This window comes from Triticum aestivum, chromosome 4A (genome assembly GCF_018294505.1).
Source record: "Triticum aestivum cultivar Chinese Spring chromosome 4A, IWGSC CS RefSeq v2.1, whole genome shotgun sequence".
In the NCBI taxonomy this organism is placed as follows: domain Eukaryota; kingdom Viridiplantae; phylum Streptophyta; class Magnoliopsida; order Poales; family Poaceae; genus Triticum; species Triticum aestivum.
Window position 1 is genome coordinate 132675712 of NC_057803.1, and position 72089 is coordinate 132747800.

A 72089-nucleotide genomic window follows, 5' to 3' on the forward strand; every position below is an offset into this window, starting at 1 on the left:
ACGCTATAGGTGGAATAGAAGGTGGTTGTGGAGAAGACAGAAAGAAGGGGATAGTCTCACATCAACTAGGCGTATCAACGGGCTATGGAGATGCCCATCAATAGATATCAATGTGAGTGAGTAGGGATTGCCATGCAATAGATGCACTGGAGCTATAAGTTTATGAAAACTCAGAAAGAAACTAAGTGGGTGTGCATCCAACTCGCTTGCTCATGAAGACCTAGGGCAATTTGAGGAAGCCCATCATTGGAATATACAAGCCAAGTTCTATACCAAAAAATTCCCACTAGTATATGAAAGTGATAACATAGGAGACTATCTATTATGAAGATCATGGTGCTACTTTGAAGCACAAGTGTGGAAAAAGGATAGTAACATTGTCCCTTCTCTCTTTTCTCTCATTTTTTGGGCCTTCTCTCAATTTTTTGGCCTCTTTTTTTTGTCCGGAGTCTCATCCCGACCTGTGGGGGAATCATAGTATCCATCATCCTTTCCACACATGGGACAATGCTCTAACAATGAAGATCATCACACTTCTATTTACTTACAACTCAAGAATTACAACTCGATACTTAGAACAAAATATGACTCTATATGAATGTCTCCCGCGGTGTACCGGGATGAGCAATGAATCATGAGTGACATTTATGAAAGTATTATGAAAGGTGGCTTTGCCACAAATACGATGTCAACTACATGATCATGCAAAGCAATATGACAATGATGAAGCGTGTCATAATAAATGAAACGGTGGAAAGTTGCATGGTAATATATCTCGGAATTACTATGGAAATGCCATAATAGGTAGGTATGGTGGCTGTTTTGAGGAAGGTATATGGTGGGTTTATGGTACCAGCAAAAGTTGCACGGTACAAGAGAGGCTAGCAATGGTGGAAGGACGAGAGTGCGTATAATCCATGGACTCAACATTAGTCATAAAGAACTCACATACTTATTGCAAAAATCTATTAGTTATCGAAACAAAGTACTACGCGCATGCTCCTAGGGGTAGATTGGTAGGAAAAGACCATCGCTTGTCCCCGATCGCCACTCATAAGGAAGACAATCAATAAATAAATCATGCTCCGACTTCATCACATAATGGTTCACCATACGTGCATGCTACGGGACTCACAAACTTTAACACAAGTATTTCTCAAATTCACAATTACTCACTAGCATGACTATAAACTACCATAATTATTTCTCAAAGCAATCATAAGGAATCAAACTTCTCATAGCATTCAATGCACTTTATATGAAAGTTTTTATTATATCCCTCTTGGATGCCTATCATATTAGGACTAAATTTATAACCAAAGCAAATTACCATGCTGTTTTAAGGACTCTCAAAGTAATATAAGTGAAGCATGAGAGTTCAATAATTTCAATTAAATAAAGCCACCGCCGTGCTCTAAAAAGATATAAGTGAAGCACTAGAGCAATATTACCGAGCTCAAAAGATATAAATGAAGCACATAGAGTATTCTGATAAATCACGATTCATGTGTGTCTCTCTCAAAAGGTGTGTACATCAAGGATGATTGTGGCAAACTAAAAGGCAAAGACTCAAATCATACAAGACTCTCCAAGCAAAACACATATCATGTGGTGAATAAAAATATAGCCTCAAGTAAATTTACCGATAGACAAAGACGAAAGACATCCCCAAGCTTAGGCTCTTGCCACTCCTATTGGAAATATGCCCTAGAGGCAATAATAAAAGTGTTATTATTATATTTCCTTGTTCATGATAATTGTCTTTTATTCATGCTATAACTGTATTATCCAGAAATCGTAATACACGTGTGAATACATAGACCACAATATGTCCCTAGTGAGCCTCTAGTTGACTAGCTCGTTGTGATCAACAGATAGTCATGGTTTCCTGGCTATGGACATTGGATGTCGTTGATAACGGGATCACATCATTAGGAGAATGATGTGATGGACAAGACCCAATCCTAAGACTAGCACAAAAGATCGTGTAGTTCATTTGCTAGAGCTTTGCCAATGTCAAGTATCTCTTCCTTTGACCATGAGATCGTGTAACTCCTGGATACCGTAGGAGTGCTTTGGGTGTATCAAACATCACAACGTAACTGGGTGACTATAAAGGTGCACTACAGGTATCTCCGAAAGTATCTATTGTTTTATGCAGATCGAGACTGGGATTTGTCACGCCTGTAAACGGAGAGGTATCTCTGGGCCCACTCGGTAGGACATCATCATATGCGCAATGTGACCAAGGAGTTGATCACGGGATGATGTGTTACGGAACGAGTAAAGTGACTTGCCGGTAACGAGATTGAACAAGGTATCGGTATACCGACGATCGAATCTCGGGCAAGTAAAATACCGCTAGACAAAGGGAATTGTATACGGGATTGATTAAGTCCTTGACATCGTGGTTCATCCGATGAGATCATCGTGGAACATGTGGGAGCCAACATGGGTATCCAGATCCCGCTGTTGGTTATTGACCGGAGAATGTCTCGGTCATGTCTGCATGTCTCCCGAACCCGTAGGGTCTACACACTTAAGGTTCGATGACGCTAGGGTTATAAAGGAAGCTTGTATGTGGTTACCGAATGTTGTTCGAAGTCCCGGATGAGATCCCGGACGTCACGAGGAGTTCCGGAATGGTCCGGAGGTAAAGATTTATATATAGGAAGTCCTGTTTCGGCCATCGGGACAAGTTTCGGGGTCATCGGTATTGTACCGAGACCACCGGAAGGGTCCCGGGGGCCCACCGGGTGGGGCCACCTGCCCCGGGGGGCCACATGGGCTGTAGGGGGTGCGCCTTGGCCTACATGGGCCAAGGGCACCAGCCCCAAGAGGCCCATGCGCCTGGGGAAACCCTAAAGGGAGAGTCCCAGCAGGGGAAGGCACCTCCTAGGTGCCTTGGGGGGGCGGGGAGGACTCCTCCCCTGGCCGCCGCCCCCTTGGAGATTGGATCTCCTAGGGGCTGGCGCACCCCCCCCCTTGGGATCCCTATATATAGTGGGGTAGGAGGGCCTCCCAAACACACCTTATGCCTTTGGTGCAGCCCCTCCCTCTCTCCCAAGTTCTTCTCCTCTCCCGTAGGTGCTTGGCGAAGCCCTGCAGGATTGCCACGCTCCTCCACCTCCACCACGCCATTGTGCTGCTGTTGGATGGAGTCTTCCTCAACCTCTCCCTCTCTCCTTGCTGGATCAAGGCGTGGGAGACGTCACCGGGCTGTACGTGTGTTGAACGCGGAGGTGTCGTCCGTTCGGCACTTGATCATCGGTGATCTGAATCACGACGAGTACGACTCCATCAACCCCGTTCACTTGAACGCTTCTGCTTAGCGATCTACAAGGGTATGTAGATGCACACTCTCCTTCTACTCGTTGCTGGTCTCTCCATAGATAGATCTTGGTGATTCGTAGGAAAAAATTTTGAATTTCTGCTACGTTCCCCAACAGTGGCATCATGAGCTAGGTCTATTGCGTAGATTCTTTGCACGAGTAGAACACAAAGTAGTTGTGGGCGTTGATGTTGTTCAATATGCTTACCGTTACTAGTCCAATCTTGTTTCGACGGTATTGTGGGATGAAGCGGCCCGGACCGACCTTACACGTACTCTTACGTGAGACAGGTTCCACCGATTGACATGCACTTGGTGCATAAGGTGGCTAGCGGGTGCCAGTCTCTCCCACTTTAGTCGGAACGGATTCGATGAAAAGGGTCCTTATGAAGGGTAAATAGCAATTGGCATATCACGTTGTGGTGTTGCGTAGGTAAGAAACGTTCTTGCTAGAAACCCATAGCAGCCACGTAAAACATGCAACAACAATTAGAGGACGTCTAACTTGTTTTTGCAGGGTATGCTATGTGATGTGATATGGCCAAGAGGAATGTGATGAATGATATGTGATGTATGAGATTGATCATGTTCTTGTAATAGGATTCACGACTTGCATGTCGATGAGTATGACAACCGGCAGGAGCCATAGGAGTTGTCTTTATTTTTTGTATGACCTGCGTGTCATTGAAGAACGCCATGTAACTTACTTTACTTTATTTCTAAACGCGTTAGCCATAGAAGTAGAAGTAGTCGTTGGCGTGACAACTTCATGAAGACACGATGATGGAGATCATGATGATGGAGATCATGGTGTCATGCCGGTGACGATGATGATCATGGAGCCCCGAAGATGAAGATCAAAAGGAGCAAAATGATATTGGCCATATCATGTCACTATTTGATTGCATGTGATGTTTATCATGGTTATGCATCTTGTTTACTTAGGACGACGGTAGTAAATAAGATGATCCCTTACAACAATTTCAAGAAGTGTTCTCCCCTAACTGTGCACCGTTGCTACAGTTCGTCGCTTCTAAGCACCACGTGATGATCGGGTGTGATGGATTCTTACGTTCACATACAACGGGTGTAAGACAGTTTTACACAGCGAAAACACTTAGGGTTAACTTGACGAGCCTAGCATGTGCAGACATGGCCTCGGAACACGGAGACCGAAAGGTCGAGCATGAGTCGTATAGTAGATACGATCAACATGAAGATGTTCACCGACGTTAACTAGTCCATCTCACGTGATGATCGGACACGGGCTAGTTGACTCGGATCATGTAATCACTTAGATGACCAGAGGGATGTCTATCTAAGTGGGAGTTCATAAGATGAACTTAATTATCCTGAACATAGTCAAAAGGTATTTGCAAATTATGTCGTAGCTCGCGCTTTAGTTCTACTGTTTAGATATGTTCCTAGAGAAAATTTAGTTGAAAGTTGATAGTAGCAATTATGCGGACTAGGTCCGTAAACTGAGGATTGTCCTCATTGCTTCATAGAAGGCTTATGTCCTTAATGCACCGCTCGGTGTGCTGAACCTCGAACGTTGTTTGTGGATGTTGCGAACATCTGACATACACGTTTTGATAACTACGTGATAGTTCAGTTAAATGGTTTAAGTAGAGGCACCAAAGACGTTTTCGAAACGTCGCGGAACATATGAGATGTTTCGAGGGCTGAAATTGGGATTTCAGGCTCGTGCCCACGTCAGGAGGTATAAGACCTCCGACAATTTTCTTAGCCTACAAACTAAGGGAGAAAAGCTCAATCGTTGAGCTTGTGCTCAGATTGTCTGAGTGCAACAATCACTTGAATCGAGTGGGAGTTGATCTTCCAAATGAGATAGTGATGTTTCTCCAAAGTCATTGCCACCAAGCTGCTAGAGCTTCGTGATGAACTATAACATATCAGGGATAGATATGATGATCCTTGAGGTATTCGCGATGTTTGACACCGCGAAAGTAGAAATCAAGAAGGAGCATCAATTGTTGATGGTTGGTGAAACCACTAGTTTCAAGAAGGGCAAGGGAACAAAGGGATACTTCATGAAACGGCAATTCAGCTGTTGCTCTAGTGAAGAGACCCAAGGTTGAACCCAAACCCGAGACTAAGTGCTTCTGTAATAAGGGGAACAGCCACTGGAGCAGAATTACCCTAGGTACTTGGTAGATGAGAAGGCTGGCAAAGTCGATAGAAGTATATTGGATATACATTGTGTTGATGTGTACTTTACTAGTACTCCTAGTAGCACCAGGGTATAAGATACCGGTTCGGTTGCTAAGTGTTAGTAACTCGAAATAAAAGCTATGGAATAAATGGAGACTAGCTAAAAGTGAGCTGACGATAATGTGTTGGAAGTGTTTCCAAGTTTGATGTGATCAAACATCGCACGCTCCCTCTACCATCAAGATTAGTATTAAACCTGAATGGTTTATTGAATCTCGATCGTAGTGATACACATTTTCATGCCAAAAGATATAAGATAGTAATGATAGTACCACTTACTTGTGGCACTGCCATGTAAGTCATAATGGTATAAAACGCATGAAGAAGCTCCATGTTGATGGATCTTTGGACTCACTCGTTTTGAAAAGTTTGAGACATGCGAACCATGTCTATTGGTGTATATGCATGAAGAAACTCCATGCAAATGGATCGTTTGGACTCACTTGATTTTGAATCACTTGAGATATGCAAATCATACCACATGGGCAAGATGACTGAAAAGCCTCGTTTTCAGTAAGATGGAACAAGATAGCAACTTGTAGGAAGTAACACATTTTGATGTGTGCAGTCCAATGAGTGCTGAGGCATGCAGTGAATATCGTTATGTTCTTACTTCACAGATGATTCGAGTAGATGTTGAGAATATTTACTTGATGAAACACAAGTCTGAATTATTGAATGGTTCAAGTAATTTCAGAGTGAAGTAGAAGATCATTGTGACAAGAGGATAAAATGTCTATGATATGATCATAGAGATGATTATCTGAGTTACGAGTTTTGGCACACAATTAAGACATTGTGGAAATTGTTTCGCAATTAATACCGCCGGGAACACCATAGTGTGATGGTGTGTCCGAACATCATAGTTGCACCCTATTGGATATGGTGCGTACCATGATGTCTCTTATCGAATTACCACTATTGTTCATGGGTTAAGCATTAGAGACAACCACATTCACTTTAAATAGGGCACCACATAATTCCGATGAGATGACACCGTATGAATTATGGTTTAGAGAAACCTAAGTTGTCATTTCTTAAAGGTTTGGGGCTGCGACGCTTATATGAAAAAGTTTCAGGTTGATAAGCTCGAACCCAAAGCGGATAAAATGCATCTTCATAGGAAACCCAAAACAGTTGGGTATACCTCCTAATTCAGATCCGAAAGCAATATGGATTGTTTCTTGAATCGGGTCCTTTCTCGAGGAAAGGTTTCTCTCGAAAGAGTTGAGTGGGAGGATGGTGGAGACTTGATGAGGTTATTGAACCGTCTCTTCAACTAGTGTGTGGCAGGGCACAGGAAGTTGTTCCTGTGGCACCTACACCAATTGAAGTGGAAGCTTATGATATTGATCATGAAACTTCGGATCAAGTCACTACCAAACCTCGTGGGATGACAAGGATGCGTACTACTTCAGAGTGGTACGTAATCCTGTCTTGGAAGTCATGTTGCTGGACAACAATGAACCTACGAGCTATGGAGAAGCGATGGTGGGCCCGGATTCCGATAAATGGCTCGAGGCCATAAAATCCGAGAACGGATCCATGGACTTTGATGGACTTGCCCGATGATTGGCAATCCATTGAGATAAATGGATCCTTTAAGAAGAAGACGGACGTGGATGGTAATGCCACCGTCCATGAAGCTCGACTTGTGGCGAAAAGTTTTTCACAAGTTCAAGGAGTTGACTACGATGAGATTTTCTCATCCGTAGCGATGCTTAAAGTCCGTCGGAATCATGTTAGCATTAGCTGCATTTATGAAATCTGGCAGATGGATGTCAAGACAAGTTTCCTTACCAGTTTTCGTGAGGAAAGATTGTAGGTAATACAATCAGAAAGTATTTGTCGATCCTAAGGATGCTAAAAGGTATGCTAGCTCCAGCGATCCTTCTAAGGACTGGAGTGAGCATCTCGGAGTTGGAATGTATGCTTTGATGATGATCAAAGACTTTGGGTTTGTACAAAGTTTATGAGAAACTTGTATTTCCAAAGAAGTGAGTGGGAGCACTATAGAATTTCTGATGAGTATATGTTGATCAGAAATGATGTAGAATTTCTAGAAAGCATATAGGGTTATTTGAAAGGTGTTTTTCAATAGAAAACCTGGATTAAGCTACTTGAACATTGAGCATCGAGATCTATAAGGATAGATCAAAATGCTTAATAATACTTTCAAATGAGCACATACCTTGACATGATCTTGAAGGTGTTCAAGATGGACCAGTCAAAGAAGGAGTTCTTGCCTGAGAGAAAGGTACGAAGTTAAGACTTAAAGCTCGACCACGGCAGAATAGAGAGAAAGGACGAAGGTCGTCCCCTATGCTTAAGACGTAGGCTCTTTAGTATGCTATGCTGTGTACCGCACCTGAAGTGTGCCTTGCCATGAGTCAGTCAAGGGGTACAAGAGTGATCCATGAATGGATCACAGGACAGCGGTCAAAGTTATCCTTAGTAACTAGTGGACTAAGGAATTTTCTTGATTATGGAGGTGGTAAAAGAGTTCGTCGTAAAGGTTACGTCGATGCAAGCTTAACACCTATCCAGATAGCTCTGAGTAGAGATACCGGATACATATAATGGAGCAACAATTTAGAATAGCTCCACGTAGAACAGTTATTTGGATTAGCTCCAAATAGAGCGTGGTAGCTGCATCTAGGAGATGACATAGAGATTTGTAAAACACACACGGATCTGAAAGGCTCAGACCCGTTGACTAAAACATCTCTCACAAGCAACATGATCAAACATACAACTCATTGAGTGTTAATCACATAGTGATGTGAACTAGACTACTGACTCTAGTAAACTCTTGGGTATTAGTCACATGGCGATGTGACCTGTGAGTGTTAATCACATGGCGATGTGAACTAGATTATTGACTCTAGTGCAAGTGGGAGACTGTTGGAAATATGCCCTAGAGGCAATAATAAAAGTGTTATTATTATATTTCCTTGTTCATGATAATTGTCTTTTATTCATGCTATAACTGTATTATCCGGAAATCGTAATACACGTGTGAATACATAGACCACAATATGTCCCTAGTGAGCCTCTAGTTGACTAGCTCGTTGTGATCAACAGATAGTCATGGTTTCCTGGCTATGGACATTGGATGTCGTTGATAACGGGATCACATCATTAGGAGAATGATGTGATGGACAAGACCCAATCCTAAGACTAGCACAAAAGATCGTGTAGTTCATTTGCTAGAGCTTTGCCAATGTCAAGTATCTCTTCCTTTGACCATGAGATCGTGTAACTCCTGGATACCGTAGGAGTGCTTTGGGTGTATCAAACGTCACAACGTAACTGGGTGACTATAAAGGTGCACTACAGGTATCTCCAAAAGTATCTATTGTTTTATGCGGATCGAGACTGGGATTTGTCACTCCGTGTAAACGGAGAGGTATCTCTGGGCCCACTCGGTAGGACATCATCATATGCACAATGTGACCAAGGAGTTGATCACGGGATGATGTGTTACGGAACGAGTAAAGTGACTTGCCGGTAACGAGATTGAACAAGGTATCGGTATACCGACGATCGAATCTCGGGCAAGTAAAATACCGCTAGACAAAGCGAATTGTATACGGGATTGATTAAGTCCTTGACATCGTGGTTCATCCGATGAGATCATCGTGGAACATGTGGGAGCCAACATGGGTATCCAGATCCCGCTGTTGGTTATTGACCGGAGAACGTCTCGGTCATGTCTGCATGTCTCCCGAACCCGTAGTGTCTACACACTTAAGGTTTGATGACGCTAGGGTTATAAAGGAAGCTTGTATGTGGTTACCGAATGTTGTTCGAAGTCCCGGATGAGATCCTGGACGTCACGAGGAGTTTCGGAATGGTCCGGAGGTAAAGATTTATATATAGGAAGTCCTGTTTCGGCCATCGGGACAAGTTTCGGGGTCATCGGTATTGTACCGGGACCACTGGAAGGGTCCCGGGGGCCCACCGGGTGGGCCACCTGCCCCGGGGGGCCACATGGGCTGTAGGGGGTGCGCCTTGGCCTACATGGGCCAAGGGCACCAGCCCCAAGAGGCCCATGCGCCTGGGGAAACCCTAAAGGGAGAGTCCCAGCAGGGGAAGGCACCTCCTAGGTGCCTTGGGGGGGAGGACTCCTCCCCTGGCCGCCGCCCCCTTGGAGATTGGATCACCTAGGGGCTGGCGCACCCCCCCTTGGGATCCCTATATATAGTGGGGTAGGAGGGCCTCCCAAACACACCTTATGCCTTTGGTGCAGCCCCTCCCTCTCTCCCAAGTTCTTCTCCTCTCCCGTAGGTGCTTGGCGAAGCCCTGCAGGATTGCCACGCTCCTCCACCTCCACCACGCCGTTGTGCTGCTGTTGGATGGAGTCTTCCTCAACCTCTCCCTCTCTCCTTGCTGGATCAAGGCGTGGGAGACGTCACCGGGCTGTACGTGTGTTGAACGCGGAGGTGCCGTCCGTTCGGCACTTGATCATCGGTGATCTGAATCACGACGAGTACGACTCCATCAACCCCGTTCACTTGAACGCTTCCGCTTAGCGATCTACAAGGGTATGTAGATGCACACTCTCCTTCTACTCGTTGCTGGTCTCTCCATAGATAGATCTTGGTGATTCGTAGGAAAAAAATTTGAATTTCTGCTACGTTCCCCAACAACTCCTTGTTCCATAGTCCATCAAATCCTTACCCAAAACTTGAAAACTTCACAACACAAAACTCAACAGAAAATCTCATAAGCTCCGTTAGTATAAGAAAATAAATCACCACTTTTGGTTCTTTTGTGAACTCATTATTTATTTATATTGGTGTAGTATCTACTGTATTCCAACTTTTCCATGCTTCATACCCCACGATACTACCCATAGATTCATCAAAATAAGCAAACAACACATAGAAAACAAAATCTGTCAAAAACACAACAGTTTGTAGAAATATGTAACTCTCGAATACTTCTGTAAATCCAATTTTTTTAAAAAAATTAGGAAAACCTGAGGAACTTCTATATTAATTGTGTGTAAAAAATTCAAGAATTTATCGCGTTCCAGAAGCTCAGATCAATTCTGTCACTGGGCGCAAAAGTTTCTGTTTTTCAGCAAGATCAAATCAACTATCACTATAAGCTATCCCAAAGGTCTTACTTGGCACAAACACTAATTAAAACACAAAAAACACATATAACCAGAGGTTAGATAAATTATTTAGTGCAAAACAGGACCTAAAAAGCAAAAAAAAATGGGTTGCCTCCCAACAAGCGCTATTGTTTAACGCCCTTAGCTAGGCATAAAAACACGAATAGATCTAGGTATTGTCATCTTTGGTATGCAATCCATAAGTAGCTATCATAATAGATTCATATGGAAATTTAATTTTCTTTCCTGGATAGTGTTCCATGCCTTTCCTTAACGGAAATTGAAATCGAATGTTTCCTTCTTTCATATCAATAATTGCACAATCGTTCTAAGGAAAGGTCTACCAAGAATAATAGGACATGTAGGATTGGAATCTATATCAAGAACATTGAAATCTATGGGCACATAATTCCTATTTGCAACAATAAGAACATCATTAATCCTTCCCATAGGTTTCTTAATAGTGGAATCCGCAAGATGCAAATTTAAGGAACAACCAAGTTTTAACATGATCTCGAAGTGAGAACGGAAATAGCTTTAATTTAACAATATCATTATCCACATATTTTTTCTTTTGCGTATCATACAAATCAATGAAATTGTTTAGATGGGAAGCGACATCTTCACTAGGAAGGCTAGAAAATTGATCTTTCATAACAAGATTCAACAAAGCGGCATTAATTTCACAAAATTCCGCACTAGTAGCGGGAGCAATCGAGGTACCAATAAAATCATTATTATTGGTGTTGGAAAAGTCACACAATTTGGTATTCTCTTGAGCCATCGTGACAAAGCAAGAAATCCAACACACAAGCACACAAAAAGCAAACAAACAAGACGAATGGAAGAAAGGCGGAGAAAATGAAAATCTTTTCAAAAATCGTTTTAAAAGTCGGGGAGAGGAAAATGAGAGGCGAATGGTGAATAATGTAATGCAAGAGATGAAAGTTTATGATGGGTACTTGGTATGTCTTGACTTGGCATAGATCTCCCCGGCAACGGCACCAAAAATTGGCAAGTTGATGGGAGACGCGTCGTTATTTGTCGTAAATCTCCCCGGTAACGGCGCCAGAAATTCTTCCTGCTACTTCTTGAGCTTGCATTGGTTTTTCCCTTGAAGAGTAAAGGTTGATGCAGCAAAGTACAGATAAGTATTTCCCTCAGTTTGAGAACCAAGGTATCAATCCAGTAGGAGACAACACACAAGTCACCTAATACCTGCACAAACAAACAAACAACTTGCACCCAACGTGATAAACGGGTTGTCGACCCCTTCACGGTTAGTTGCAAAAGTGAGATCTGATAGAGATAGATAAACAGTAAAGTAAATATTTTTGGTATTTTTGGTTTATAGATCAGAAAGTAAAATATTGCAAAATAGTAAATTGGAAGCTAATATTGTAGATTAGAAACTTATATGATGGAAAATAGAACTTGTATGATGGAAAATAGAGACCCGGGAGCCATAGATTTCACTAGAGGCTTCTCTCAGGATAGGGAATAATACGGTGAGTGAACAAATTACTGCCGAACAATTGATAGAAAAGCACAAAGTTATGACGATATCTAAGGCAATGATCATAAATATAGGCATCATGTCTATGTCAAGTAGACCGAAACGATTCTCCATCTACTACTATTACTCCACACATCGACCGCTATCCAGCATGCATCTAGAGTATTAAGTTCAGAAAGAATGGAGTAATGCATTAAGTAAGATGACATGTTGTGGAGGAATTAACTCAAGCAATATGATGAAAATCCCATCTTTTTATCCTCGATGGCAACAATACAATGTGTGCCTTGCTGCCCCTACTGTCACTGGGAAAGGACACCGCAAGATTGAACCCAAAGCTAAGGACTTCTCCCATTGCAAGAAAAACCAATCTAGTTAGCCAAACCAAACTGATAATTCGAAGAGAATTACAAAGATATCAAATCATGCATAAAATAATTCAGAGAAGATTCAAATAATATTCATAGATAAGCTGATCATAAATCCATAATTCATCGGATCTCGACAAACACACCGCAAAAGAGTATTACATCGAATAGATCTCCTAGAACATCGAGGAGAACATGGTATTGAGAATCAAAGAGAGAGAGAAGAAGACATGTAGCTACTAGCTATGGACCCGTAAATCTGAGATAAACTACTCACGCTTCATCGGAAGGGCAATAGAGTTGATGTAGAAGCCCTCCATGATTGAATCCTCCTCCGACAGGACGCTGGAAAAGGCCCCTAGATGGGATCTCACAGGTATAGAAGGTCGCGACGGTGGAAAAGTGTTTTCGTGGATGCCATAGTTTGTTTGGGGATATATGCGTATATATAGGCGAAAGAATTAGGTTAGGAGGCGCACGAGGGGCCCACAAAGGTGGGGGCGCCCTACCCCCCTAGGCGTGCCCTCCTTCCTTGTGGCCGCCTTGTGGCTCCTCCGACTTCATCTCCAAGTCTCCTGGTTGTCTTTTGGTCCAAGAAAAATCATCGCGAAGGTTTTATTCTGTTTGGACTCCATTTGGTATTTCTTTTTTGTGAGACTCAAAAACAAGGAAAAACAGGAACTGGCACTGGGCTCTAGCTTAATAGGTTAGTCCCAAAATAATATAAAATAGCATACAAATGCACACAAAACATCCAAAACAGATAATATTTTTGGAATGTATAAAAATATACTGGTGAAATAATCTACGTCAAGGGCCCACACCCTGTCCATGAGGGTGGGGGATGCGCCCACCCCCTGGGGCGCCCCTGCCTCGTGGGCCCCCTGATGCTCCACCGACCTCAAATCCAACTCTATATATTCACGTTCGAGGAGATAAAAATCAGAGAGAAGGATTCATCGTGTTCTACGATACGGAGCCGCCGCCAAGCCCTAATCTCTCTCAGGAGGGCTGATCTGGAGTCCGTTCGGGGCTCCGGAGAGGGGAATATGTCACCAACGTCATCATCAACCTTCCTCCATCACCAATTTCATGATGCTCACTGCCATGCGTGAGTAATTCCATCGTAGGCTTGCTGGACGGTGATGGGTTTGATGAGATTTATCATGTAATTGAGTTAGTTTTGTTAGGGTTTGATCCCTAATATCCATTATGTTCTGAGATTGATGTTGCTATGACTTTGCTTTGCTTAATGCTTGTCACTAGGGCCTGAGTGCCACGATTTCAGATCTGAACCTATTATGTTTTCATGAATATATGTGAGTTCTTGATCCTATTCTGCAAGTCAATAGTCACCTACTATATGTTATGATCCGGTAACCCCGAAGTGACAATAATCAGGACCACTCCCGGTGATGACTATAGTTTGAGGAGTTCATGTATTCACTAAGTGTTAATGCTTTGTTCCGATACTCTATTAAAAGGAGGCCTTAATATCCCTTAGTTTCCAATAGGACCCCGCTGCCACAAAAGGGTAGGACAAAAGATGTCATGCAAGTTCTTTTCCATTAGCATGTATGACTATATCTGGAATACATGCCTCATTACATTGATGAACTGGAGCTAGTTCCATGTCACCCTATGTTATAACTGTTGCATGAGGAATCGCATCCGACATAATTATCCATCACTGATCCAATGCCTACGAGATTTGCACATATTGATCTTTGCTTAGTTACTTTTCCGTTGCCACTGTTACAATCACTACAAAACCAATACTATTACTTTTGCCACCGTTACCATTACGTCCATGTTACTTTGCTACTAAATACTTTGCTGCAAATATTAAGTCTTTCAGGTGCGGTTGAATTGAAAACTCAACTATTAATACTTGAGAATATTCTTTGGCTCCCCTTGTGTCGAATCAATAAATTTGGGTTGAATACTCTACCCTCGAAAACTGTTGCGATCCCCTATACTTGTGTGTTATCAAGACTATTTTCTAGCACCCTTGTCGGGGAGCATAGCTCTATTCTTTGAGTCACTTGGGATTTATATCTGTTGATCACTATGAGGAACTTGAAAGATGAAAGAACCAAGATTTTTCCCTCAACTACGAGGGGAGGTAAGGAACTGCCATCTAGCTCTGCACTTGATTCACCTTCTGTTTTGAGTAAACTTGCGACACCTACACCTGCTATTTATTCTGATATCTCGCATGTTATTGATGATGCCACTTCTGCTTTGCATGATGCTTAGGATGAAACTACTTCTATGCTTGATAATATTGTGCCACTAGGTGAATTTCTTGATGAACAACTTGCTAGGGTTAGAGAGAATGAAATTATTGAAACTGATAATATTGATGAAAGTGATGATGAAGATTCTCCCCCTAGATATGAATTGCATGTTGTGCCTGAGGGTTATGTTATGGATGACAAAACTGCTAGAGATTTTTTAGCTTGCAATATATGATATTAAGAAACTGTTAGCTAAGCTGAAGGAAAAATCCTTAAATGCTAGAATGAAATATGACCCTGCTTTTGCTACTTCACCTATCTATATTTCTGATAAGGATTATGATTTCTCTGTTGATCCTGAGTTAATCACTTTGGTTGAATCTGATCCTTTTCATGGCTATGAATCTGAAACTGTTGTGGCACATCTTACTAAATTAAATGATATAGCCACCCTGTTCACTAATGATGAGAAAACTCGATATTACTTTATCCTTAATTATTTCTATTCTCATTAAAGGGTGATGCTAAAACATGGTTTAATTCTCTTGATCCTGGTTGTGTGCGTAGTCCCCAGGATATGATTTATTACTTCTCTGCTAAATATTTCCCCGCTCATAAGAAACAAGTTGCCTTAAGGGAAATATATAATTTTGTGCAAATTGAAGAAGAGAGTCTCCCACAAGCTTGGGGGGGGGGGGGCTTCTCCGATTACTTAATGCTTTGCCTGATCATCCTCTCAAGAAAAATGAAATACTTGATATCTTTTATAATGGACTAACCTATGCTTCCAGAGACCACCTGGATAGTTGTAGTGGTTGTGTTTTCAGGGATAGAACTATTGATCAAGCTAAATTGCTATTGAATAATATGTTGAGTAATGAAAATGATTGGACACTTCTTGAACCAACTCCTAAGCCAACTACGAAGAAAAGGGGTATTCTATTTCTCAGTCTTGAAGATATGCAAGAGGCAAAGAAATCTATGAAAGAAAAAGGTATTAAAGCTAAATATGTTAAGAATTTAGAACCTATTGAAGAGATACATGGTTTTGATAACCCGACACAGGTAGTAAAGGTAAATTATCTCTATAGATTTGATGAAGGTGATATTCCTCGTTATAAGTTTGCTAGCCAATGCTTAGATGAGTTTGATAATTTTATGGTTAAACAAGAAGACTTCAATGCTTATGTTGGTAGACAATTGAAACGTAATGCATATATGATTGAACACTTGAGTGATTATATGTCTAGAGTTAAAGGTGAACTTAAACTTATTAGTAAACATGCTTCTATGTTTACCACTCAAGTAGAACAAGTGCTTAAAGCCCAGAATGATTTGCTCAATGAATTAAATAATAAGAAAAGTAATAATGTTGTTAGAGTTATGACTAGAGGGGGTAAAATGACTCAGGAACCTTTGTATCCTGAGGGCCGCCCTAAGAGAATTGAGCAAGATTCTCAGAGAACTAATGTTGATGCACCTAGTTCTTCTAAGAATAAGAGAAAAAAATAGGACTTTGCATGCTTCTAGTGAACCTGTTGTTGACACACCTGAGAATCCCAATGATATTTCTATTTCTGATGCTGAGACACAATCTGGAAATGAACATGAACCTAGTGATAATGTTAATGATGACGCTCAACCTAGCAATGACAATGATGTAGAGATTGAACCTGCTGTTGATCTTGATAACCCGCAATCAAAGAATCAATGTTATTGTAACATCCCAAATTTTCAATTTGGAATGTTATACATTCGATCATCTATGCATATCATATTTTAATTTTTTGAATTTTGGTAGATCCTAGAAATTCTACGCAACTCAAGGACCCACAGAGAGAGTTGGGGATTTCGTTATTTTCATATTTGAGTTTTCTCAAATTTTGAGAATAGGATCATTTGATTTTGTTATTTTATCGTCAATTATTTCTATTACAAAAATATGAGAGAGGGAATAAAATGACTTTCCCAAAATAAAGAAATATTGAGGATTTAATAATAAAATCAAATAAGATTTTATTTTGGAGTTTTTCATTATTTTATTTAAATTTAGGAAAAAATGTGCATTTTCCAAAATTGCATTTAGGCCCCAAATAAATGTTCACCTTGTGCGGCTTGATTTTAGAAGCCCGGGAAAATTTATTTCGGGATTTTTGGATTACGTTTAGTATTTATTTTTATTTTTCTTCTATGCGTAATTATTTAAAAAAAACGAACCGACCTAGGGGCCGTGTCCGACCAAGACTCCCGGCCCGCTAGGCTTTATAAGCCGGGGGGGAGCCCAGCCAGCCTCAGCCCACGCCCCCAGAACCCTAGCCAGCGCCGCCCCGCCGCCGCCAGCGCCGCGTCGCCGCCGCCGCACCGCCCGCCGCCGACGCCTCACACCGCCCGAGGTGCGCCTCGGTATCCGTGCCGGTTTATTTTTTTTCGAAAAACCATCCGGTTTTTCCATTGGTTTTTCCGTCGTTTTTTTTAGATTCGGTTTTTTTAATAGATCGGTTTTTCCGATTTATTTAATTAGCGAGCGTTCGTCCGTTCGTTCATTCTAGTGAACGTTCGTCGTTTTTCTTTTTCTCGGATTTAATCCGCGATTTTTCTGATCGCGATTCCTGATCCGATTTTCTTTTTAGTATAACTTTTCGCTCGTTTATCGGAATCAGGCGATTCAAGCGCCTGGAATTTCGTCTCGAAACCCTCTATCCGTTTAACCAACTTAAACAAGTTTTTGCTACTGTAAAATTTGCCTTAGATCCAGATTAGTAGAACGAAGTTGTTTTCTTTCGCCGTTTGACTTTCGTTGCTTCGTTCAATTTGATTCTTTTTGCAAACCGGAGTTCTTAAGTTGAACCTTCTGGTTAGATCTCTTATTTGACTTTTACATGTGCATTAGATGAGTGCTTATTGTATGCTTGTTTGTTTGTCTGCGATAGAATACCCCGAGTGCGCCGCATGTTACTTCAAATCGCTAGGTTTCCCGGATCATCAGCAAGGCAAGTAACACTTTGATCATACCTTTCCTACTACCCAGTTTTATTGCATTAGATCAATCCTCACACATTGCATGATTAGGATCTAATTAAATTGTGGGATGGGAAGTAGTTGAGGTAGTAACTATTACCTGTTTACTTACAAACCTTTGGGAGTTACTTCTACGTTTGCTTATTATGCCATGCTATGCTAGTAGACGTGGATTGGGTGAGTGATATCCATGACAGATGTGAGTTTGTTAATTAATGGTTTGTCTAAGGTGGCAACTTAAACACACATCTGGGTGGATTGAGGCACCTGGCTATTCCAGGACTTGCCTGTTTTCTTTTGGACCGCCACCCAGGCTCAAAGGGATCATGAGACTATTCATACTAGAAACTTCCATGTGCAGCCACAAGCTATTATGGGCTCTAGCATAGTTGATTAAGTCGTGCGAACTCTTACAGGGTAGACTAGCAGATGTAGGGGAAAGTAGGTGTAACGGTCTATCCATCGTAAGGTGCTAGCACTTCTGAAAGACTATGTCTCGGTCATCCGTCTTCTCAAACACCATGTAGTGCGAGAAACCAAACGGAGGCGATCGAGTCTTGTGGGGAAAAGTGCGCAAACCTCTACAGAGTGTAATAAACTAATCATGGTTAGCCGTGTCCCCGGTTATGGACAATCTTGAGTATCTAGTACTTGGATTATCATGTGAATCTCAACATGTTACCCTAAATTAATTTTGTTGGGTTTTGTTAATGATATTTTTAATTGGGATTGAGGATGCTGTCAACCATTCTCAATGTTTAACAACTACCATGATAGTTAAATAAATTTATTCCTTTGCAGTAGGGAAAAATTGGCTTTATGCAAAACTATAACCGTAGAGCTTTCCACCAGCCAAGTATGCATATAGTATAGTTGTTTCATTTCATTACTCTCTATGTGCTACCTTGCCAGCATATTCCATGTGCTGACCTGTTTCGCGCTGTAACGTTAATGTTGCAGACTTTTCAGACGATGATTAAGGAGTTTTTAGGTCGTGGTTCTATACTCAGTGATGCCGTTGGAGTTGATGGACTCACTTATCTTCCAAGCCTTCCGCTGTTATCGTTATTAGATGGCCTTAAGCCATATTTATTGTAATAAGTTCTCTCTTGAGACACTCGATGTAATAAGTGTGTGATTTCTACTCTGTTATAAATCCTCCGAGTACTGTGTGGTGTCAGCATTACTGATCCAGGGATGACACCGGAGCACAGAGATCAGACTGTTTGAGGTCTGGTCGCTACAGTTATGATAAGAGAGACTTTGTTGCTAGGAAGCATGGTAAAGAAAGAGAACCATGGGTTCAGAAACCCATGCCTTTTCCTCCTAAACCATCCAAGAAAAAGGATGATGAGGATTTTGAGTGCTTTGCTGAAATGATTAGACCTATCTTTTTGCGTATGCGTTTGATTGATATGCTTAAAATTAATCCTTATGCTAAGTACGTGAAAGATATTGTTGCAAATAAAAAGAATATACCGAAAGCTGAAATTTCCACCATGCTTGCTAATTATACTTTTAAGGGCGGAATACCTAAGAAACTAGGAGATCTAGGAGTACCAACTATACCATGCTCCATTAAAAGGAACTATGTTAAAATTGCTTTATGTGATCTTGGAGCCGGTGTTAGTGTTATGCCTCTCTCTTTATATCATAGACTTGATTTGAATAAGTTGACACCTACTGAAATATCTTTGCAAATGGCTGATAAATCAACTGCTATACTTGTCAGTATTTGTGAGGATGTGCCTGTTGTGGTTGCAAACATTACTATTTTAACGGACTTTGTTATTCTTGATATTCCCGAGGAGGATAGTATGTCTATTATTCTTGGTAGACCCTTTTTGAACACTGCAGGGGCTGTTATTGATTGCAACAAAGGCAATGTCACTTTTCATGTTAATGGTAATGAGCATACGATACACTTTCCGAGGAAACAACCTCAAGTCCGCAGTATTAATTCTATTGGAAAAACTGCAACGATTACTATTGGAGGTTTTGAATTTCCTCTTCCTACTGTCAAGAAGAAATATGATATTCTTATTGTTGGGGATGTGCATATCCCCGTTGAGGTAACCTAGTGTTATTCAAAAATTCTCTGGTTTCATGTTATTCGAAAAGAGTTTGTTAACAAGACTTGAACAACCTTGTTAGTGGATTCCTTTTGATGAGCATGAGATGGACGAAGTTAGAAAGCACAACTCTCTGTACCCCCTTTTTACTTTCTGATATTTAGATTAAATAAAGCAAAAATAGTATTTTCTGTCTGTTTTCTGAATTATCCTTGCAATAAAAAATACCCCAAAAATAAAAGTTCTCCAAATGTCCTGAAAATTTAATATGATTTTTCTAGAATATTTAAGAATTATTGACACTGAGAACACACCAGGGGGCCTCACCACCTGACCACGAGGGTCCATGGTGCGCCCACCCCCTAGGGCACGCCCCCTGCCTTGTGGACCCCACGTGGGCCCCCTCCACTTATTCTTGCACCCACACACTTCATCTTCCTCCAGGAAAAATCCACCACCAGCTCAAACCCGAGTTCTAGCTCATCTTGCTGCCATTTTCGATCTCCTTGCTCAAAGCTTCATTCACAACACTGCTTTGGGGGATTGTTCTTCGGTATGTGACTCCTCCAATGGTCCAGTTAGTTTTTGTTCTAGTGCTTTATTTATTACAAATTTTTGCTGCTTAGGTGACCCTGTTCTTGAGCTTGCATGTCAAATTTATGTGGTCAAAAGTAGTTTTAATGCATGATATGGCCTCTAGGCACTTGCGGGAGTAGTTGCTATCAATCTTGTTGAGTTTGGTTCACTTTTATTTTGAGTTACTAAAAATTCAGAAATTTTTCAGAGGAAATGATGAAGAGATTGTTGAGGGGCTCTTCGAGCCGAAGCTCGAAGGATAAGAAAAGTGAAGAGAATAAGAAGCCCAAATATAATCTCCCTCGCACTGCGGAGGTTCGGCCATGTGAATGGCCTTGTGATGAGTTCTTGAGAGCAGCCGCGATTTATGAAGACTTCTATTATTTGGCTGAGAATGTAGGCCTCACCGACTTCCTCCACGACCAGCTTGAACAGTATCTCCTACCCACTAGTATTTTTGTGCAAAATTTTCATTTCCATGCTAGGAGATCGCCACCTTCGGAGTATTTTTATTTATATGATGAGTTTAACGAGATGTCACTTTATGATTTTTGTGCGGTTTGCAAGTTGCCTTTTGAGGGCAGCGTCGAGGAACCACATCCTAGGGATGTGGCAGGATTTATTGATATGATTACTGTAGGGGAAACGAGAAAAGTGTTAGATGCAAGAACTACTAGCATACATTTTCCTGTTCTACGTTACTATGCAATATTTGCTAGTGGATGTTTAATTGGCCACGGGAACAGTGGGGGCCTCAGTGCTCCTGACCTCGCCATTTTGCGCCATGCTTTACTTCGTGATAGAACTTTCAATTTAGGTGCTATGGTTGCTAAACGGTTGAGTCTAAACCGTGCAAAGGGCCCCATTTTTCAAGGTATCTTTGCTTCGCGTCTTGCTAAATATTTTGAGATACCTATTAGACACTATGAGAAAGAAGAAAAGGTGTTGCCCCTATTTTCTTAGACTATAAAATTATGGAAGCACATGATTTCATTTGCGATGATAAGGAGAAGAGACTCATTTATAACCTGGTATTCAGTGAAAAGACTTGTCAAATTATTACCCTGCCTGCACCTTCTTTGTTTGACATTTATTCAGGCACATACATCATCCTGCCCGATGACATTTATGCATATTGGGAGCAAACACGATCCCCAGAGACTGAGCCAGAGTCATCTCCCGACCCTTATCGGCAGTCTGTTTATCAGTGGGATTTGGAGGAGATCGCCAACCAGTGGCACCCTGAGGACCCTCCTCAGTACACTAGATGGGACCACTTTGATCCATGGGCATAGACCAACTTAGGCCAAAAGCCTAATCTTGGGGGAGTACGTATTCCTCACCGACATTACATTCATGTTCACACACTCATTCTAGTTGTCGGTGCTCATACTTTTTCATTGTACTATCCATGCTAGTTTAATTTTTCTAAAGCTTTCTTCTTGCGTGTTTGAAAAACCTTAAGAAAAACCAAAAAAATTAGTTGTAGCTTTTAGCTAGTTTACTTTCCATGCCCGTAGTAGTAATAATTAAAAATAAAACCCAAAAAGATTCCTCCTTCTTCTTTTGCTTTATGGGAGCTTTCCCGTGTAAATAGTTTTGTTTCGTTTCTTTTCTTTGGAGGTCGAGAGGAGAAGACCATGATGAAAATGTTAAGTGGCTCTCATACACATTATTGTTGATCTAACCAAGAGCCCATATTACCTTTGTATTCTCCTATGTATTGAATGCTTGCAGATTCCAGCTTAGTCCAATGCACGTGCATATTATTATTATCCACATCGTTCGGTCATGCAAGTGAAAGGCAATAATGACGATATATGATGAACTGGTTGAGATGAGAAAAGTTGGTATGAACTTGACCTATCTTGTTTTTTGTAAATATGATTAGTTCATCATTCCTGATTCAGCCTATTATGAATGAAACATGTTTGAAATGACAATTAGAGATTATAGTTTCTCATGCCATGCTTAATCAGCTAGGAATTTATAATGGTTTACCTTGCGTGCCAACATGCTATTAAAATAGTTGGGATGTGGTATGATAGGGTGGTATCCTCCTTTGAACGGTTCGAGTGGCTTGACTTGGCACATGTTCACGCATGTAGTTGAAACAAAATCAACATAGCCTCCACGATATTTATGTTCATGGTGAATTATATCCTGCTCATGCTTGCACTCAGTGTTGATTAATTTTAATGCATGTTCATGAATGTTGTTGCTCTCTAGCTGGTCGTTTCCCAGTCTCTTTCTAGCCTTCACTTGTACTAAGCGGGAATACTGCTTGTGCATCCACTTCCATAAACCCCAAAAGTTATTCCATATGAGTCCACCATACCTTCCTATATGCGGTATCTATCTTCCGTTCCAAGTAAATTTGTATGTGCCAAACTCTAAACCTTCAAATGAAATTATGTTTTGTATGCTCGAATAGCTCATGTATCAACTAGGGATGTCTGTGTCTTCCATGCTAGGCGAGTTATTCTCAAGAGGAGTGGACTCCGCTCCTCACTCACGAGAAAATGGCTGGTAACCGGGATGCCCAGTCCCATGCTTAAATTAAAATAATTGCAAACAAAACTCCCCCAGGATTGTTGTTAGTTGGAGGCACCCGTTGTTTCGGACAAGCCATGGATTGATGTTTGTTGGTGGTAGGGGGAGTATAAACTTTACTATTCTGCTTGGGAACCGCCTATAATGTGTGTAGCATTGAAGATATTGAGATCTCTCGGTTGTTATGTTGACAATGAAAGTATACCACTCAAAATGTTATTTATCTCTATTTCAAAATTGAGCTCTGGCACCTCTACAAATCCCTTCTTCCTTCTACGAAGGGCCTATATATTTACTTTTATGTTGAGTCACCATCCTATTATTAAAAAGCACCAGTTGGAGAGCACCGCTGTCATTTGCATGCATTACTATTAGTTTACATTGAGTATGACTGGATCTCTTTTACCATGAATTACAATGTTTAGTCAGTCCTTGATCTTCAGAGGTGCTCTGCATTTATGTTTTGCGGTCTCAGAAAGGGCTAGCGAGATACCATCTTGTTATATCATATTATGATTGTTTTGAGAAAGTTTTGTCATCCGAGATTTATTATTATTGCTCGCTAGTTGATTATGCTATTGATATGAGTAAACATGAGACCTAGATGTTATTGTGAATATGGTTAGTTCATAATCTTTGCTGAAAACTTGAATGCTGGCTTTACATATTTACAACAACAAGATCAAACAGAGTTTGTAAAAGTTTTTCTTTATCACTTTCAGTTTGTCAACTGAATTGCTTGAGGACAAGCAAAGGTTTAAGCTTGGGGGAGTTGATACGTCTCCATCGTATCTACTTTTCCAAACACTTTTGACCTTGTTTTGGACTCTAACTTGCATGATTTGAATGGAACTAACCTGGACTGACGCAGTTTTCAGCAGAATTTCCATGGTGTTATTTTTGTGCAGAAATAAAAGTTCTCGGAATGACCTAAAACTTCACGGAGAATATTTTTGGAATATATAAAAAATACTGGCGAAAGAATCTACGTCAGGGGGCCCACACCCTATCCACGAGGGTGGGGGTGCACCCACCCCCCTAGGGCGCGCCCCCTGCCTCGTGGGCCCCCCTGATGCTCCACCGACCTCAACTCCAACTCTATATATTCACGTTCGGGGAGAGAAAAATCAGAGAGAAGGATTCATCGCATTTTATGATATGAAGCTGCCGCCAAGCCCTAATCTCTCTCGGGAGGGCCGATCTGGAGTCTGTTTGGGGCTCCAGAGAGGGGAATCAGTCACCATCGTCATCATCAACCTTCCCCCATCACCAATTTCATGATGCTCACCGTCGTGCGTGAGTAATTCCATCGTAGGCTTTTTGGACGGTGATGGGTTGGATGAGATTTATCATGTAATCGAGTTAGTTTTGGTAGGCGAGCCGAAAACAACTTCCAATGTAATTGAACCCGCGTAGTGAGCTTCTATGCCGGGAGCTGCTCCCTTGAAGGTAGTTGTGGTGGGCTTGATTCTTGAAGGATCAATGCCCATTTTGCGGACAATGTCTTGGTAGAGTAGATTAAGGCTACTGCCGCCATCCATAAGGACTTTCGTGAGATGGAACCCGTCGATAATTGGGTCGAGGACTAGAGCTGCCGAACCTTCGTGATGGATACTGGCTGGGTGGTCTTTGCGATCAAAAGTGATCGGGCAGGCCGCCCATTGGCTAAATTTTTGGGCGACCGGCTCTATGGTGTAGGCGTCCTGCAGTGCGTGTTTTTGCTTCCCTATAGGGATGTGCATCATGTATACCATGTTTACTACTTTTACTTCGGGGGGAAATTGCTTCTTACCCCTGGTGTTCGGTTGGCGTGTCTCTTCGTAGTCGCTGTCACTGGGCGGCCCCTTCCCCTTGTGTTCGGCATTAAGCTTGCCAGCTTGTTTGAAGACCCAACAACTTTTGTTGGTATGATTGGCTGGTTTATTGGGGGTGCCATGAATTTGGCAGGGCCGATCCAGTATCTTGTGTAAATTGGATGGTCCGTCTCTGATTGCCTTGAATGGCTTTTTCCGTTGACCGGGTTTGGAGCCGCTGAATCCGGCGTTGACCGCCCTGTCTTGTGTTCCTTCATTATTATTTTGATGCTTGTGTTTATTGCGTCGTGGCTTGCCATTGCCGTCTCGAACTTCGGAAGTGCCCGGATCACTTGTGCTGTTGCTTCTACGATTGAGCCAGTTGTCTTCTCCCGCGCAAAAGCGGGTCATCAGAGCGGTAAGGGCTGCCATGGATTTTTGTTTTTCTTGACCGAGGTGGGGGGCGAGCCACTCATCTCGGACACTATGTTCAAAGGACGCAAGGGCTTCGGCATCCAGACAACCGACAATTTGGTTCTTTTTAATTAAGAACCTAGTCCAGAGCTACCTGGCTGACTCCCGGGGCTGCTGGATAATGTGACTTAGGTCATCGGCATCTAGAGGCCAGACATATGTACCTTGGAAATTATCGCGGAAGGCATCTTCCAAGTCCTCCCAGCTGCCAATGGAATTTTCAGGCAGGCTGTTCAACCAGTGCCGAGAAGGCACCTTGAGTTTTAGTGGGAGGTATTTGATGGCATGAAAATCATCACCGCGGGCCATATGAATATGGTGAAGAAAAATCTCCGATCCATATCGCGGGGTCTATTGTCCCATCATATGATTCGATGTTCACGGGTTTAAACCCTTCTAGGAATTCGTGCTCCATTACTTCATCGGTGAAGCCAAGGGGGTGTGCGGCGCCTCTATATCGGGCTAGATCGCGACGTAGTTCGGATGGAGTCCGTGTGCGGTTTTTGGCCCGGACGTGATTGTGCTTGTCATGTTCGGCTTGATAGCCGTTGTCGCGCGTCGGGGCACGGCTCGCTGAGGGAGTCCTGGACTAAGGGGTCCTTGGGAGTCCGGCCTGTTGGACATGGGCCGGACTATTGGGCCATGAAGATACAAGACTAAAGATTCTCTCACCCATGTACCGATGGCACTCTCCTTGGCATGGATAGCAAGCTTGGCGTTGGGATATGAAGATTCCTTTCTCTATAACCGACTTTGTGTAACCCTAGGCACCACCGGTGTCTATATAAACCGGAGGGTTTAGTCCGTAGAGACAACCATAATCATATAGGCTAGACTTCTAGGGTTTTAGCCATTACAATCTCGTGGTAGATCAACTCTTGTAACCTATATACTCATCAATATCAATCAAGCAGGACGTAGGGTATTACCTCCATCAAGAGGGCCCGAACCTAGGTAAAATTTCGTGTCCCTTGTCTCCTGTTACCATCAACCTCAGACGCCCAGTTCGGGACCCCGTACCCGATATCCGCTGGTTTTGACACTGACACTCGTGATCCGTAGATCAATCTGGCCGGACCTGCTTTATTCTTCAGGTCCTGCCGTAGGTCATATGTGTATCCCTGAATGGCTGTGTCTCTACCTTTACGGCGAGATCGTATGTGCCGGTGTTCGGCTTGAGTTGCCACTTTATCCCGGCAATGTGGTGGCCGATCAGCCGCATTACTCGTTGATGGTACGGGCTCCCGCGCCTCATCATCGAATTGAGGTAGCAATTTGTGCTTCGGGTAACTTTTGGTTTGGCTCTCAAGGTCGTATTCCTCGGATGCCAGGACATCATTCCATCTGTCATTTAGCAGATCTTGATCAGCTTGAAGCTGCTGCTGCTTCTTTTTCAGGCCCCTTGTAGTGGCTATTAGCCGGCGCTTAAAGCGCTCTTGCTCGAGAGGTTCCTCAGGCACGATAAAATCCTCGTTGCCGAGGCTCACCTCATCCTCAGAGAGTGGAAAATAGTTATTGTCCTCTGAGTCTTCGTTTATGGCATGTTCATCAGGGCTAACTTGCCCATCCTCCCGATCGTCTTGTTCAGAGTTTTGCTCGACGGGGTTTTCTTAATCTTCGGCATTATCCGGAGTATTGTTGTCTCCCGTGCCGGTATTGCTATCTTTGTTGCGGTGTGATTTAGAGCGGCGCCGTCGGCGCTTTGGTTGTATCTCGGGAGGTTCATCCTCTACTGGATTTTTCTCATTATCACTGTCACCCTCCTTGGGTGTATCCACCATGTACACATCATATGAAGAGGTGGCCTTCCAGCGTCTGGTAAATGACGGGTTTTGGGCCTCCTCTTCTCCGGCATCGTCGTCCATACTATCGATGTTTTTGGAGTCATAATCGAGCATGTCTGTTAAGTCCTCGACAGTGGCTATAAAGTGGGTGGTGGGTGGGACATAAAATTCCCTGCTCTCAGCCCCTAGTCCGGGTTGGGCGTAGTTCAGACGTTGCTCCTCTATAATCACAAGGGACCGCATCAAGTCTAGAGCCTCGCTTAAAGGCGAGGTTTGTCGAGGGAGAAAAGAGTCCGTGGAGCATGGCGGGAGGGAATTCCTTGGCCGAGCTCACACGATGCTGACTCCAAGAGTTTGGAGCCAGTGCCCAGGGAAGAGTCCGGCTTTGTGATGGTTGTCGGTGACACTTCTTCCTCTGGTTCTCCAGTACTGGGCCTAGTGGCCACAGATAGTCCGACGGGTTTAGAAATCCGATCTTCGGATCTGGTGATACGCTCCGGATCTAAGGCCAGAGCAGAGATTGAGTGTGCGAATCCTTGGAAGATCAAGTCTCCTCGGATATCCGTGACATAATCCAAGTTTCCAAAACTAGTCTGGTGATCTAGAGCGTAGCTGTCGATCTGCTCTAGATGGCCAAGCGAGTTGGCCTGTAGTGCGAAGCCGCCGAATACGAAGATCTGGCCAGGGAGAAAACCTCCCTTAGGTCAGCATTGTTGTAGATGATCGATGGAGCCATCGAACCTTCTGGTGACGATACAATGGAACTCTTAATGAAAGCACCAATGTCGGTGTCAAAACCGGCGGATCACGGGTAGGGGGTCCCGAACTGTGCGTCTGAGGTCGAAGGTAACAGGAGACAGGGGACACGAAGTTTTACCCAGGTTCGAGCCCTCTTGATGGAAGTAATACCCTACATCCTACTTGATAGATATTGATGAGTATGGGGGTTACAAGAGTTGATCTACCACGAGATCGTAATGGCTAAAACCCTAGAAGTCTAGCATGTATGGTTATGATTGCCTCTATGGACTAAACCCTCCGGTTTATATAGACACCGGAGGGGGCTAGGGTTGTACAAAGTCGTTTACAGAGAAAGGAATCCTCATATCCGAACGCCAGGCTTGCCATCCATGCCAAGATGAGTCCCATCCGGATACGGGAGAGAGTCTTCTATTTTGTATCTTCACAGCCCATCAGTCCGGCCCATGTCCAATAGGTCAGACGCCCGAGGACCCCTTAATCTAGGACTCCCTCACGGTGGGTGGGTCATTCAGGACGGATTCAAAAGGATCTATACTTTGGACATGCTAAAAAAAGATCAGGATAGATTGGAACCTGACAGGACGATTCGGATCCGTAGTACACCTACCTTCTGATGACCTTAGGCAAGTGCTCAGTGGAGATACGAGCAGGAGCAGCCGTACCGAAACCATCAGCACCACTCGTCCGCATTCCCCCAATGTCAGCGCCACGCGAGGGAATTTGGAGGCTATGTAGGGATTTGGGGGAAATGGGGAAACTACTAATGGCACTATATATATGTTGCATACATCACATTGTTTGTACATGTCGTTTGTGTTGGGTATTACAACGTCACACATGATTTCCGCACCAAACCGTGTGAGAAGACAATGTAGGTTAGACACGGTTGTCATTACATAACCATATGTGATGTACTACCATGTCCATATAATTGACTTATGGTGAGATACCGTGTAAACATCCGCTCCGCCAATATCCGTAAAAAAATAGCTGCTCTGCATATAGATATTGCGGCGGCGGCCTAGGCAGCGGCTACCAGAGAAGAGGTCAATCCTTGGTTGGTGGGCGGTGGCGGTGTCATAGGAGGTCAATCCTCTGTCTGCGGCGGGAGATAGGAGGAGCTAAACCATCGAGGTCGGCGGCGGCGTGATTCGAGCACATCCATCGCGGTCGATGGCGAGATAGTGGAGGTCGAACTTCAGGCGGCAGCCGCACTAAGCTTTGCTCCTTGACCCTGCTGTCTCGGCGTGCCACCGCATCGCGCTGGTCTGTCTGCTGGGTGGAGGTCACCGCGCGGCTAATTAATTAAGGCATTCTTCTCGTGAGTGGCTTAATTAAGGTATTCAATTCCTAAGTGTAGTGGTGTATTAGTACTCTGCATGTAAATTGATTGGCCATTAATTTTTGTCATTGCACGTCTAGATAACAACATGGAGCACCCTCAGTAATTATTAAAATAAAACCTTGTGATTTATGAACGCATCTCTGGGCAGCAGTTAATCTGTGTATTAATGTTGTTGTTTTGTTTTTAATTACCATTTGTCTTCTGCAGATGGAACGATCTCGATGGATGAAGAATCGGAAAATCGCAGATTTTATCAGTGGCGTGACAGAGTTCATGAATTTGGCTTAAAGTACAAAGAGGAGAATTGGTGATGCGGATTACATCCCGTGTCCATGTACTGATTGTGCCAATACAGAGTCACATGAAGTTGCAGATGTCCAGATGCACTTAGTCTCTAGGGGATTCATGGATGGATATACACGTTGGACTAGAAACGATGAAGAAGAGGTCATGGACGAAGATACCCAGGGCAGCGAGATGCCAAACCCCAATCAGTGTCACATGGATGTTGAATCTAACATCGGGGCATAGGCGTCCAGCTACCAATGGAACACCGGAAAGTCGAAATGCCCACTGGAAAACCAAGACATCCACGCAGATGACGACAATCTTGATATGCCAGATTTTGCTGCTATGATTGCAGATTTCGAGGGCCCAGAAAAGGATATGATTGGGTACAAGGATCTGCGAACCATTGATGCGGACTCCAAGAAAGAATTGTATCCAGGTTGCAAAAAGAAATATTCCAGGTTGAGTGCCACCTTGGCGCTTCTCAGATTTAAAGCAGCAAACAGTCTATCAAACAAGGGCTTCATAGAGATCTTAGGTATTTTCAAAGATATTCTTCCAGAAGATAATGTGGTCCCCAGAAGCACGAATGAAGCGAAGAAAATTGTTTGCCCATTTGAACTTGAAGTACAGAAGATACACACTTTTTTGAATGATTGTATATTGTACCGTGGTGAGTACAAAGATTTTCATGCATGTCCCACATGCAAGCATGCACGATACAAGCGCATGAGAGCAAAGGACAAGTACAAATTGGACGACGAGATCAAGACAGGTATCTCGTTCAAGGTTGTTTGGTACTTGCCTTTAATTCCAAGGTTGAGGCATTTGTTTGCAAACCCTAGAGAGGCAAAGAGGTTGCGGTGGCATCATGATGAGCGAATTGTGGATACGTTTATGAGGCACCCGAAAGATGGGGCTCAGTGGGAATTAATCGACAACAAGTTTGAAAAATTTGCCAAGGATCCTAGAAGTATAAGGCTCGGGGAGTGTACTGACGGGATGAATACTTTTGGCGATATGAGCACCAATCATAGCACATGGCCGGTGCTTCTATGCATATATAACCTAGCTCCTTGGTTGTGTATGAAGAAAAAAATACATTATGATGCCAATGATTATCCAAGGCCCGAAGCAACCTGGAAATGACATCGACATTTACTTTCAGCTACTGGTAGAAGAACTACTGGCAGTGTGGATAGATGCGCCTGCTATAAAATGTTATGATGCTTATAGAAAGGAGATTTTTGATCTACATGCGATGCTGGTGCACACCATTCAACATATGCCGGCATTAGGCAACACATCGGGGCAGAAAACAAAGGGAGATGTAGGGTGTGTCACATGCATGGATGGGACAGCTAGCAGAAAACTTCCCAACTCGCACAAAATAGTGTATTTGCGTCATCATAGGTTCTTGCGGATGAATCACCCATACCGAAAGATGAAAGCTCAATTTGATGGTACCGCAGAGGCAGGTGTGGCCCCAAGACCCTATGACGGGGAGGTGGTCCACAACATGGCTAAAAAACTTAAAGTTGTGCTTGGCAAGAACCACCCTTTGACGGTGAAACTAACACCCAAGGATCAAGTTTTTAAGAAGAAATCGGTGTTCTGGAAATTACCTTACTAGGAGATTCTACGTGTACGTCACTGCATCGATGTCATGCATGTAGAGAAGAACGTATGTGAAAGCATCCTTGGTACTCTGCTCAAGATTAAAGGTAAAAGAAAGGATGGTGATGGTTCACGGCTCGATATGCTCACAATGCAAGAGTGAAGCAGAAGATGATGACAAATTCATCAAAGCTCGCCAAAGTTACAATTTCAGTACAAAAGAAGCAACACAGTTCCTCACCTATTTGTTGTAAGTTAAGACACCCTCTTCCTACTGCACAAACATCAGAAGTCTCGTGGATGTGAGCTCAGGTAAAATGAAGTTGGGACACATGAAGTCACATGATTGCCACATAATGTTGACACAAATCCTCCCGGTGGCCATCAGGAATCTGATGGACAAAGATATAAGAAACACACTCATTGACCTCTGTGATTTCTTCAACAAACTATGGTAGAAAGTTGTAGATCCTGAAGAGTTGGATAATATGCAAGATGATATTGCAAGAATATTGTCCAACCTAGAGATGTTTTTCCCACCGTCATTCTTTGATGTCATGGTCCATCTCACCATGCACCTTGTCGATGAGATAAAGTATTGTGGTCCAGTGTTTCTTCGCAACATGTATCCCTTTGAACGGTTCATGGGAATACTGAAGCACTTTTGTCGGAACCGAAACCATCCAGAGGCAAGCATCCTACAAGGTTATATATACCACAGAGGAGGTGGTTGAATTTTGCACCGAATACATGAAACAAAGACCTATAGGTTTGCCCCTCTCTCGCCACAAGGGAAGGCTGAAAGGTAAGCCGGTCCTTGCTGGCACGCAAATGGCTGCACCCGGAGAATTGGCAGAGAAAGCCCATTTGACGGTACTGCATAACAACCCAGTTCGCATCGCTTATGCCGAAGAACACTCGGCGGAGATACGCCAAAGCTTCTTACCAATGGTGCCTTCATCATAAGTGGAGATGAAGGAGCACACTAAGAAGTATGCCGAATGGCTGAAGAATCGTTTGGCACAAGGATCCATCTATGACATTGCTACGTGGTTGGCACAAAAGCCATCACCTACGATGACGTACAAAGCATATGACATAAATGGATACACGTTCTACATTGAGGAATGTGATAAGAAGACCTCGTATCAGAACAGCTCTGTTCGAATAGAATGCATGACTATAAATGAAGCTGATAAAAGGGTATACTAAGAACCATCAAAGAGATTTGGGAGCTTAACTATGTGAAAGTTAAGGTGACATTATTCAGGTGCGTATGGATCCCTCTTGGTCAGGTAAGGATTGATGAGTATAGGAAGACCTGTTTTAACAGGACAATGATGGCATATCATGCGGACCCATTCATTCTTGCCAGCGATGCTACCCAGATTTTCTTTGTGGAAGACCCCTTGCATAAGTACGGCCATTTAGCGACGGATGGGAAGAGAAGGGTACTGGGTGTCGACGATGTTGCCGATTAGGACGAGTACGATGAATTTGATGAGTTGCCAGCCAAGGGATCGTGCACCAGTGCAACAGAGAAGCGTAAAATCATTAAAAATCCCAAGTTCATTCGGGGTCAACTTAATGATCCCATTTCCCCCATGTACATGGGAATTAAGCCGTAAGACTAGTCTTTATGCCTACCCTGCAACTTAATTCGTTCAATTTAGAACTGTCGCGTGTACTGAATTTGTGAGTTATGCCTAGTTTTCTGTTGATGTAAGAACCGTTAATATGTTGACCTTGATATGCTGTCAGCTCAGGCAATGAATATGAACTGTTTTTTGTTGTTGTTGTTGTTGTTGTTGTTATCTTTATTATTATATCATAGAGGTAGCACACTCAATTGATCTTACTACAGTATGTGTGAACAAAAATATGCAATCTGGTTTACGAATAGCACACGGTTCGTTGATGAAAGCCATGTGCCGACCAAACCCCACCACCCTGCCCATGATCTGAGTCGTGCTTTTTGATTGGCCAGAACCCAAACCCCACGGATCGTACGTCTGCATCGTTGGATGCTCCCAGATCGAACAGCGATCCTCATCCCTTTCGACAGCACATTCAGTTTCGGTTGTACTTTTATTTTTATGCACAAAATGCACGTTAATCTCAAAAAATGTCTTAAATATAGCTAACGATACCTGAAATGCGCCAGAAAATCAAACCCGTGGTATAATGGTGATTGCGTACCGTGGAAATTTTTATGAGGCCAAACGATGAAGTCACCGACCATAGGAGTTTGAATTGACACGTCTCCTTTTGGAAAACCATGATCCTTCATGTGAGATGCTCCGGTTTGGAAGGAGCGGTCATCAAAAGTTGTGCCAAACTTTACCAATTTTTTTCCACGGGGTCATGAGAGCACGCCACAGGCACACATCAATTTTGATGATGTCCGAACTCCATCTGAATTTTCTGTAATTAAAATACCAAGTAGGCCTACGCTAGTGGCCGCACCTCGCGGTCGAAATGTTTGAAACTTCTCCTCGCTTCTCGAACAAACGGATGAAAACTCACAAAGCGACACACAAATGATCTGTACACCTTTGCTAGGCTGATAGTAAGTGGGTATCATAGCTAGTATAATGCATGCCAACTAGGCAATTTTGATGAGTTGTCATAGAATTAATTAAATGATGAAAGAGAGGGTTAAGTATCATATCTTGAAACCGTACCATAATAAATGTTATGGTACTATGTGTCATGCATGACAATATAAATAAAGTACTACATATGATATTAGCTACTCTATGATACTATGCATTAGAGCAAGTAAGTACACAATAGAGTGACATAAGACTAGCGACAATGGGTAGTAACATAGAATGTTACTAGTCTATGTTACTACCTCTATAGTGTGGAGTAACATATGTGTAGTAATATGCAACACTTCACTTATTAGGCTATAGACTCATCTTGCCTTGAGATGTGTGATGTTACTCAGACTACCCACAATGGGTAGTAACATAGGCTAGTAACATGCCCATGTGTTACCAATCTATTTACTACCTCTATAGTGGGGAGTAACATATATGTGTGGTAACATGCAACACTTTATTTAATAGGCTATAGACACATCTTGCCTTGATATGTACATGTGATGTTACTCATACTACTAGTAACTAGCTATGTTACTACTTTCCTCTCTTTCTTCATTTATTCCTTGCCACATCATCTACTTAATTTATCTAGATATGTGTGATGTTACTACCTATGTTACTCCCATTGTGGGTAGTCTCATACTATAGTAAGACTATACCCACAGTGGGAGTAACATAGGTAGTAACATCACACATATCCACTTTCCTCCATTTCTTCATTTATTGCTTGCCATATCATCTATTTTATCTAGATATGTGTGATGTTACTACCTATGTTACTCCCACTATGGGTAGTGTGGCTATAAGGAATAGAATAATATATATGTGCTTATTAGTTGGAGGAAAGAGAAGATAAGCGGGCTCTTGGTTAGTAGAGCCAGTTGCAACATGAGACCCAAGACACTTTGTGAGGATGTAAGGTGGGCCAAGTATTGATAAACTAGTGCGTATATAAAACTTATTTTTGTACATGCCCGCTAAGAGGTTGGCTGTATATGACATGGCAACTTCTTATAGCTGACCCTTGGCTGTATTATTAACCATGCATGCTCTTAGTGAGGTAGCTAGTATATCACAGACAACTAGCTAATATCAGACTAGCCACAATGGGAGTAACTTCAGTAGTAACACCGACTCCAACTCAGCAAACTTGCTTATGTGGCAATAAGTTAATGAGGAGAGAGATAATTTCAGTAATTTAGCTAGTTACTGTAGCATCACATGTCCTAGTGCAATATGAGTTTGTAACCTAAGAATGAAGCTTTGCATGACACTACACTTATGTTACTACCCACTATGAAGGTAGTAACATATATAGTCTAGGGATATGTGTATGTTACTAGTGTACTACTCTCCATTGTGGCTAGTCTCATACTCCCTCCTTTCCGGTTTAGGTTGGTTGTAATGGTATTATCATAAGCGGTATCATGCATGCCAACTAGACTTTCTGGATGATGTGGCGCACAAGAGAGGATGTGGTATCATATCATGATACCGTGTCATATTAAATGTTGTACTACTACTTTGTGTGATGCATGAAAATAAGTAAGGCAACCTAAGATGTTAACTTATGATACTATGCATTACGAAAGTAGTATCCTAGCTACACTATCATATATATGCATGCATGATACTACTAGTATATATATAATACTCCCCATTACAACCAACCTTATAGGGCTCAATTCATAAATACGGTCATCTATGATATATACTCCCCCCGTAAACTAATATAAGAGCGTTTAGGTCACTATTTAGTAATCTAAACGCTCTTATATTAGTTTCTAGAGGGAGCTAGTACTACTCTATGATACTATATATGCACTATGAAGGTACATACGTAGTATCATACACTAGTACGATATGCATGATACTATATATATAGTATATGATAATCCCCATTATATAAGGTTGGCCATAGTGGTCGACGATGTCATGCACTCGGAAATAGCAAGTATGCTGATGTGGCAAAGAATTAAATATATATAGAGAGGGTTAGAGTAACATATAGTAGGTAGATACCGTATCATGTTCAATGCGATGCTAATTTGTGTTGCGCATGGCAATAAATATGATCTATATATGATACTATACTCTATGTATTATACTATGCGCTATAATTAATTAAAGGTAGTATCATACACTAGCTTCATATGTACTGTATATTCATGATACTAGTATATGACACTCACCACTATACTCATGATTTCTTACCGTGGAAAAAAATTGGAGGCGAAACGATGAACTCATGCTTTCATTCGAACAAAAATATGATGTTAGGTAATGTAAATGTTTTCAAAGAGCACACGGTTCACTCACGAAAGCCGTGTGTCCACTAAACTGTGGCTGATGCACCCCTCACCCCTCTGCCACGCTCGCGATCTGAGTCGTGCGTTCTGATTGGCCAGAACCCAAACCCCACGGATCATACGTCTGCACTGTTGGATTCTCCTTGATCGAACGGAGATCCTCATCCCTTTCGATAACACATGTACATGTTTTCAAATAGCCTCTCCCAAAAAATGTTTTCAAATAGCACACGGTTCACACACGAAAGCCGTGTGCCTACCAAACCATGGCCGATGCCCCCCCTCGCTGCGCGCGCGATCTGAGTCATGCATTCTGATTGGCCAGAACCCAAACCCCACGGATCGTACGTCTGCACCGTTGGATGCCCCCAGATCGAATGACAATCCTCATCCCTTTCGACAGGAAATGCAGTCCGGCTAGGAATTGATTTATATGCCAACATGCATGGTAAATGCCAAAAAATGTCTTACATATAGCACATGAGACCTGAAATGCGCCAGCAAATCAAACCCATGGTAAAATTATGATTGGTTTACGTGCGAAAATTTTAGAGGCGAAACGATGAACTCACGCCTTCGTTTCAAAATTAGTACGTCTTCATTTCAAACGAATTTATTCTATTTGTGAACACGAGCGCTTAGAGGCAACCGTTTGCATAGGCCTTCCCGCGCGCACGGCCACCGGGGATATTTTTCATCCTTTTCACCTAGGCTGCCAACACACCCCACCGTCCGCCTGCGTTTCACTCAACTAGTCCATCCAATCTCCTTCGCCAGCTCCCCCCTCCCCAGATCCACAGCAGAACCCTCTCCGGCGCCGCCGTGCTCACCCCGACCGTGTGCCTGCTCTTCGGCGTAAAACCTACCTCCATTGCCGTTCCCAACACGCGGTGGCCCGCGCCTCGCCATCTTCGTTTGCTCGCCAGCCACCCTCGAGCATATCTATGTTGTAACCCTCGCCTCTCCTGTGGTCCGGCCGGGTTTGCATTAAGAAACCTGTTAGTTACTGCTCTCCATCACGGTGACGCATATTTCCTCGCAATCCCTCTTCCAATTTCGTTCTGTATGTTCCCAAATTGGCTATAAATAATGGAGAGCGTATATATGTTCATTATCTACCTTCCTTACTACATATAAGCTGTATTTGTTCCAATAAGTTACTGCCTATTTACAGATCGCGGGCGCCCGAGTCACACAAACTTAACAAATTAGCCGTACATTTTCTAAATTATTGCATGACATGTTTAGAAAGCTTGGTGCCAAGTTATTAGTTTTATGCTTATCCTCCTTTCCCGAGTTTCATATGTCTTCTCTGTAGATGCCGAGTAGCAGCGACAACACTCATTCAGGCCATGTATCTTCATCTGATTAGGACAACCCTAGGTCTTCAGCAGATTGTGAGGGATCAGGTAGTCTTGGACGGGATAGAGCTACAGTAATTACCCTTCTGGTCAGGACACGCAGGAACGCTCCAAGGAAGCCCACACACCAGCCTAAAGGTGTATACGAAGTAACCAAATTGATTTAAAGTCCTGGGCTCCAACTAAACCAGATAAAGCATGCATGAGGTTCATGAGTGTGTGTGGATTTGTTGGCAGAGCAAGCCTCAACATTAATCTGTCGGGGTTTCGGAAGGCTGACACAGAAACACGGTGAAGGATAGTCCGGGAGATCATGGATCACTTCAACATTCCAGAGCAATGGAGAATGCAGGTGGAACACGCTGCACTGAAGAAGGCTAGGGATGCTTGGAGAAACTGGAAGCACATGCTGTACAAGAAGTACTTGAGTGAAGGCAAGGACCCAATCCCCGCAACCCCCAACTTACAAAGGCAGACTGGGCAGAATTCAAAAGGGTCAGGGCAACTCCAGAGTTTGCTGCAAAGAGTTTCAAGCAATCGGAACTTTAGAAGAAGAACATACACCCCCACAACATGGGTGTGGCAGGATACTACGACATGAAACTGATATGGGATTAGGAGGACAAAGAAGCAGTAGCGGCAGGTGGGAATACGGCCTTTAGTGAAATCAAGGGCGAACGCATCAGAGACTACTTGTGGGCACGTGCAAAGAGAGGTGATGACAGAACTTATTACTTTGAAAACGCACGTGATGCCAAACTGTATGAAGTGATGGTAGAGGCTTCCAAGATCCCTGGAGGGTTCTACAGGAACTCAGGGACATGTGACATTCTGTCCATTGCTCTGGACATAAAAGAGCCCCCTGGTCATGCAAGGGGTATAGGTGTTAATGTCCCGCACAAGAGGGCTTTCACACTCAGCAAAGAAGAGAGGCTCAGCATGAAAAAAGCGAGGAGTGAAATGAAGCAGAATGCATTGTTTGAAAAGTTGAAGAAGGAGATTTATCTGGCTGTTCGAAAGGATGTTGAGGAGTCAATGATGATGTAGAAGACTCTAACACTGACAGATAGCCAGCAGATGGGAGGGGAGGCAGGCATGGATGGTGCTGCTTATTGCGCGACAACACTGCACAAGAGTAGTTGTGCATCAGCTGACCCCAGCGACACCAAGACTGCAGCTGCTCATGATGATGCTATATCTTATCTATATGGAATGAAAGACAGATTGAAGGGTGTGCTTACACATTATGAAGGCACATTAAAATGTGCAACAGCCTGGATTTGCCCACCCTTCTTGGAAGATGGCCTCTTCTTGGACAATGTGCCATTGAAGCCGGGCTGTGTGAAGTGCTACGTGACTGAAGTAAAGCCTGGATTCAATGAATTTGCCCTGAAGAATTTCCTAGGAGACTTCAATGAGCAAAGGACCTTGAGAGAAACACGGTTAGATCACATCCAGTGGCCATGAAAGGAAACAGAGTTCATTGATGAGATTCTTGAAGCCCCGCCAAGAGCAACCACTGTCGTCCCTCAACCGGTGAAGCTCTCCTTGCCACAGCAGCTCTCGCGGGCTGATGCACCTGTGATCAGCCGACCCAACTTTGTGGCGTACAGGCCATGTCATCCTTCGCCCCCAAAGCAACCAGTGGCAAGGCCTACAACTGCTGATGACGCACCACCGGTTCAGATGCCGGCCGCTGAAGCAGCGGGGGGAGAACCAGCTGCAGCACATGCTCAGCAGACCAGCCTGGTGGAATAGACTACTAAGCAGTCTGATGCTTCGGAACCACCTGCTAAGCAGTCTGTAGGTCCAGAACCAACTGCTCATCAGTTTGTCGGTCTGCAGGCGCGTGATCTGCATACCAATGTGTCAGCACTTCCTGCTAAGCAAACCAACACATTGGCACGGCCTCCTCAAAACACCGACAAGTTGGCACCACCTGCGCAGAAACCTGACATAGCTTCAACGCATGGTCAGCAGTCTAATGCATGTGCTCCTACAGCCCAGCAGTCCGTCATAGCAGCACCACCAGCTCAATGGTCTGGCATAGATAAACCGTCTGCTAAGAAGTTCGTCCAAGCTTCACCGTCTGCTCGGTAGTCTACCTTACAGGCAACCAAATGTTCTTCTAGAAATGCTTCAAGTACCAAGAAGGATGTGGCCAAAAAGGCTACAACCACGACCACGAGGAAGCGCAGCGGGAGAGTGAAGAGGAAAGAGAACGATTGCCTCTTACTTAAAGCACTCATCGCACAGAACCAAATTAACAGCAGCTTGTTTGAATCGGGGAGTAATTGTCGGTGGGAACGACACCTACGGGATCACAAGAATCCCTACTACGATAGCGGGGCGCGGGGACGTGAGAAGAGCGGATCAAACAGATAGCACACGGTTCGTTTATCCAGGTTCGGGCCGCGGGGGTGCGTAAAACCCTACTCCTGCTTTGGTGGATTGTATATCTGTGTTCTTGAGCTAGCTATGGGGCGTGAGGAGCTCCAAAAAGCCGAATCCCCCTCCTGGTCGCCTCGGGCCTCCTTTTATAGGAAAAGGGGTTGCCATAGTAGCACCAGGAGGTGGAAAGGTAACAGTGATGCGAGGTTATCCCTCGCATTACATGACAAGGCGCATTTAATGCGTCTTGCCCAGGTGTCCTTGCTTTATCGGGGACGGGGGAGAGCTTTATCTCATCCGTCGCCGCTCCCTCTCGCGTCGACACGCGCCCTGGCCAGCGGCACCCGCGGTGCCATGTAGGCAGGCAGGCAGTTGAGGTGGTGCAGTGGTGGGTCTACACGAAGATCTGCATGCCGCCACGCAGGTGCCTGCCCAGTTGGTTGGGTCGGCAGCTGCATGCGAACGGCGGTGGAGGTTTGACTGGCGTGGGCCTGATGGTGGCCCTACGGGTGTTCTTGGCAAGGGCCTTACCGGGGCCCCGGCAAGGGTCTTGTCATGGCGCCTGCTGTCATCCCCGGCAAGGCTGTTGCCAGGGGCCTTGTGGTCCTCCTTGGCTGGGATCCCGCCAAGGATCATCATCTTCTGAAGGGTGTATCTGATCTTGAATGTCTTCACAAAGATCTGCATGCCACCATGGGGATGTCTCCCGAATCCTTGCCCCATGGGGGCAGTGGACTCAAGGGTGACTCACTCCGTAGGTGTGGGGCGAGCTGCCACGACAAGGGTCTTGCCGGGTTTGTTAAAACCGCCTCCCGGCAAGGATCAAATGTCAGCAAGTTATCATGCTTTGCTAGTCCACTGCAATAGAGATCATTTCCGACATGATGCTGGTTCCATCAATGTGAGTTTCGAGGACTTACATCTCCTCTTCAACTTCAACTTGCTCGATGCCACTCATGTTAGATGTCTGATTTTGTAAGTACTTAACAAACTCTAATCAACTTCTCCATACAGTGTTGTAAATGATAAAGAGCTAACTGCATTTTATTCCTCTCGGGGGATTAAACGCACAGAGAAGAATAAGGGAGAGTGTGTATTTTATAGATCCTACATTAGCAAATGGCACAGCATTAGATGGTAAGGACCGACGGGACTGGGCCATTAACACGGTCCTCCGTATCTTCGAAAACACCTCCCATGCACAATCATTTCTCTGGCCATATCATGAACGGTAAGTCAAGTAAACAACCACGCATACACTGATTGTCTTTCAGATTTCGACATCATTCGTAAGTTCATGTCTTTCTTAATATGTAGCAATCACTGGATATTGGTATTCATTGTTCCAAACAAGAACACAGTTTACTACATCGATTCTCTCCGAGAGTCAACAAACGCTCAGGATCTGACGCATGTTCAGCAATTCTTGGATATGTATTAAATTCTATGATGTTGAGATTAATTTGCATTCATATCTAGTTCAATAATTGATGTTGTCAAAATTCATCATCATTTGTAGTGTGCTCACATTGTGGAAAACTAAACCAGGGAACCTGTTCAAGACGGAACAACCCGTGCAGCACGAGATCGCGTTTCTCCAGTAACACACCGAAATCCGTTATTTTTGGAAAATTTATCCAACAGTCTGCAAATACCTTTCCTTGCGCTAGTCAAATGTTCAAGCTTCTAAATAAACCTCTTTCTATTTTGTCCAAAGAAAAAATAATACATCTAACACGGGTTAGGTTGTTCCTAAGAGGACAAATACATGACTAATTTTGTACAAAAAATTTCAGTGTCCTCACCAAGAAGCAGGGACCAATCTTTGTGCATACTATGTTTGCAGACACATGATCTCCATCTGCAAATCTGCTGATAGTTGTGATGATCCTCGCGAATTAGTACCAGTAAGTCTATCTTAATTAATATCTTCTACTCCACTCATATGGCACATTCTGATCTTAAAAATACTGCAGCTAATCTTAAAACCGAGGACCCCTGAACCGCTCCCGGCTGGTGAATTGCTGATGGTTCGGAGATTTATCAGCGACTTCTTCCTGGATCACTACATCAATCCCACTGGTGATAATGAAGATTTCAGCATGCCTTCTCCTGAAACATTGAGTAAGAGTTAGCCGCTAAACATATAACACATAGATCCCTTGTTTTCCATATGATGAGGTCTTCATACTTCGTACACTATGATTAATAATGTAATGCATATATGGGTGGACAAATCATTGGAATTTAGCTACCATATGTTCAATTGCAACTATTGCAAAATCTGATGAATGTTCTTCCAGTGGACACTATTTGTTCAATTGAATATTGCGGCGAATTTGCTTTTTGTGTGTCGATTCAAAATGGGATATTTTTGTTTATTTGTTCAATTGAATATTCTGGCGAATTTGCTTTTTGCATGCCGATTCAAAATGGGATATTTTTGTTTTAACCTGGCAATTGCTCCGCACACGGTTCAACTAAATGAGTGTGTGTGAACTGCATTCGAAAGCATACATCAATCGTAGCGGAACCGTCGGTGATACACAGCAGATCGCAAACGATTTGCACCGCTACTATGTGTGCACGGGTTCTCTGGAACCGTTTGTGATATCCCGTTATCGCACACGAGAACTGGGAGTAAAGCGTGCCCAATGCAAAATACAATCCCAGTCATATTTTTTCAGGAAAGGTGTGGTATCCCAAACGAAAAGCACACGTCACTCTTGCGGCAACGGTCGGTGATACCTAACAAATCACAAACGGTCTGCAACACTTGTATGTGTGCGAAGGGGCTCCTGAACCATTTGTGATAGAACATTATCACAGACGGTAATTTTTGGAAAACGTGTGCGATGGAGTCTAGCATGGTAGACGGGTTACGCAGAAAACACGTGTGTGATAGGGCACAAATCGCACACAGTTCATATGTTGGTCTGTGTGCCTTACATACTATTTCCCAAACGGTTCGCTGTTACAGACCGTATGGTTTCACTGCATCATTAGAAACGCTTAATCACTGATACCACACGTGCAAAAGAATTTAGTGTGTGCTACATCACACATGATTACATTTTGGAAGGCCTCTGGATCACTATTCAATATCCCCGATGGCTTCTGGGTCATGTGGGAAGGACCCCCTATCGCACACACTCACTTGGCGATGGTTTCGAAGGTCGTCGCGGAAAGGGGTTAAAAACCGTTTGTTTAGGACCGACGCGCACAAGTGTCTGGTCGACCTACGAGGTTCAGTAGTGACTTGATCCGAAATTTCATGATCATTATCATAGGTTCTTCTCTAGTTGATGTAGGCATCATGGGAACGGTTTTCTCTGATGTGCTATTTTCCAATTCGAGAGTAGGTACAACTGCCTCATCAAGTTCTACTTTTCTCCCACTTACTTCTTTCAAGAGAAACTCCTTCTCTAGAAATGACCCATTCTTAGCAACAAGATCTTGCTTTTAGACCTGTGGTAGAAGGTATACCCAATAGTTTCTTTAGGTTATCCTATAAGGACGCACTTCTCCAATTTGGGTTCGAGCTTATCAGGCTGAAGCCCTTAGACATAAGTGTCGCATCCCCAAACTTTAAGAAACGACAGCTTAGGTTTCTTGCCAAACCACAATTCATACGATGTCGTCTCAACGGATTTAGATGGTGCCCTATTTAACCTGAATGTTGTTGTCTCTAATGCATAACCCCAAAATGATAAAGGCAAATCGGTAAGAGACATCATAGAATGCACCATATCTAATAAAATACGGTTACGATGTTCGGACACACCATTACACTGCGGTGTTCCAGGTGGCGTCAGTTGTGAAACAATTCCACATTGTCTTAAATGAAGGCTAAACTCGTAACTCAAATATTCGCCTTCGTGATCAGATCGTAGAAACTTTATTTTCTTGTTACGATGATTCTCCACTTCACTCTGAAATTCTTTAAACTTTTCAAATGTTTCAGATTTGTGTTTTGTTAAGTAGATATACCCATGCCTACTTAAATCATCTGTGAAGGTTAGAAAATAACGATACCCGCCGTGTGCTTCAACACTCATCGGACCACATACATCGATATGTAGTATTTCCAATAAGTCATTAGCTCGCTCCATTGTTCCGGAGAACGGAGTTTTAGTCATTTTGCCCACGAGGCATGGTTCACAAGTATCAAATGATTCATAATCAAGTGATTCCAAAAGTCCATCTGCATGGAGTTTCTGCATGCGTTTTACATCAATATGACCTAAACGGCAGTGCCACAAGTATGTTGCACTATCATTATCAAATTTGCATCTTTTGGCATCAATATTATGAATATGTGTATCACTATGATCGAGATTCAACAAGAATAGACCATTCATCAAAGGTGCATGACCATAAAAGATATTACTCATATAAATAGAACAACCATTATACTCTGACTTAAATGAATAACCATCTCGCAATAAACAAGATCCAGATATAATGTTCATGCTCAACGCTGGCACCAAATAACAATTATTGAGGTCTAAAACTAATCCCGAAGGTAGATGTAGAGGTAGCGTGCCTACGACGATCACTACAACCTTGGAACCATTCCCGACTTGCATCGTTACCTCGTCCTTAGCCAATCTTTGTTTATTCCGCAGCTCTTGTTTTGAGTTACAAATATGACCAACCGAACCAGTATCAAATACCCAGGCGCTACTATGAGCATTAGTATGGAACACATCAACAACATGTATATCAAATATACCTTTATTCATTTTGCCATCCTTCTTATCTGCCAAGTATTTGGGGCGGTTCCTCTTCCAGTGACCATTTCCCTTATAGTAGAAGCACTCAGTTTCAGGATTGGGTCCGGCTTTGGGCTTCTTCATGGGAGCGGCAACTTCCTGGCCATTCTTCTTGAAGTTCCCTTTCTTTCCCTTGCCCTTTTGCTTGAAACTAGTGGTCTTGTTAACCATCAACACTTGATTCCCCTTCTTGATTTTTCCCTCTGCCGACTTCAGCATCGCGAAGAGCTTGGGAATCGTTTTCATCATCCCTTGCATATTTATAGTTCATGACGAAGCCTTTGTAGCTTGGTGGCAATGACTGAAGAACTCTTCCAATAACACTTTCAACTGGAAGATCAATTTACAGCTGAGTCAAGTGGTTGTGATACTCAGACATCTTGAGTATGTGTTCACTAATAGAACTATTCTCCCCCATCTTACAGCTAAAGAACTTGTTGGAGACATCATATCTCTCAACCCGGGCATTTGCTTGAAATATTAACTTCAGCTCTTGGAACATCTCATATGCTCCGTGGCGTTCAAAATGCTTTTGAAGTCCCGGTTCTAAGCCGTAAAGCATGGCACACTAAACTATTGAGTAGTCATCAGATCGAGCTTGCCAAACATTCATAACATCTGCTTCAGCTCCTGCAGCAGGTCCGTCACCTAGCGGTGTGTTGACACCAGATTTTGGCACGGTCAAAAACTTATTTAACATGGCCTCAAATGGAGAAGTGATCTACATGAAAGAGTTCCGTATTATTGATATGAACATCTTTGAAGTTTGGGTCATCGTCGTCCGATTTCATCTCGAAGGCCGAAACTATGCTCAAAGTACTAAGATCTTATATTCAGAGTACAGTTTGGCCGATTAAGCCCCTAAGACTACCTCAAATGGAAAAATGACCTACATGAGTTGTCTTCGTCTCGTCGAAACGGTCGATTTTGATATAAAAATCGTCCAAATCCGAGTTCATATGCAAAAGTTAGAGCAATCGGAGTGCAGCACTGTCACGAGGCGAGATGTGGCGCGCCCCACCACACACATGTCTGATGGGTAGCGCGAGAGAATAGCCTGTTTTGCGAGACCGATTTGACCCTCAAAATGGCCTCTGATCAAAAACCTTTCGACATGAAAGTTGTTCGTCTCATTGAAACGGTTAAGATTTCTTTTGGACTCGTTTTCATCCGAGATCGTTTACCATCACAAAAATGACCCGCAAGGTGCAGCCAGTTTAAACCGAACAGTTTTGGAAAGTTCGGACAAAACCAATCCGAATTTTACTAGGGTTCTGGACGTGAATCCAAGCATTTTCCTTGCACGGGAAGTCCAGCCGCCTCTTATATATCTATAAGGGGTGATGGCCGATTGAACAACACACAATCGATCAATTCATCTACCATTTTTTATCTTTTATCTTTTCTCCTGAACCCTAGTTCTTCTTCTTCCTCGTTCTTCGTCTGTTCTTCTTCCTTGTAGGGCGCCGAACCTCGAGGCCCTAGGGGCGATCAGGCCGACCTAGGGCAGCCCATAGCCGCCGCGTGTCCAGATGGGGTCCCTCCCGGGTGTGCAGGGTTTCGGGTCTTCAAAAGCGCCTGCCGGATTGCATGCGTACCGCGCTTCCGGCCGGGTCTCCTTCGACGTGAGCTGCGGTGCATCACCCTCGGTGTCGAGGGTACACGGTGACGTGTTCGTGTGTGAACAATGGTGTAGAGAACAATGTGCGAAATCGAGAACGATTATACATTAGGAAGCTATGCAAAGAGTCACGAGCTGGAGCGGGTCCGCATGTGGGAGAGATAGAAAGAGGAGAGTTGTGCACAAGGAGACAAAGTGTGCTTGTTTGCAGTGGGGGTGGTGTGTGAGGTGAGTGCGCGAGAACCACATAACTAGGGAGATAGACGTTGGGGGCGACGTTTTGTGTGTATGGGAAATATACACTCTACATAGTGTGTGTGCTTGGGTAAGAGAGATAGTGGGAGACCTAGAGAGTGAGGGAAGAGATGTATGCATGCCTGAGAGACAAAGTGATAGAGACCTATGTTGGGGTCCGGACTTTACAAGAGAGAGGGGTGTTAATGTGCTTGTGTGTTGGTGTTTGGGGGAGAGAACGACTTCTCTATGTGTGTGTGTGTGTGTGGTGGGGGGTTGACTTTAGATAAAGAGTGAGGTGTCTATATTTGAGGGACTTTAGCGTAATTGAGATATTGTGCACTCATGGTTGATCAATTTGTTTCACAGTTTATACTATGAGATAACGATACTTTTGAACATGCGTGATATACCTTGATGTACCAGAATTACAAACCTAAGATTGGAATTTTGGAATTCGACTCCATCATTAGCTTTTGTAATTCATTTAAACGGAGGTACATTTTTTAAGCCGGGATTTCGTGATTTCAAATTCATATATCAAACCTAGAGATATACACATACGGGCATATTCAAACTTTATAATCATCCACTTTATTCATACACATACATTTTTGTTTTTGTCATCATATTTAGAATAAACACATTTGGAATTTCATTTGAATTGGACCGTATGTTGGTATTTGCTGGTAGTAGCTCAATGATCCATATTTGAATTGAATGGACAATCTAAGTTTCGAGTTGGAGACATTGATTTTCAAAACTTGCACATTTTTTGCGTGCAAAACAAACAAATTGTCGGCTATGATATCATAGTCGGCCGTACGAGAGCAGAATACTTATAATTTTAGGCGCCAAAAGCTTTCAAACTTCCCGCTCACATCGAAATATCACGCGCCTGAAAGTTTAGCCCTGCGATATTCCTGTTTACCCCTGCCACATGAACGGAAAAGGGTTGCTTTGGTAACTCCATTGTTTTCCCCTCTTTGCCCCCAACATTCTTCCCCAGAGCCCCTCCCCTTCCCCTCCCCGACCCCCCCAACCATGGCCAGCCGCCGAATCTAGTCCTTCGCCGCAGCGGTGGACCTCACACCCCGCCGGATCTACATTCCGCACCTTGGAACCCCCAACTGCCAACTCACCACTTCACCGGAGCTGCTTCAGCGACTGGCTTGTCCACCGCTCCAGATCTCCTTGACCGCCATCATGGTCCACCGCACCGGATCTGCTTAACTGGCGCCCTCGTCCACCACAGCGTAGGCCCTTCACTAACTCCCTCATCTGCCCCTTCGCTGGCCCTTCATACAAGCCCTCGTCCGCCGCAACAGATCCGCCTCACCGAAAGCATTGTACAATGCGCCCGCCGAAGCCTTCATCCACTGCACCGAACCCGCTCCACGGACGCCATATTCAACTCCACCGGCCCTGCTTTACCGATGCCGCAGCCTCATTAGGTTATTTTGATTTGTACTCCTTTGGTTTTTCTCTTTATTGTGCAACTGTTCACTTACCACAGATGAGCTTTCTTGTATGTCGACAGGCACCGCAACCGTAGCACCGGAGCCGCTTCAGTGGCGGCGACAGCTGGCCCAAACTCAACCGCAACACGAGCACCATCGACGATCCTTAGCTATCAAGTATGACCACAATACCCATACGCCACGGAGAATCAGGTACTATTATCCAACGGCCGGCGCCTGCGCTCACTTTCCTAGCATAAGCACCGCACCTTTGAATTTCTTCACGGCATCATTCAGTTTTTCATGAGACGCGTTATTCTGCTTGCACCTGTAGGGCCATACTTCTGGCAGTGAACATGTTACATGTGCTAAATTACATACCAGTGCACATATAGTTAATATGCTTTAGTTTTGTTCTGATGCCACCTGTTGGTTCCATCAGACTGCTTAATGTTCTCTATGCTTAATTACACATCAGCAAACTAGCATGTGGTCCCGCTGCTTTTTGTTCATTTTTCCCTACATTTTCTGATTCTAGCTATTACATCACTGCTCCGAGCCTCTGTTCATTACTTGTTTGTGTGTTCTTTATCTTCCCAAGTTGCATGACTAATTTGATGCTTCTATTAATTACGGAGCTGCCAACCCAATCAAGCAAAATATTTGTTCTTTTGGGGCTGGCACCTCGAACAAGCATAAAAATAGAAGGAAGCAGATATATTGTCGTGTATGCACACACCCTTCTTTCATTAGTTTAGATGAACCATTGATGATCAATTTGGACCAGTGCATGCGATTAAAATTAATTTTACCTAAATAGATGGTGCAGGATAAACTACAACAACTAGATTTGCAACCACGGGATGCTGACGATATCTTCAAAGAACATTGCAACAGCAGCTAGGCTTCACAGCAACATATGGTAAGCCAGTGTGTTTTAGTACATGTGAAATGTAATGCGAGTGGGATGCTTTCTTGGCTTGTGCCTTCAACGTGTAATCCTACCGAATTACAAATAGTTCAGTTGTCTGCTTTGTTGTATTGATTGATTCGAATGCTTATTTGTTGTTACGCTATACCTGAGTTGGCCAATATGTCAGCAGTGCCTGCTATACTATCATAAAGAAATGCATGCCTATTTCATTTGAGTCCTTAACTTTTCCTCTCAACTTCATCACAAGACCGTCTTCGTAGTTTATATGAGGCCACACTGTTAGGTGCTTTCTCAGATTATTTCAACTGCCTAGATGCCTTGGCAACTTAAATATAGCGGTTGTACACTCCCTTTCAACTAGGGATGTCAACTGGGTCCCGTTTAATCCCGATTAAAGTCCACTAGTGGTATGATAGTTCAAAAGAGTTTTTGTTTTTTGAGGAAAATGAACTAGGGAGGTAGCAAAAACTAACTAGATGGGACTGGCGGATGTCGTTTATTTGCCACTTACATCCCTAGTTTCATCTTACCATTTTAATTTATTTTCGGCTGATGCTGCTTCGAACCATTTAAATATAGTTTGCCATGCTCGGCAATAATTCGTTCGTCGTTTACCATGTAAGCTTACTTCCTGGATCATACGATAACTATCTCTTACTGATGTCCAGCGGAAACCTTTCAGGATGTCGTTCACACTAGGACACAATGTACAACCCCATAATCTATCTGTGGAAACAGTGCACCATCCATGTTACCAGATGGTAGCAGTTCAAAGGCAACACCGCCGGAGAGCAGTCTGAGCACAGATATTATAGTGCTTGAGGCTCTACTAGAGGCAAAAAGAGATGGTGTGGCTGCAATGAATGAGGTAATCTTTATCTTGAGGCTGGAAATTACGGAATTAGCGGCATGCACTATGCAAGCAACCCAAGAATTGGAGGAAGTAAGAATGTTGCATTTGAAGACGGAGGAGGTCCTGCTGTTTCTGCTATCTGAAGCCCAAGGTAATCCCGGTTCTTTTTTAGATACCGGTTGAAATTGTCATTAGATTATTGTACTTGCATGTTGTGTCATGTCTCTGAATGGATTATGTTGCAAGACCCCCTATGTTGTCCATGTGTTGTAATGATCCGAATTTTTTAGGCGAGGTAATCCTCAGTACTTGTATGATTGACATAAGGTGAACTATTTTTCGTGTGAGCATATTGTATTGGATGAAATAACTGTTTGACTCAGAGTGTATCCAACCTAATGAATTCAAAGATCACGGCAATTCTAAATCATAATCATATATAAAGGTGGAATAAATCTTTGTTGTGGTTTTGAAGAAATAAATAACAAAACGTATAATTATCTGTGGATATTCGTAATTGAATACAAATTGGATTTGAATTTAGTTTGCCAGGTCCCAGGGCAAACGTGAATGCTAATTCTCCCAAATTTTGAACGAAGCGGCTAAACACCCACTATAATTTGTGGGCTGCCTGAAGCAAGTGTTTGCGAGATGGAAATTAATGTCTACCCCTGACACTTGACATCCTTATCGACCGGGTTTACACTGCTGTCGATAGGGGTAGACTAGTAACTTCAATCAGACATGACACAACGGCCTCTGAGCCCATTCAGACACGGTGGGTGCCAAACGTGGGCAGCAAAACACATTTGATTCAAGCTCGTCCGAAAGACATGTGTCTCTTCCTCCATTTCCCATTCATACACGGTGGGCGGCAAAACAAACTCTCCTCATCCGAAATCGATGTAGGCTAATATTTTAAATAGGGGCAGATGTGTAACTTCCATCAGAAGTGACACAACCGCCCTACCTGTCAGCCCCGTTCATACACTGTGGACGCCAACCGTGGGCGGCAAAACACCCTCTCCTCACCCGAAATAGTTACCGGTAAATATTTGGGAGATGCGAGATTACCGTCCTATCCCCAACCGACGCGATGTCCGAAATTTTAAACAGGGAATAAGTTCGTAACTTTCCCCCATTTCAGATAAGCGCGTCCCAAAGTTTGAGATCCCCCCTCCCCTCCATTTCCCCATTCATACACCGTCGGCGGCACGACAACCTCCGCACTGCGGCCAGCCTAATTCGTCCGCCACCCCATCCTCCACCTTGTCGGAGCCGCTACCCCTACCCCGTCGTCCACTTCAAGAGATGGACGTCTCTCATCCACTACGCTGGACCAGGATCCTTTCATCGCCTCCTCTCGCTTCATCAGCACCGTCGTCCACCTTGTCGTTGCCGCTCCTACGACCGCCTCGTCCATGGCAACAGGATATATCCCCCGACCCGGCCGTCTAAAGTCTTCTTCCACGCCGCCGACAGCCATCGCACCCGCAGCACCCTCAACGTATCAGCATAGGCGTACACGGCGTCACAAGAGAGGTGGTACTCTTCCATATGTGATTAAGTTATTGATCTCACCCGGAAAATAGATCGTAATTTGTTTACTGTACTTTTCTTGTCTGTACCAAACCATAGTGGCTAGTTGAAAGCAAACATTGGTTGTGAAGTAGCTTTGTCCGGTTTGCACCTTCAGATCCACCATGGCACGGGCACTATACTCGTAAAGCTTATGGTTTCCCCCCTTTATATTCACTACCATCATCGTAGGTGCTTCGTGTCGTGCTAGCATTGCTCCTCAAGACCTCAACCCAAAGCTTACGTGTTGAAATATGAATCTGATATGATGCTCATATCACTAAAGCAAAGAACGTTTAATTGGTCACCTAATGTTCCTATATTCATTTGGAAAAGCATGTGCACCACCCACTGGTCCAACTAGTTCCACTTTCCTGATTTTTCTCTTGATGCTTAGGGTTTTCCCCTTTTATCTACTCTACTATGATCTGTGTAGGTGCTTTTTGTCATACTAGTATTACTCCACCCTTTAAGCTAAACAACACAACACTCAGAATTCGAAAGCTTAGTTGTTCAATATGATTGTGATATGATACTGATATTAGTTAACCGACACATTTAATTGGTTAGCTAAAGGTCCCACTTGAGTTTCCAAATGCATGTCGCGACATATAGAGAGACGGCATAATTGCATTTCTTTGTCACTTGTTGACCATACTTTCTTGTCCATACCAAACCTTAGTTGTTATTTCAAAGCAAACATCGGTTGATAACTACCCTTTGCGCAGTTTGCAGCTTCAGATCTGCCATCCCACTGCCACGGTCAACACTGTACTCATCATGCTTATGTTTTCCCCATTTTATGATGACCACAATCAGCCTACATGGTTCGTGTCATAATAGCACTACTCCACCCTGTCAGGACCCCGACTCAATGCCACATCGATCTAGCATGTAACACCTCGTATCACTTTGCGGCCTCACGCACGGTATTCCACGGGTGTCGCCTTACCTTTGCCCGGGACCGTTTGCGCCTTTTGGCACACGTATATGACAGTGTCGCTAGCATCCATATGATAAGGAGCCCGGGCTGACATGGCTAGCCGTAAACCCAAAGTGGCACAGACTTACAGGGACAGGCATCCATGACCCAGCATCGAACATGTCGGTCATCAGCGAGTGAATCCAGGCTGTAGCACTGGGCTAGCAGGACTCCGGTGAACCGGGCTGTAGCGGGCTAACAGGACTCCGGTATTCATCGCGTGACATTTCCCCGAAGGGACAGACACAGGAACGAAGAAGGACACATGCCGGCCAGCCTAAGTGTTCCGGAGCAGTAGCAAGCTACCATGGCTCGGTGGAAACACTAGGAGACATTTCCCAGTAAGAGAGGCTACTAAGGATAAACAACTAGATAGTCAGATCCCACACATACCAAGCATTTCAATAACATACACACAATATGCTCGATATGTGCAAACACAACATGGCATCACAACATGACTCTACGACTCAAGTATTTATTCAATAGGCTCCGAGGAGCGAGATATTACAAACAGGGGTCTCATGACCCAACATTCAGAGCATACAAATCAAAGCACAAGCGGAAGCTATCATGTCTGGGTACAGACATCTATAACTGAAAAAGGCTGAGAAGCCTGACTATCTACCAGATCCTGCCGGGGCACAAGATCGTAGCTGAGGTAACAAGCTAAACGTCGAAGTCCACGCGAAACTACTAGTGAGACCGAAGTCTCTCTGCAAAAACATAAAATAGGCAAACGTGAGTACAAATGTACCCAGCAAGACTTACATCAGAACTAACTACATATGCATCATTATCAACAAAGGGGATGGTGGGGTTTAACTGCAGCAAGCCAGCTTTGACTCGGTGGCTATCCTGAACTACGACTGCAATGTAACTCTTTTGAGGTGGCGCACACGAGTCCACATATTCCCCATATCAATACACCACTATGGATCCGCTCCCGTCTCCCTACGAGAGCGCCATCCATAGCACTCACGCTTATCTTGCGTATTTTAGAGTATCCACTTTCACTTGTCTATGAACTGATATAAGCAATCCAGAAGTCCTTTTCTGCGGACACGGCTATTCGAATAGATGATGTTAACCCTGCAGGGGTGTACTTCTTCACACACGCTCTCACCACTTACCGCCGTTTACACGACATGTACTCGGCAACCTTCAAGCGGAAGCCCAACGTGGGTGTCGGCCACGGCCTGTCTAAACACTCGAGTCTCTAGTCCAGGTTTATCGCCTATTCGGGTTCCATCCATGAGGAGATCCGGCCGGAGTTTCGCTCACAGCCCCAAACAATGTGAACAGGGTTCCGTGACACCAAATGGGCGCCCGGTATACCCGGCCACGTGCCTACCGCATCACAGCCCACCCCTCCGGTCAGCGCTGCCCACGGCCTCCGGCATACTACAAACACCAGAAACTACTTGCAACTCCTGGACAGAGGACAAGGGTGATCAAGAAGCCGAGAGGGTCCATTGGTTTCGGGCCCAATGCGTGGTAGTAGCTGAATCATGGATCACAAACACAGAACTCAGTTCCTGAGGACGGCTGCAATGAGACAACCCACCATGTACTCCTACATGGCCTGTCACCGCTACCTTTACCAAAACGTGTTCACACACTTAGCTCACACACAGTAGGACATGTTCACATGCCTCTGATTCATCCCCGATGAATCAGACCTGACTCAACTCTAAGCAGTAGCAGGCATGACAAACAAGCAAGAATGAGTAGGCATAACAAGGCTCAAACAACTCCTACCCATGCTAGTGGGTTTCATCTATTTACTGTGGAATGACAGGTCATGCAAAGGATAAAGGGGTTCAGCTACCGCAGCAAGTAACAGATGAATTGTTGTTGTCCTAATGCAGTAAAAGAGAGCAGGAGCGAGAGAGTGGGATTGTATCAGAATGAACAAGGGGGTTTTGCTTGACTGGCACTTCTGAAGATAACATTGAGTCTTCATCAGTGTCAACGATCACAACGTCGGAACATCGTCTACCGGGAGGGAACAGATACCGCCAACAAAGAAGAACACAATCAATGCAATGCACAAAATGATGCATGCTATGACATGGCAATATGAATGTGTTTTGAGCTAATGCAACTAGCAACAGATTAAATGAAGTTGGTTTGAATACAAGATTCAAATTCAAACTCCATATGTGATTATTCAAATGCCATTAATTAATTTGTGCTAAACAGCAGTTATAAGTTGTTCTAACATGCATGAAAATGGTACAGATGGATTCCTTGAATTTTTCTGATAATTTTTCATATATAAATTATTTAATTTGGAGTTACGGTTGAATTTCTATGATTTATTGAAGTTTAGGGCATATTCTGAAAATAAATAAATCATTTCTGACTTATTTAAAATCCCAGAAGCATATACTGCATCAGCATGACGCTAGGGTGACGTCAGCAGGTCAAAGGCGTCGACCAGGTCAAACCTCACCAGTGGGACCCACTGGTCAGTGACCCAGTCAACTAACCAAGTTAGTTAGCCCTAACTAACTGGATTGGGCCCACTGGTCAGTGACTAACCTAAATATGATTAGCCCTAACTAACTTAGTTAGCCGGGCGGGGCCCGCATGTCAGTGGCTCACCTAATTAACTAAGTTAATTAACACTAACTAACCTAACACTAATTAAGCAGGCGCCTGGGCCCACACGTCAGGGGGGGTCAACCCCTGGGCCGATCAGGTCAAACCTGCCGGCGACATGTCGCCGGCGACGACAGTAGCGGCGGGGCGGCTCGGAATTGCGATACAGGGAGCCATTTGAGGCGCCGCTGGGCTCTACGGGAAGCTGGCGATCCCGCGCATCCAACAGTGCAACCGGGGCGAGCTGGGGTGGCCGTAATCCTCGCCGGCGTCGAGCTCAGCGGCTGCCGGACCTCGGGCGTTGGCGGAAACGGTGCTACGGTGCACAACAGGGAGAACCCGTGGGTGCTGCAGGTTCACAGGAGCGCGGCGAGCACGCTGGTGATGCTCGGGCGAGCGGACGAGCTCAGGAGCATGGAGCTCGTCGGCCGTGGTGGTGGCAAGCTTCGGCGGAGGTGGGGAACGGGGCTAGAGCAAGAACGCGAGCAGGAGTGGAGGGGGAATCGGTCCATGAGCTCACTGTGGTTGCAGAGCGCGTCTCAGTGGGCTCGGGGGCGACCTGGAGACGGAGAATCGGGCCGGCGATCTTCGATGCCCGTCGGTGAAGATGGCGGCGATGGCGTCACTGCAGGGCTCCTGGTGTTGCTTGGAGTGGTGGGGAGGATGAGTAGGTCGAGGCAGAGCTTCCTGGGGCGTCGGTGAGGCGTGGGGTGGCCGGTGGCCACGGTGGTTCTCGTTGGTGGCGGCGGCTCCGTTCGGGTGAGGAGGACAGAGGAGGGGGAGAGGATGAGGGCGAGGGAGAGCGAGAGGGGCACGGGGAGAGTAGGAAAGGGTCGAGGGGAGTGCGTGGCACCCTCAGGTGCCTCCAGCGGCGAGCAGGTAAGCAGGAGGTGGCCGGGGCTCTCGGTTGCGCGCGCCACGCCTCGGTCCTTCTGGCGAGGAGGAAGACGACAGGGGGGGGAGTGGAGATGGGCTGGGCCGCACAGGAGCTGGGCCGGCTGGCTACCGGGTGAGCGCCAAATAAGTCCTTCTCTCTCTCTCTTTTATTTCTATTTAGTTATGTTCTCTATTTTCTGTAGTTTGTTTTGATTTAGTTTTAGACACTAAACCATTTTATAAAATCCTGGAAATAGTTATGTGGCTAGGACTAAAATATACCAAACCACATAAAATGTTCCAGTATTATTGGAAATATATTATTTATATATCAAATATATATCCAATGCAAATAGCTATTTATTTAATTCAAAGGCCCAAAATAATTAACTCTGAGATACCAAAAATATTTTTTTGAGTTTTACCTCTTTGCAATATTTTCAGAGACTAAGAGGAACATTTTCTTGGGCTTCTTTGAGAAGATTTTAATGTTGATCATTTTTAGAAGGTTTCTGAGGCTTTGAAAATCCCTCAATTCAAATTTCATTTGAATTAAAACATGATGCTCACATGAGGTCTAGCCTAGTGCATAACAGGACCAGGGATGTGACAACTCACCCCCACTAAACAAAAATCTCGTCCCGAGATTCAAGCGTAGGGTAAGGTGAAGGGGAAACGCAACTAGTATAATCTTCACGATCCAGGGTGCACTTCATAAGAGCGTTGATTCGATCACCATCATTGTCTCGAAGTCTTTCTCTGAGAACTCCAACTAACATGACAAGAAGAGGGAAGGAAAACTCTAGAAGAATTAATCTTCTCAAAGAACGAACAACTCAGGATTAACTCACGGAATGGGACATAGCAACATCTCTCAAGCTGAGAGACGAAGCACACCTCTAGAGGAATGGAGTGGAACAGATGACGAAGGTTCACTAGGTAGACAACGATTCCACACCTAAGAAGGTGGTGAACGGTTGTCAACGTAGCGAGGAGTTGAGTTGCCATGATACCTCAACGAGACATCTTGGAGGGGGGGTGATTCGTAGATATATCCCCTTAAGTGGCAAAAGAATTACCTTTGATTCAGAGATCATTGAAACTCTTTAAACCAGCCTAGGACAATTCTCGAGCGATCGTTTGGAGGGGGTCGGTAGAATGGCATACTCGGACTTGGATGATGTGGATTACCTTGTTGAAGACAACGTAATGGATGAATTTGCTTATCACCGGAAATGGAAGAGACCCATGGTAGAATGGCACATTGGCAGTGCAAGCTGGGAACAAAATGCAAATGCTGGGAATGATTCTGGTAACTGGGGAAGAACCCAACAATAGAGAGTGAATTCACTGTTTGAGAAGGTCATAGCATTGCCGAGGGAACTGAGAGCATCCCAATTAGAGCCGATGATAACATGTAGCGCTTGTGCGTGCTCTCAAGAACTTGAGCATTTCCACAATCATCAAGGTTTTATCAACAACCGCGTCAAGGGTGCTGACAACACAACATACTACCATGATGAATAGCGATGGACGATGCAGATGCGAAGGAGGATAACACTTTCTCAGATTTCACCTTAGCGAGGCCAAGCAAATAAAATCTGGATGATCGACCGAGAGACATTTAGCACTCCGCTTCTAATGTTCTCCTTGATGTGCTAGCGTAATCCACCCATAGATATGGTTTGATATCTAGAACATCAAGTAAAAAGGTCGGACTTCGGAACACAGAAATCCATAGGGGCAACTAGGGAGTAATCCTACGAAATCCCTATGGGGAGGTGGCCAACTTCCTCAAACAAGATACTATAATAATAGGTCTACCGGATGGGTGTGTTGGCCACGACATCCACCTTGTCGGTTATTGACAGACCAATATTATAATTCTTGGGAAATGTTCCAACCATCACATCTGCCTGAGATTCAGATCTGGTTGGTGTCAGGATATCCCAGACTCATCAAGTCTAGAAAGAAAAATGAAAGTTTGCAACACAAATCGACGAGATAATGTTGCGGGATTCTCGGGGAGTGAGCTACGATAGTAAGCTCCAAAACATGAGTTGGTTCTGCTACAAACATGCGAACACGTTGTCCCGGACAAGCATGGCCACGTAGCAGTCTTATAATTAAACACTACCGAGTTCAGGTGGAGAACCATCATCGAGGATATCGAAGTCTTTACGCAAGTCCATGGATTAGATCCCAAGCATAGACTTCTTTTCCTTGAACAAGTCAATCAGTGGCTTAGTGTGCTAGGGACACATATAGAATGAAGGTTGCAAGTCTCCAGACTACAGAATACTTCGCACGTGTGCATGACTGATTTGGGATGATTCCAAAGGAAACAAAACAATCTTTCTCAAATTCACGGCGGCAACTTTCACCAAATGCACGTGTATAAGAGGAAGTCACTCCTTTCATCAAACAAATACTTCATGAGCTAGCATGAAGAAAATGCTTTCAAAAGTTTCCAACACTAGCTTAATGTTCAACAACATCATGGAGGAGATAAGGATGTTGCCAATGGGCTCAACAACAATTCATCTAGGTTTCCTTTTAAAAGGAATTCCATAGTTAAGTGAACACGGTGATAGCATTGGTCAGACCAAAGATGTAATGGTGTATGCTCGAGGGATCAACCACGAATAAGACAACATTACGAGCATCGTTGGTACTGATTTGATTTGACGATAGCCCACACTCAAATCAAAAGATTGATAAGACAATAGGTCCAGCAACTGATCACAAGGACCAATCGATGAAGATATCATCTTTCTTCAGCACCCTACACAAGAATATCCCTTTGGAACGAACTAAGTCAGGCAAGCTTTTATCTTCCAACTCTCCAAGTTGTTGTCTAGCTTAACCAACTAGCTCAGGGATATCTAACACTGATTTTTGGAGAGAAGGTGGTTCACAAGAACCCAACTTGATCACGAGATCAACATAGCGGTCAGGCGACAACCTGGTGATACTTCCGAGAAGAAATTTGGAATATCATGAACCACCGGTATGTTACTAAGCTCGAGAACAATCTTACTTTTCAGGGCAAGACGATATGATCAAATAAGCAAGGATTGGCACTATCCTAACTCACTGATCGGAGAGTGCACCAGAAATAAGGACTAGGTAGCACAATCAACCTTAGGGTGACGATTCAATAATCAACACGCTAAGAATGAGGTTATCGTCCATTTAACTACCAAGCAATGGAGTTGCTAGCTGTATTGATTTCACACGCCATGATTCATTTGTCGGCATTCCGGTTACAATAACACAGAAACCGAGAAATTATCAATGATGATTAGAAGTATTACTGCGTCAAGAATTCATAAGATGGTGTGCAATTCCCATGATATTCCTGATATAAAGATGGTAATACTTCAAGGTAGAAAAGACCAGAAGCTGGATTGGCATTTTGATCTGCGGAATACAATTGCTTTGACCCATCCTAGATATGGATGAGATTCTGGAGTTTGTTTCTCCTATTCATTCTGAAATAGAATGGCTTGGCAGACCACAAGGGTAATAGGCATCGACGAACGAATGCACGCATACTCTTGACTATCAATTGATAGGCGAGGGTCGGAAACAACTAAGATGGGACAACTCAAAAGAACATATGATTTTCTGAGTTGTGGATGCATGGATTAGCATGTCGAACGAAGTTCAACATATTTCTTCCGGATAACCCATGCAGAAAGGTAGAACTGGCAGAGCCACAATATATAATGGAGAACTCATCAAGAATAATCCTGTTGTGATATTTCAATTCAACGAGAAACTTCTGCCATAAGTAGTTTATGGTATTTGGAAGAAGAAGATACCACGGACTTCAAGGACTATCGCAAAGGTTACTAATATCCTAAAGGCACTAGCAATTACTATCAACATGAAGTAGGTAGAGTGAATCTCGGGTTCAAGAACCCAGGAACAGAATACCTATTACTAAGTAGCATCACGGGATGCTTTCGAGAATGATGGCCAGAATCATCACACTGGGAACACAAATCATGGCTAAATTACTAGATGATCCCCTAAGACACCTAGGGTCATAATAATATCTCCAACATATATGTCAAGGTAACGGAGTACCTCAACTCACTGATTAGTGTGGTTAATCTGGCCCATGGGAACATTGAAACGGGAAGAAAGGATTTGCAATTGCATCAGACTACTTAGAAACCTGGGATGACTCGGACAGCATAACGGCTGTAAATGCTCAGAAAAGATTTGAGACATTCACAAAAATGGTGGCATAACCACTCAGAAGCACAATATCAAGGTTTCGAGATCAACAATTAACATACGGAAGTAGTAGGAACTGAACTGAGACTTAAATCCAACAATCTTATAAGTCCACTGATTAGTAACACATGATCCTAATAGAAAGAAGAGATAGCCTAGTTCTTAATCCCCGTAGAAGAGAAGATGATGACTCAGATCAGAAGGCCATGAGGTATAAGGAGTAAAAAGAGCCTTACGTTCCATCCCACAATCAATTCCCCTACATATAACTAAAGAATTTCTAGACTCAACATCGACCAGTTTGGCTTGGTAATCCTACAGGCAGTCAAGCTCTGATACCAACGCTGTCAGGACCCCGACTCAATGCCACATCGATCTAGCATGTAACACCTCGTATCACTTTGCGGCCTCACACACGGTATTCCACGGGTGTCGCCTTACCTTTGCCCGGGACCGTTTGCGCCTTTTGGCACACGTATATGACAGTGTCGCTAGCATCCATATGATAAGGAGCCCGGGCTGACATGGCTAGTCGTAAACCCAAAGTGGCACAGACTTACAGGGACAGGCATCCATGACCCAGCATCGAACATGTCGGTCATCAGCGAGTGAATCCAGGCTGTAGCACTGGGCTAGCAGGACTCCGGTGAACCGGGCTGTAGCGGGCTAACAGGACTCCGGTATTCATCGCGTGACATTTCCCCGAAGGGACAGACACAGGAACGAAGAAGGACACATGCCGGCCAGCCTAAGTGTTCCGGAGCAGTAGCAAGCTACCATGGCTCGGTGGAAACACTAGGAGACATTTCCCGGTAAGAGAGGCTACTAAGGATAAACAACTAGATAGTAAGATCCCACACATACCAAGCATTTCAATAACATACACACAATATGCTCGATATGTGCAAACACAACATGGCATCACAACATGACTCTACGACTCAAGTATTTATTCAATAGGCTCCGAGGAGCGAGATATTACAAACAGGGGTCTCATGACCCAACATTCAGAGCATACAAATCAAAGCACAAGCGGAAGCTATCATGTCTGGGTACAGACATCTATAACTGAAAAAGGCTGAGAAGCCTGACTATCTACCAGATCCTGCCGGGGCACAAGATCGTAGCTGAGGTAACAAGCTAAACGTCGAAGTCCACGCGAAACTACTAGTGAGACCGAAGTCTCTCTGCAAAAACATAAAATAGGCAAACGTGAGTACAAATGTACCCAGCAAGACTTACATCAGAACTAACTACATATGCATCATTATCAACAAAGGGGATGGTGGGGTTTAACTGCAGCAAGCCAGCTTTGACTCGGTGGCTATCCTGAACTACGACTGCAATGTAACTCTTTTGAGGTGGCGCACACGAGTCCACATATTCCCCATATCAATACACCACTATGGATCCGCTCCCGTCTCCCTACGAGAGCGCCATCCATAGCACTCACGCTTATCTTGCGTATTTTAGAGTATCCACTTTCACTTGTCCATGAACTGATATAAGCAATCCAGAAGTCCTTTTTCACGGACACGGCTATTCGAATAGATGATGTTTACCCTGCAGGGGTGTACTTCTTCACACACGCTCTCACCACTTACCGCCATTTACACGACATGTACTCGGCAACCTTCAAGCGGAAGCCCAACGTGGGTGTCGGCCACGGCCTGCCTAAACACTCGAGTCTCTAGTCCAGGTTTATCGCCTATTCGGGTTCCATCCATGAGGAGATCCGGCCGGAGTTTCGCTCACAGCCCCAAACAATGTGAACAGGGTTCCGTGACACCAAACGGGCGCCCGGTATACCCGGCCACGTGCCTACCGCATCACAGCCCACCCCTCCGGTCAGTGCTGCCCACGGCCTCCGGCATACTACAAACACCAGAAACTACTTGCAACTCCTGGACAGAGGACAAGGGTGATCAAGAAGCCGAGAGGGTCCATTGGTTTCGGGCCCAATGCGTGGTAGTAGCTGAATCATGGATCACAAACACAGAACTCAGTTCCTGAGGACAGCTGCAATGAGACAACCCACCATGTACTCCTACATGGCCTCTCACCGCTACCTTTACCAAAACGTGTTCACACACTTAGCTCACACACAGTAGGACATGTTCACACGCCTCTGATTCATCCCCGATGAATCAGACCTGACTCAACTCTAAGCAGTAGCAGGCATGACAAACAAGCAAGAATGAGTAGGCACAACAGGGCTCAAACAACTCCTACCCATGCTAGTGGGTTTCATCTATTTACTGTGGAATGACAGGTCATGCAAAGGATAAAGGGGTTCAGCTACCGCAGCAAGTAACAGATGAATCGTTGTTGTCCTAATGCAGTAAAAGAGAGCAGGAGCGAGAGAGTGGGATTGTATCGGAATGAACAAGGGGGTTTTGCTTGCCTGGCACTTCTAAAGATAACATTGAGTCTTCATCAGTGTCAACGATCACAACGTCGGAACATCGTCTACCGGGAGGGAACAGATACCGGCAACAAAGAAGAACACAATCAATGCAATGCACAAAATGATGCATGCTATGACATGGCAATATGAATGTGTTTTGAGCTAATGCAACTAGCAACAGATTAAATGAAGTTGGTTTGAATACAAGATTCAAATTCAAACTCCATATGTGATTATTCAAATGCCATTAATTAATTTGTGCTAAACAGCAGTTATAAGTTGTTCTAACATGCATGAAAATGGTACAGATGGATTCCTTGAATTTTTCTGATAATTTTTCATATATAAATTATTTAATTTGGAGTTACGGTTGAATTTCTATGATTTATTGAAGTTTAGGGCATATTCTGAAAATAAATAAATCATTTCTGATTTATTTAAAATCCCAGAAGCATATACTGCGTCAGCATGACGCTAGGGTGACGTCAGCAGGTCAAAGGCGTCGACCAGGTCAAACCTAACCAGTGGGACCCACTGGTCAGTGACCCAGTCAACTAACCAAGTTAGTTAGCCCTAACTAACTGGATTGGGCCCACTGGTCAGTGACTAACCTAAATATGATTAGCCCTAACTAACTTAGTTAGCCGGGCGGGGCCCGCATGTCAGTGGCTCACCTAATTAACTAAGTTAATTAACACTAACTAACCTAACACTAATTAAGCAGGCGCCTGGGCCCACACGTCAGGGGGGGTCAACCCCTGGGCCGATCAGGTCAAACCTGCCGGCGACATGTCGCCGGCGACGACAGTAGCGGCGGGGCGGCTCGGAATTGCGATACAGGGAGCCATTCGAGGCGCCGCTGGGCTCTACGGGAAGCTGGCGATCCCGCGCATCCAATAGTGCAACCGGGGCGAGCTGGGGTGGCCGTAATCCTCGCCGGCGTCGAGCTCAGCGGCTGCCGGACCTCGGGCGTTGGCGGAAACGGTGCTACGGTGCACAACAGGGAGAACCCGTGGGTGCTGCAGGTTCACAAGAGCGCGGCGAGCACGCTGGTGATGCTCGGGCGAGCGGACGAGCTCAGGAGCATGGAGCTCGTCGGCCGTGGCGGCGGCAAGCTTCGGCAGAGGTGGGGAACGGGGCTAGAGCAAGAACGCGAGCAGGAGAGGAGGGGGAATCGGTCCATGAGCTCACTGTGGTTGCAGAGCGCGTCTCAGTGGGCTCGGGGGCGACCTGGAGACGGAGAATCGGGCCGGCGATCTTCGATGCCCGTCGGTGAAGATGGCGGCGATGGCGTCACTGCAGGGCTCCTGGTGTTGCTTGGAGTGGTGGGGAGGATGAGTAGGTCGAGGCAGAGCTTCCTGGGGCGTCGGTGAGGCGTGGGGTGGCCGATGGCCATGGTGGTTCTCGTTGGTGGCGGCGGCTCCGTTCGGGTGAGGAGGACAGAGGAGGGGGAGAGGATGAGGGCGAGGGAGAGCGAGAGGGGCACCGGGAGAGTAGGAGAGGGTCGAGGGGAGTGCGTGGCACCCTCAGGTGCCTCCAGCGGCGAGCAGGTAAGCAGGAGGTGGCCGGGGCTCTCGGGCGCGCGCGCCACGCCTCGGTCCTTCTGGCGAGGAGGAAGACGACAGGGGGGGGGAAGTGGAGATGGGCTGGGCCGCACAGGAGCTGGGCCGGCTGGCTACCGGGTGAGCGCCAGATAAGTCCTTCTCTCTCTCTCTTTTATTTCTATTTAATTCTGTTTTCTATTTTCTGTAGTTTGTTTTGATTTAGTTTTAGACACTAAACCATTTTATAAAATCCTGGAAATAGTTATGTGGCTAGGACTAAAATATACCAAACCACATAAAATGTTCCAGTATTATTGGACATATATTATTTATATATCAAATATATATCCAATGCAAATAGCTATTTATTTAATTCAAAGGCCCAAAATAATTAACTCTGAGATACCAAAAATATTGTTTTGAGTTTTACCTCTTTGCAATATTTTCAGAGACTAAGAGGAACATTTTCTTGGGCTTCTTTGAGAAGATTTTAATGTTGATCATTTTTAGAAGGTTTCTGAGGCTTTGAAAATCCCTCAATTCAAATTTCATTTGAATTAAAACATGATGCTCACATGAGGTCTAGCCTAGTGCATAACAGGACCAGGGATGTGACACACCCATCGAGCTAAACAAGCTTAGTTGTACAAATTCATATCTGATATTATTGCTGATATTAGTAAAACTGAGAGATGTTTAATTGGTTAGCTAAATGTTCCTACTTTAGTTTCGAAATGCATGTCAGCCACATATGGAGAGACCGGAAAGAATAGTATTTCTCTGTGTGCTCTGGTTCATCATGGGTGGCCAACCGACATTGTATTGAAAGACTTGTAATATCTTCAATCTGCTTGCTCTTCTGCTCTTCTTTAAGATGATACTCTTCTCTTGCGGTCGACTAGTCAGGTCGAGTTGTTCTCCCTTAGTATATTTTGAATATGACAGGTCAGGTCAGGTCGACTTGTTCTTCTTTACTATATGTTGAAGCTATCATATGCGAAGTGTCATCACTTCTGGGGCTCTCATATTTTGAGTAGTAGGCCACATTATATTAATGCACACAACAAATTACAGCATGCGTGGCATCTTTTAAAAGAATTGCAGAGATAGCACAAAGGGATTTATAGGGAGGCAGTATTGGATTAGAATCACTTCTGCATTACAAATAAAATCTCACTTGTTTTTATGTTTCCTTGCATGTCATATATTGAACATTATCAAAATGAATATGAGAATGGGCGCATGAGAGGAATATTGCGGAACGATCCACTGGCTAACAAACTTGGCATGGTGGAGGATGGCCTATCTTATTCACCCATCAAGGTGCTTGCTCTAACTTTGCAAAGTTGTATTGGTCGCACATATTTTGCATCTAACCTCTTGCATTACTTCCACTTTGTTACACCATCTGCTTAGTTTAAGCATCATATATGAGTATATGACATACCTATCCATTTCCTGTACCTATTCCATGTGTCGTCACACTATGTTTTTCCAGTCAAATGTTGTTCTTTCGTAATAGATGTCCAAAAGGAAGAGGGTGAGTGTAGATCCTCAAGGAGTACAAACTAGGTATTTGGAAAAGGTAGTGATATCTGTTAAATTAGATAGATCAGCAGCCACAGAAAACACATGCCCAACTGTACCACACTTTACCCCTACTCCAGTGGCCAAACCCCTATTAGAATTGCTGGGAGCCCAGTGTCAGGTACTGTCTATGATATCAATTCAAAATTTGAAATCCTAAATTTCTGCTTGTACCTTACCTTCTATCTTGTATGAAAACTAATTTCAGATGAATCTCCTTGCTCAAAGGATCATACGATCTCAAAACAATAATGGGCTCTGCATTGCTCTTGTCAGTACCTCTCTCCCTTTTGCCTTGTAACGCTATACTTAATTAATTGCTATTTGATTATGTATCATCAATCTGCACCTGAGTTTCATTATCCTCTGTTTCTTCCAATATTATTTGATCTATATTTACTCTTTGCAAAATGTAGAATAATGGCAACGCTTATAAAGAATTTTCTTTGGGGAATTTATTGAATTATCCTTCCATCAACATGGAGAAGGGCTTTGTCTAGCCCGTGTTAACATGTAATGTAAGTTCAACCTTCTCAAGCCTTCAAACTTTGTTCTAGTATAGATTTGGATAGGCATCATTTCCTCCACTGTTGTTTGCTTTTTTGTTTACATCTGATTGGATGTTTGCAACAACTACCAGTTTCAAATTGTAGTTGTAAAAACATGTTCCTTATGCAGAACAGATCCATTTATTTGCTTATATAATTGTGAAACTTGTTATGTGCCTCCTTGTTTCTCTTTCAGACTCGTATCTCTTACGTCAGGCAGAACTTTAGGGAAGATAGTGAGCCAAACCATCTTGAGGACAGCAAGATGACCCCAAGGTCCTGTCTTGATGAAGACAGTGAGTTGAAGCTACTCACCAGTAGGTGTCAGACAACCTCTATGTAGTCGCTGCCTTAATCAGTTCGACTTCTTCAGTCTCAACTTAAAGCGGAAAGGCTTGCTTCAGCTCAACTCCGACTTGAAGTCAAAGATGCAATGAAGATGTGAGAGGACTGTCGTGCGCACCATCATGCCTTAAATCTAGTGTTGATGCATCTATTGTTGACACAGCTAAGGTCTACTCAGCTTCTTCAGCTGTTTGGGGGGCCCGACCTGGCCAGGCCTAGTGCCTTCTGAAGTGCTCTCAGTTTTGTATATTCTTTTGTCGGCGCATTTATTTGCACTGGTGGCGAACTTTGATGCCGAGTGGATATAATATGTGCGATAGCCGTGATAGCCTAGCGTAAGTTGCTTGCTTATTTATTTCCTTGTTGTCTTGTTTATTTGTTTGCTTGTAGTCATTGCAGTTCTTTTTCTGAGGTTTGCTAGTGGTGCAATAACCTATTTTTTAAAACTAGGCCACAATAACCATGGGCTAATATTTACTGTAGTGACACTGGGCCTCCTAGGGGTCGTAGAAATAGTGGGCCTTCTACGGGCCGTAGAAACAGTGGGACTTCTACGGGCCGTAGAAATAATGGGCCTTCTACGGGCCGTATCATCAATGGGCCTTATACGGGCAGTATGATCAATTGGCCAAACATGGGCCAATAACAGGCCACATTATGGCCGTAAACTGGCTAGAGTTGGAATCGTCCGTTCATGGGCTGACCATAATGGGCCATCGTTAATGGGCCGTATTTGATGATGCTATGAAAACGGACCAACGTATTAATGGACCACAAACGGGCCGACTGTAACCACGGACTGAATTTGGCCCACAAGCAGAAAATGATAGTAACGGGCCGTAAGTAAACGAATGCTGGAAATTAGCCCAAGAATAAATGGGCTCTAAGAAGGCCGAAAGATAACATGGGCTGGAAATGGCCCAACGGAATAACGGGCCGTTAATGGGTATAAAGTGATACACTGTTCATTACGGGCCAGTTTCACCATGGGCCGTTAATGGGTGTAAATTGATACACTATTCATTACGGGCAGTTTCACCACGGGCCGTTAATAGGCCAAGAGTTACATAGGGCCTCATATGGGCCGAAAGACATCATGGGCCATACATGGGCCAGAAGTGAAAACGGGCTGTAATCATATTGGGTGGCCCAAATGACGCTACTGGACCTAATTCAGATAGGGCATAACGGGCCTTGGGAGCGGGCTGTAAATGGGCTATATGCGAACAGGCCGTTAACACGCTTTACATGGGCCGGCTCACCACCTTTTGACCAAGTCAAACGAGGCGGCCTTTTCACAGGATTAGGCCTCTGTTGGGCCGTGTCACGTGTCGACGTATCATAGGCGCCTTTTGTCCAATGAGTAGATGACATCTGTCCCAACGATGAGCCGACACGTGTTTCCTCCAGCCAATGATGATTTTACACGTGGAAAATCCCCATTGGTTGGGGTTGTTAACGGGTTATCGGATCCAAAACCCGACTCGATAGCTTAACGGCGTTCCGTTATGGTGGATGCCACGTGTCGGTCACCCTTGACGAAAGCACTTTTGTGACGCGGGATTTATCGTCATGGAAGTGGACACTTCCGTGATGATAATTTTGGTAATGTCATGGAACACTTCTACGACAGCACAGGTATGACTATCTTGATTCTGTCATAAAATCGTCATGGATGTACATGCATGATAGAAAATGCGACCTACTATGACAAACATGTATCATCACGGAAGTTTATTTTTTTGTAGTGTTGGCAGCGGCTCCGTATCGTAAAACGCAATGAATCCTTCTCTTTGATTTTTTTCTCCCTGAACGTGAATATATGGAGTTGTAGTTGAGGTCAGTGGAGCGCCAGGGGGCCCACGAGGTAGGGGCGTGCCTAGGGGGGTAGGCACGCCCCCGCCCTCATGGACAGGGTGTGGGCCACCTGGCCTTGATTCTTTCACCAGTATTTTTTATATATTCCAAAAATAATCTTCGTTGATTTTCAGGTCATTCCAAGGAACTTTTATTTCTGCACAAAAATAACACCATGGCAATTCTACCGAAAACAGCGTCAGTCCGGGTTAGTTCCATTCAAATCATGCAAGTTAGAGTCCAAAACAAGGGCAAGAGTGTTTGGAAAAGTAGATACATTGGAGACGTATCAACTCCCCCAAGCTTAAACATTTTCTTGTCCTCAAGCAATTCAGTTGATAAACTGAAAGTGATAAAGAAAAACTTTTACAAACTCGGTTTGCTCTTGTTGTTGTAAATATGTAAAGCCAGCATTCAAGTTTTCAGCAAAGATTATGAACTAACCATATTCACAATAACATTTAGGTCTCATGTTTACTCATATCAATGACATAATCAACTAGTGAGCAATAATAATAAATCTCGGATGACAACACTTTCTCAAAACAATCATAATATGATATAACAAGATGGTATCTCGCTAGCCCTTTCTGAGACCGCAAAACATAAATGCATAGCACCTTTAAAGATCAAGGACTGACTAGACATTGTAATTCATGGTAAAAGAGATCGAGTCAAGTCAAGTCATACTCAATGTAAACTAACAGTAATACATGCAAATGACAGCGGTGCTCTCCAACTGGTGCTTTTTAATAAGAGGGTGATGACTCAACATAAAAGTAAATAGATAGGCCCTTCATAGAGGGAAGCAGGGATTTGTAGAGGTGGCAGAGCTCGGTTTTGAAACAGAGATGAATAATATTTTGAGCGATATACTTTCATTGTCAACATAACAACCGAGAGATCTCGATATCTTCCATGCTACACACATTATAGGAGGTTCCCAAGCAGAATGGTAAAGTTTATACTCCCCCACCACCAACAAGCATCAATCCATGGCTTGCCCGAAACAACGGGTGCCTCCAACTAACAACAATCCTGGGGGAGTTTTGTTTGCAATTATTTTGATTTGATTTGAGCAGGGGGCTGGGCATCCTGGTGACCAGCCATTTTCTCGTGAGTGAGGAGCGGAGTCCACTCCTCTTGAGAATAACCCGCCTAGCATGGAGGATAGAGACAGCCCTAGTTGATACATGAGCTATTCGAGCATATAAAACAGAATGTTTATTTGAAGGTTTAGAGTTTGGCACATACAAATTTACTTGGAACGGCAGGTAGATGCCGTATATAGAAAGGTATGGTGGACTCATATGGAATAACTTTGGGGTTTATGGAATTGGATGCACAAGTAGTATTCCCGCTTAGTACAAGTGAAGGCTAGAAAGAGTCTGGGAAGCGACCAGCTAGAAAGCGACAACGGTCATGAACATGCATTAAAATTAATCAACACCAAATGCAAGCATGAGTAGGATATAATTCACCATGAACATAAATATCGTAGAGGCTATGTTGATTTTGTTTCAACTACATGCTTGAACATGTGCCAAGTCAAGCCACTCGAATCGTTCAAAGGAGCATACCACCCTATCATACGACATCACAACCATTTTAATAGCATGTTGGCACGCAAGGTAAACCATTATAAACTCCTAGAAAATTAAGCATGGCATGAGCAACTATAATCTCTAATTCTCATTGCAAACATGTTTCATTCATAATAGGCTGAATCGGGAACGATGAACTAATCATATTTACAAAAACAAGAGAGGTCGAGTTCATACCAGCTTTTCTCATCTCAATCAGTTCATCATATATCGTCATTATTGCCTTTCACTTGCACAACCGAATAGTGTGGATAATAATAATAGTGCACGTGCATTGGACTAAGCTGGAATCTGCAAGCATTCAATATACAGGAGAAGACAAGGTAATATGGGCTCTTTGTTAGATCAACAATAATGCATATGAGAACCACTCAACATTTTCATCATGGTCTTCTCCTCTCGACCACCAAAGAAAAGAAATAAAACTATTTACACGTGAAAGCTCCCAACAAGCAAAAGAAGAACGAGAAATTGTTTTGGGTTTTCTTTTTAATTACTACTACTACAGGCATGGAAAGTAAACTAGCTAAAAGCTACAACTAATTTTTTTGGTTTTTCTTAAGGTTTTTCAAACACACAAGAAGAAAGCGAGAAAAAGAAAATAACTAGCATGGATGATACAATGAAAAAGTATGAGCACCGACAACTGGCATGAGTGTGTGAGCATGAATGTAATGTCGATAAGAAATACGTACTCCCCCAAGCTTAGGCTTTTGGCCTAAGTGGGTCTAGGGCCATGGCTCAAAGCTTCCCTCTCCGGTGTACTGAAAAGGATCCTCAAGGTGCCACTAGTTGGCGATCTCCTCCGGATCCCACTGATAAACAGACTGACGGTGAGGATCAGATAGTGGCTCCGACTCTGGAGCTGATATCAGGCTCTCGTATGCCTAAATAGCCTCCAGCAAAACAAGGTACGTGCCTGAACATATGTTGAACAAAGAGGGAGCAGGCAAGATAATAGTCTCAAAGTGATTCTTATTAAATATCAGTCTATAGTTAAGCATCTTCTTCTTATGCTTAACAATAAAATCATGTGCTACCATGCTCTTATAATCTAGCAAAATATGGGGCAGCAGCTTTTCCTCTTTCTCATAATGCCTAATAGGTATGTCAAAGTGTGCAGCAAGGTGCGAGGCGAAGATGCCTCCTAAGACGGGACCCTTTGTACGGTTCAGATTTAACCGTTTAGCAACAATAGCGCCTAAACTAAAAGTGGTATCATGAAACAAAGCATGGCGCAAAATAACAATATCAGGGGCACTAAGATTTCCATAGTTCCCGTGACCAATTAAGCATCTACTAGCAAATGTTGCAAAGTAACGTAGAACAGGAAAATGTATGCTAGTGATCCTTACATCAGAAACTTTCCTCGTTTCCCCTACAGCAATTGTATCAATAAATCCCTCCACATCATTACGATGTGGTTCCTCTATGCTGCCCTCAAAGGGTATCCTACAAACCCGGCAAAAATCAGAAAGTGACATCTCCTTATGCTCATCATATAAATAAAATTCCACCGAAGGTGGTGATCTCCTAGCATGGAAATGAAAATTTTGCACAAAAATATTAGTGAGTAAGAGATATTGTTCATGCTGGTCGTGGAGGAAGTCGGTGAGGCCTGCATTTTCAGCCAAATAATAAAAATCTTCATAAATCCCGGCTTCTCTCAAGAACTCATCACAAGGCCATTCACACGGCCAAACCTCCGCAGTATGAGGGAGATTATATTTGGGCTTCTTATTTTCTTCACTTTGCTTATCCTTAGAGCTTCGGCTCGATGAGCCCCTCAAGAATCTCTTCATCTTTTTCTGAAAATTTCTGGAATTTTTAGTAACTTAAAATAAAAGTGAACCAAACTCAACAAAATTGATGGCAACTACTCCTACAAGTGCCTAGAGGCCATATCATGTATTAAAACAACTTTTGATCACATAAATTTTAGATGCAAGCTCAAGAACAGGGTCACCTAAGAAGCAACAAAAATGCAATAAATAAAGCACTTAGAACAAAAACTAATTGGACCATTGGAGGAGTCACATACCAAAGAACAATCCACCAAAGCAGTTTTGTGAATGGAGCTTTGAGCAAGGAGATCGAAAATGGCAGCAAGATCAGCAAGAACTCGGGTTTGAGTTGGTGGATGATTTTTTCTGGAACAAGACGAAGCATGTGGGTGCAAGAATAAGTGGAGGGGACCCACGTGGGGTCCATGAGGCAGGGGGCACGCCGAGGGGGGTGGGAACGCCCTCCACCCTCATGGGC